This window comes from Myodes glareolus, chromosome 2 (assembly GCF_982192425.1).
Source record: "Myodes glareolus chromosome 2, mMyoGla1.1, whole genome shotgun sequence".
Classification (NCBI taxonomy): domain Eukaryota; kingdom Metazoa; phylum Chordata; class Mammalia; order Rodentia; family Cricetidae; genus Myodes; species Myodes glareolus.
The window spans coordinates 18,183,906-18,255,994 of NC_142027.1; the positions used below are offsets into that span (position 1 = coordinate 18,183,906).

General features: G+C 36.7%; 1 pseudogene; it reads left to right on the forward strand.

Annotated features, from left to right (window-relative positions):
- Nucleotides 1-47,964: 47,964 nt before the first annotated feature.
- LOC125392755 (large ribosomal subunit protein eL27 pseudogene) lies at nucleotides 47,965-48,257 on the forward strand (annotated as a pseudogene).
- Nucleotides 48,258-72,089: the final 23,832 nt, after the last annotated feature.

Consider the following 72,089-nt stretch of genomic DNA (forward strand, 5'->3'; position numbering starts at 1 on the left):
ATCTCCAGCGAACTGTATAGTAGTGCATAGAGCGCAGACAGGCATTGTGTGCTGCAAAATATCAGTACTCATTGATTTCCAATTGGTTACTTGCTTATCCTTTGCCTGTTTAGAAATTATGTTACATTGATGGCTTGAGTCAATAAATATAGAAATGTTTGTCTGAATATTTATCTAGCTGTTGAATCTTTCGTCTCTAGTTATTGTTTAGGTAGCTGTCTTAACACTGACACACTATGCTAGGTGAATGAGATTTCTCTTTCTATACTACTGCCAAAACTTTTAATGAAAGCTTTGGGTTGGATTTTTACCTAGATTTCAACAGTTCACCAGTTGTCTCCCTACTTTTTCTAATTTTGTGAACAACATGGGTATGTTTTATAGTAAGTCTTGCATTCTTTAGGCAAAATTTGTATGTCAACAAGACAATATTACTTTTACACTATCAGATTTAATATTTCAAAAGGTTTTTTAATGTTCTGTCTATAATTTATAAGGAATCATAAGTAGTTTTACTTGTTTGTTGTTATTTGTTATCTAGTTAAGGTGTCAGGATAATGCTTGGTTGATTTAGGGATCATTTTGCCTTTTGCTGAGTTTGTAAACATTAAGATTTTTTTCACACTTCTCTTAATTTGTCTTGTTGCTTCTTAACACACATCACTACACTGCTGTGACACGGAAGCAGTAAAGGTTTCCTTGTAGAATAATCTTTAAGACACACTTAAAATATGTCTTGAAAGCTTGGGAAGAAGAAAATAAAACTATCACCTAGAGACTTGAGACAGTGCAAGCTTTTTTTTTTTTTTTGAAAGTAATTTTATTAAATTATAAAGAGTTTCCATTTACGCCCCTCCTCCCAACGCCCTCCCACTCCCCCCTCCCTCTTCTCCTCCCTCTTTGTCCCCAAGGGCAGTCAGGGTCTCCTGCCCCGTGGGAAGTCCAAGTTCCTCCCCCCTCCCTCCAGGTCCAGGAAGGTGAGCATCCAAACAGACTGGATCCCAAAAAATCCAGTATATGCAGAGGAAACCAGTCCCAGTGTCATTGTCAATGGCTTCTCAGTAAGACTGCAGGCCAGCCACATTCAGAAAATCCGGCCACATTCAGAGAATCTGGTTGGATCACATGCTCGTTCAGTCACGGTCCATCTGGCCTTGGTAAACTCTCATTAGATCCGACCCCTTGTATCAGTGGGTGATAGTATCCCTCGCAGTCCTTCGTCATTTTCTTCCTTTCATTTGGATCTTGGGGGGCTCAGTTCCGTGCTCCAACGCGGGCCTCCATCTGTATCGTCATCCAACGCCAGATGAGGGATCTATGGTGATAAGCAAAATATTCATCAGTATGGTCACAGGCCAAGGCCGGTTCAGGCACACCCTCCTCTGTCCAGAGAACAATCTGGGGATCTCTCCTTGGACCTGGGATCCCATATATAATCAAGTTTCCTGTAAACTCTAATATGACTCCCTTAGTTGAAATATATTCTTCCCTGATCCCACATTCATCCTTCCTCCCTTCCCCCCATCCCGGTCAACAGAGCTTTCTCCATTCCTCCCCTACTCCCTTCTCTCTAACCCTCTCCCCTTCCAACAACCCTCCCACCCCCCCATGCACCCAAGGTTACCTGGGATTCTTGACTATTTCCTACCTCCTGGCGGATAGCTAAAAAAATCTTCATCAGGTTCGTCTTCTTATTTAGCTTCTCTAGGATCACGAATAATAGGCTCAAAGACCTTTAACTATGGTTAGAATCCACTTATGAGTGAATACATACCATATTCCTCTTTTTGGGTCTGGCTTACCTCACTCAGTAAAGCGTTTTCTATGTCCATCCATTTGCATGCAAAATTCAAGATGTCATTATTTTTTAACGCTGAGTAAAACTCTAATGTGTATATGTTCCACACCTTCTTTAACCATTCTTCTATTGAGGGGCACCTAGGCTGTTTCCAGGTTCTGGCTATTACAAATAGTGCTGCTATGAACATAGTTGAACAAATGCTTTTGTAGTATGTTTGGGCATCTCTAGGGTATATTCCCAAGAGAGGAATTGCTGGGTCCTGAGGGAGGTTGACTCCCAGTTTCCTGAGAAACCGCCACACTGATTTCCAAAGTGGCTGCACAAGTTTGCATTCCCACCAACAATGGATGAGTGTTCCCCTCATTCCACATCCTCTCCAGCATAGGCTATCATTGGTGTTTTTAACTTTAGCTATTCTGACAGGTGTAAGATGGTATCTCAAAGTGGTTTTGATTTGCATTTCCCTGATCGCTAAGGAGGTTGAGCATGACCTTAAGTGTCTTCTGGCCATTCGAAGTTCATCTGTTGTGAATTCTCTGTTCAGATCAGTACCCCATTTTTTAATTGGGTTAATTAGAGTTTTAGTGTCTAGTTTCTTGAGTTCTTTGTATATTCTGGAGATCAGACCTTTGTCTGATGAGGGGTTGGTGAAGATCTTCTCCCAGTCGGAAGGCAGCCTTTTTGTCTTACTGACAGTGTCCTTTGCTTTACAGAAGCTTCTCAGTTTCAGCAGGTCCCATTTATTCATTGTTTCTCTTATTGTCTGTGCTACTGGGGTCCTACTTAGGAAGTGGACTCCTGTGCCTATATCTTGTAGACTACTTCCCACTTTCTCTTCTATCAGGTTCAAAGTGGACAGATTGATGTTGATGTCTTTAATCCATTTGGACTTGAGTTTTGTGCATGGTGATAGATATGGATCTATTTTCATTCTTCTACAGGTTGACATCCAGTTATGCCAGCACCATTTGTTAAAGACGCTTTCCTTCTTCCATTGTATACCTTTAGCTCCCTTGTCAAAAATTAGGTGTTCATAGGTTTGAGGGTTAGTATCTGGGTCTTCTATTCGATTCCATAGGTCGACTTCTCTGTTCTTATGCCAATACCAAGCTGTTTTCAATACTGTAGCTCTGTAATAGAGTTTGAAGTCAGGGATAGTAATGCCTCCAGAAGTTCCTTTATTGTATAAGATTGTTTTGGCTATCCTGGGTTTTTTGTTTTTCCATATAAACTTGATTATTGCTCTCTCAAGGTCTGTGAAGAAGTTTGATGGGATTTTGATGGGGATTGCATTGAATCTATAGATTGCTTTTGGTAGAATTGCCATTTTTACTATGTTGATTCTCCCAATCCAAGAGCAGGGGAGGTCTTTCCATTTTCTGGTATCCTCCTCAATTTCTCTTTTCAAAGGCTTAAAGTTCTTGTCAAATAGGTCTTTCATATCCTTGGTTAGAGTAACCCCAATATATTTTATGGTGTTTGTGGCTATCGTGAAAGGTGATGTTTCTCTGATTTCCCTCTCCATTTCTTTATCCTTTGTGTATAGGAGTGCCACTGATTTTTTGGAGTTGATCTTGTATCCTGCCACGTTACTAAAGGTGTTTATCAGCTGTAGGAGTTCTTTGGTAGAGTTTTTGGGGTCGCTTATGTACACTATCATATCGTCAGCAAATAACGAAAGTTTAACTTCATCCTTTCCAATTTGAATCCCCTTGATCCCCTTATGTTGTCTTATTGCTATTGCTAGAACTTCAAGCACTATATTGAAGAGGTATGGAGAGAGTGGACAGCCTTGCCGTGTTCCTGATTTTAGTGGAAAGGCTTTGAGTTTCTCTCCATTCAATTTGATGTTAGCTGTCGGCTTGCTGTATATTGCTTTTATTATATTTAGGTATGATCCTTGTATCCCCAGTCTCTCCAACACCTTTATCATAAATGGGTGTTGAATTTTGTCAAATGCTTTTTCAGCATCCAATGAAATGATCATATGATTTTTTTCTTTCAGTTTATTTATATGATGGATTACATTGATAGATTTGCGTATGTTGAACCATCCCTGCATCTCTGGGATGAAGCCTACTTGATCATAATGGATGATTTTTCTAATGTGTTCTTGGATTCGGTTTGCCAGTATTTTATTGAGAATTTTCGCATCGATGTTCATGAGTGAGATTGGCCTGTAATTCTCTTTCTTGGTTGTGTCTTTGTGTGGTTTTGGTATTAGGGTAACTGTAGCTTCATAAAAGGAGTTTGGCAGTGACTTTTCTTTTTCTATATTGTGGAATACATTAAGGAGTATAGGTATTAGCTCTTCCTGGAAGTTCTGGTAGAATTCTGCATTGAAACCATCTGGTCCTGGGCTTTTTTTGGTAGGAAGATTTTTGATAACAGCTTCTAGTTCTTCACGACTAACAGGTCTATTTAGATTGTTCACCTGGTCTTGGTTCAACTTTGGTATATGGTACTTATCTAAAAAAATGTCCATTTCTTTTACATTTTCCAACTTTGTGGCATATAAACTTTCGTAGTAAGATCTAATGATTCTCTGAATTTCCTCTGTGTCTGTGGTTATGTCCCCCTTTTCATTTCTGATCCTATTAATTTGCAAGTTCTCTCTCTGCCGTTTGATTAGTTTGGATAGGGGTTTGTCAATCTTGTTAATTTTCTCCAAGAACCAGCTTTTTGCTTCATTGATTCTTTGAATTGTTTTCTGTGTTTCTATTTTGTTGATTTCAGCCCTCAGTTTGATTATTTCCAGTCTTCTACTCCTCCTGGGTAAATCAGCTTCTTTTTTTTCTAGAGCTTTCAAGTGTGTTGTTAAGTCTCCAATGTGTGCTTTCTCTGTTTTCTTTAGGTGGGCACATAGTGCTATGAACTTTCCTCTTAGCACTGCTTTCATTGTGTCCCATAGGTTTGAATACGTTGTGTCTTTGTTTTCATTATATTCAAGGAAGACTTTAATTTCTTTCTTTATTTCTTCCTTGACCCAGTGGTCATTTAGTAGTTGACTGTTCAACTTCCATGAGTTTGTTGGCTTCCTGGGGGTACCATTGTTGTTGAATTCTAATTTTAATCCATGGTGATCTGACAAGACACAGGTGGTCACTAATATTTTTTTGTATCTGTGGAAGTTTGCTTTGTTACCAAGTATGTGGTCAATTTTCGAGAAGGTTCCATGAGATGCAGAGAAGAAGGTATACTCTTTCCTATTTGGGTGGAGTGTTCTATAGATGTCTGTTAAGTCCATTTGTTTCAGTACCTCCAGTAAATCTCTTATTTCTCTGTTAGGTTTCTGTCTGTTTGACCTGTCCATTGGTGAGAGAGGAGTGTTGAAGTCTCCTACTATTAGTGTGTGTGGTTTGATGACTGCCTTGAGTTCTAGAAGAGTTTCTTTTACATATGTGGGTGCCTTTATATTAGGGGCATAGATATTCAAGATTGAGACTTCTTCCTGATGAATTGTTCCTGTTATGAGTATGAAATGTCCATCTCCATCTCTTCTGATTGATTTTAGCTTGAAGTCGATTTTGTTAGATATTAGAATGGCCACACCCGCTTGTTTCTTAGGTCCATTTGCTTGGAAAACCTTTTCCCAACCCTTTACTCTGAGTAGGTGTCTGTCTTTGTGGTTGAGGTGTGTTTCTTGTAGACAGCAGAATGTTGGATCCTGTTTTCGTATCCAATCTCTAAGTCTGTGCCTCTTTATAGGTGAGTTGAGACCATTGATATTAAGTGATATTAATGACCAGTGATCGATGACTCCGGTCATTTTTTGGGGTAGTAGCGTGTATGTGTTTTCCTTCTTTGAGTTGTGCTTGTGAAGGGTCGCTAGATGTCTGAGTTAATGTAGGCAGTGTTGGGAATGTTGGATTCCTTGGGTTGTGATTTTCCTTCTAGTATTCTCTGTAAGGCTGGATTAGTAGCTACGTATTGTTTAAATTTGTTTTTATCCTGGAATATTTTGTTTTCTCCGTTGATAGTGAGCAATAGCTTGGCTGGGTAAAGTAGTCTGGGTTTGCATCCTTTGTCTCTTAGTTTCTGCAGTACCTCTATCCAGGACCTTCTGGCTTTCATGGTTTCCATCGAGAAGTCTGGTGTAAGTCAGATAGGTTTACCTTTATAAGTTACTTGACCTTTTTCCTTTGCAGCTCTCAATATCCTTTCTTTAGTCTGAATGCTTTGTGTTTTGATTATTATATGACGAGGGGATGTTTTTTCTGATCCAGTCTATTCGGTGTTCTGTATGCTTCTTGAACCTTCATAGGAATATCGTTCTTTAGGATGGGAAAGTTTTCTTCTATAATTTTGTTGAGTATATTTTCTGGATCTTTGAAATGCAATTCTTCTCCTTCTTCTACTCCTATTATTCTTAGATTTGGTTTTTTTATTGTGTCCCATAGTTCCTGAATGTTTTGTGATGAGAATTTGTTGGATTTGCTGTTTTCTTTGGACAGAGTGTTTAATTTCTCTATGGTGTCCTCAGAGTCTGAGATTCTCTCTTCTATCTCTTGTATTCTATTGGTTAAGCTTGTTTCTGAAGTCTCTGTTCGTTTACCCAGATTTTCCATAGCCAGCCGGCCCTCGGTTTGTGATTTCTTCATTGACTCCATTTCAGTTTTCAAATCTTGAACTGTTTCTATTACCTGTTTGATTGTTTTTTCTTGGTTTCCCAGAATTTCATTTACGGATTTACTCATTTCTTCAAACTTTTTGGTATATTTCTCTTCCATTTCTTTACTCATTTCCTCAATTTTTTTGTTATACTTATCTTCCATTTCTTTATGGCAGATTTTCACCTCTTGTTTAAGTTCCTCTATTATTTTCATAAAGAAGCGCTTAGAGTCGATTTCTTCTATTTCTTCTGGAGTAGGGTGTTCAATTCTTCTAGTTTCGAGCTCCCTGGATTCTGGCGATGTCATGTTGCCTTTCAGGTTGTTGGAGGAATTCTTGCATTGGCGCCTGCCCATCTCCCCCACTCTGGATGAAACTCCTCAGCACTTTCTGGATAGAACTCCTCAGCACTCTCTGGGTAGGACTTCACAGCACTCTCTGGATAGAGCTCCTCAGCCCTCTCTGGGAAGAACTGCTCAGCAGGGCAACAGGGCTAGCTGGTCTTCCCAGGACTCAGGAGACAAAGGGCCCGCAGCAGTGGGGGGAGGGGAGGGGTCCCTTGGAACACCGAAGACCCTGCCGCAGAAGCTGAGGGGGGGAGGGCTGTGCTCCCTTCCCGGAGAGGCAGGCAGGCTGCCCAGGCTAGCACCCACTCACCTCTCTGGGAAGAACTGCTCAGCAGGGCAACAGGGCTAGCTGGTCTTCCCAGGACTCAGGAGACCAGTGCAAGCTTTTATTTGTGGGAAATCACTGCAAAGGTGTGGGGTGTGAGTGTGGGATTTTAACATCGGAGGCTAGAGTGATGTGAGGTTAAGAACACTTGCTGATCTAGAAGAGAACACAGGTTCAATATCCAGGTTCCTACAGTCTGGTATTTACAACTGTACGTTACTTCAGGTCTCAGCAATTTAATGGCCGCTTCTGGCTTGTGTAGGCATGAGGCGTGAATGTATTTAAACTATGTTCATGTAGGTAAACACTCATACATATTTAACAGAAATAGAATAAACCTTAAAAAAAGACTCAGAAATAATCATTTACCAAGAAGCTGGGTAGTCACAGAGCAGGCACTGTGTGGGGCAGGGAGCAGAGGTGGGGGCTGCATTTTTTTTTTCTTATGTTTGACCAGTAAATGTCCATTGCTCTGAAGAGCCAGTTAAAGATTGGTAAATAATCAATAAACATCTCTTTTGGTAACAATGACTGTGTGTCCTCTGGGCAGACAGTTCAAATGTCTACAGAACCAAGTTATATTTCTTCAATGAATTGAAATACTGTAGTTTAAGGAAATGTTCATACTTCAACCAAGGTAAAAGTTTTACAAATTGATATGACCTTTGATAGCACTTATGAAACATAGAATTCTATCCATCTAGATTTGTTCTTCTTGTAGAATCTTTAGTCCGGGAAGTCCAGGAATTTCTTTGTTTCATGTAATCTAATAAATTACCATTGATTTCTATATAATAATTTTATTTTGGGTTTGTTTATACTTAATTTTATTTATTCAATTGTTCTATATTTTCCTTATACACACACACCATACATACAAACTCCCTCTTTCCCTCAATATCCATATGTATGTTCATGTGTGTTCTCTGTGTGTCTTGTGATTTTGTCTGAAATAAGATGACAACTTACTAGAATCTATTCTCTTTTTTTCATCAAAAAAAATTGGGTCCAAGAGATGGAACATAGTTCCCATATTTTGCAGTAAGGACAATTACTCAATTAGAGATATACCAGTGTGTCTTTTGGTTGTTGTATAATAAATCTGTAATGAAATAATTGTTTCATTTTTGATATGGGTTTTATAGCTGTCTCTTCTCTCTGATCTCCCCTCTCCTATTATATGTATGGTTTATTGTTATTGGGGACCTTATCATGAATTAACTATTGATTTTATTCATGTGCTCTCTTAAATATCTGCTTTCTATCTCACTATTCCTTGTTTATTCTTTTCCATTCCCATTTTTAAAATTTGCTTTGTTTTTAATGCATTCTTTTTTTCCCCAGAAATTTCATATACCTAGAAGGACCTTGGCACAAACTGTCATAGAAGACAAAGAAATCCAAAATAGAATAGAAGTATTAATGGAACATTTATTCATTTATTCTCATACATATCAGAAATACTAAAATATTAAGAATGGTGGGTCAGTGATAATATATGTTGTTATTAAGGACTCAAATGAATAATTATGAAAAAGTGGTGTAAGCCTGAGAAAGGTAGATTTGTTATTTTGCATGCTCTTCAAATGAGAAATAGAAATAGGTTGAGAAAGTACAAAAACATAAAAATAAATTCACGTTGTTACTGAAGTAACCTCAATTAAAAAAAATGTTCTTTTCTGGATATGGAATCTAGTAGAAGACAGGCCTTAGCAGTGGGTATGTTTCAGTGAAGAAGCATGTTTCTCAGTTTAACCCCTCTCACCTCCTTAAATGAATCTCCTGAAAATAGCCTTTACATGAGGCTCTGTATAAAGAGGTTTGCAAATGATTGTATATAGGTCAGTGATGTAGTCCTGACTTGACTATGATTCTGGTTAACTTCTGAGGCTAAAATATCCTGGCCATAAAACAATTTGGATGGAAGATTTTTCACTTGCTACCCTCATGATCCATCAGGAAAGAAAAAACAGATGTCTTATTTTCATTTGCTTTCTTTACTGCTTTTTATTTTGTAATCCATTTTTAGAAAAAGACAGGCTTTCTTATTTCAAATATGGATACAATATTGTGTGCAATATTGTATGATTCTAACCTATAATTACTTTCTTAGTGGCATCCAACAAATTCCAATACACTATAGTTAGATATCTATTAACTACAATTTACTTTTATTTTACTTTTCATTGATTTCTTTAGTATGCGTATTTCTTGTATTGATTTCTAATTTAATGCCCCGTTGACATAGAATATATTTTGAATGACTTGAATCATGTTTAATTTATAAGACAAGCAGTATTACAGATGATATTCTAGCTGGGAAAATATGTAATCGATTGAAAAACTTTGTAGCCTACTGTTAGGAAGTGTATGGACCAATAAGTAATAGTAGAGGTGGGTTTTGCTTTGCCTTGCTTTGCTTTGTCACTTTCTGTAATTTAACCTGGTTCATTGGGCAGTTTTTTATAGTTTTGTGTCTTGTATGAGGATACCTAATATTGGGGAACATAACAATTTAAGGTGGGTGATTTCTTATGAGCAGACATGCTCAATAATGTCAATATTGTATGTTTACTTTCTGCTGGCACTATTATTATTTTTATGAATATTGCTTATGATTACTATTTTCATTTAAAATTTATAACTTTTAGTCTTGCTTGAGTTTCATTCAATATTTGATAGTTTTCACAATTACAAAAATATAACAATATCCATGTTATTCTTGTGACATCTTTTTTCCTGGAATTGATTTATTTTATTTTATTTATATCTAAAAAATATTTTTCTCTCTTTGAAGCTTCATTTTGCATATATGTGATAAATCCTTGTATTCTGTTAGTATTAATGTTTAATTTATATTAATATAATAACATTTGAGTTTGGTTTATTTCCTTTTCTTGCTGATATTTGAGAGATAAGTGTTTTTTTGCAATGTAAACTTTTCTTTGTGTGTATTTATTTTCTTAGTTTATTTCTTTATTTCAAAATATATTTTATTCTATTACTGTGAAAAAAACATGATGGACACTGTCTGGACTTAAGGTAAAATTGGTGAAAATGAATAGAATTTGGCTGGCCTCTTTTTGCTACTTCTTTGAGATAGATAATAACTAGTTTGGAAATATGACTGTTCATGTCTCTTCTCTTGTTTGCTAATGTTGTTTGTTCTTTTAGTATCCTGAATTTTCAGAGGGCAATTTATCTTGTTTATTTTATCCTTTGCTTCAAGAGATGGAATTTTCTCATTGCTTTTTAAATTTTTTGCAATTTTGCTTTTCTAAACTTCAATTCTTTCAATGTAACTGTTTTTATTATTTAATTTCATAGAAATTGGAAGGAAATGTGATTCAAAATACATACCTATGAGTAGAAAATAAATAGAATACACAAACTCAGTATTAAATTCTCCAGATTATAGTTGTAGTTCTTTTCTATTGTGTAATGCTTTATTTTCTACTCATTACTAGACTAAAAAGAAATTCTAGAAAATTAACTATTTTATTGATTAAAAAGCATCATAGAAACAAAATCACAGTTGAGCTAGGGATATTGCTAAGTATTATATTTCTTGTTTCATATATCTAAAGTCTGTTATTTAATCTCCAACACAGAAACAAAAACAAAATAAGAAACAAAAACAAAATATATTTCTGTATATATGAAGAAACAAAAGCAAACTTGTTAACTTTTCTATGTATGAAATTAGAAAATGTGGCCAAATAAGATATAATTTTATTATAATATTTATAGGATACATTTGTCTTTCCCTCAAGACTCAGCGAACACTACTAGATAGCCAACAGAGTAAAGAAATTTCCAGAGGATTGTAGGCAGAGGGTGCTTGTTCATTTCCTGGCCACCAAGACACAAAATAATCACACAGAAACTATATTAATTAAAACACTGTTTGGCCAATAACTTAGGCGTATTGCTAGCTAGTTCTTATATTTTAAATTAACCCATCTCTATTTATCTGTGCATCACCATGAGGCTGTTGCCTACTGGGAAGGTTCTGGCTGGCAGCTACATGAACCCTCTTTTACTCTGCCAACTCTCTTTCTCTATCTGCTTGTAATTCCTGCCTTGCCCTATTCTGTGCTGCAATAGGCTTAAAGCAGCTTCTTTATTTAACAATATATTCACAGCATACAGAGGGGAATCCCACATCAGGGGATGAGATATATTGGTATGCATGGATGTCTTCTGTATGTGGCATGTTCTGTATGTACCTAAGAAGTCACAGAATTGGTTACTTGTATGAGCCTAACAATTGGTTGTCTGAGTGTCAAATTATAAGGCCTGAAGACATACATATATATGTATTACATACATACATATATATATGTATATATATATTCCATGCTTTCCTTTATAATGTTCCTATCTGGTAAGTCTGAACTTTCTATCCTAATTAAATATCCAGTCTAATGAGCACTTGATCCTTAGTGTTAAGACTTACATTCCCAATCATCACAAATTTGGTATGAAAATATATACAGCTGCAACTTTGACTTTGAATCTTTTTTTTTTATTAAATTATAAAAGTTTCCATTTCAGCCCCTCCTCCCAACACCCTCCCACTCCCCCCACTCCCTCTCCTCCTCCCTCTCCATCCCCTAGAGCAGTCAGGGTTTCCTGCCCTGTGGGAAGTTCAAGTTCCTCCCCGCTCCCTCCAGGTCCAGGGAAGGTGAGAGTCCAAACAGACTGGAGCGCCAAAATCCAGTATATGCAGAGGAAGCAAGTCCCAGTGTCATTGTCAATGGCTTTTCAAAAAGGCTCTGGGCCAGCCACATTCAGAGAATCTGGTTGGATCACGTCCTCGTTCAGTCCCAGTCCAACAGGCCTTGGTGAACTCTCATTATATCAGTCCCCTTGTATCAGTGGGTGCTCGCATCCCTCGCAGTCCTGATTACTTCTTTTATTTTCTTCATCCTTCTGCTCCTCATTTGGACTGTGGAGTGCTCAGTTCGGTGTTCCAATATGGGTCTCCATCTGTATCGCCATCCAACGTCGGATGAAGGTTTCCTGTGCCCTTGCCTTCTTTGCTCATGTTCTCTTTCCTTCTGCCTCTCATTTGGACCTAGGGAGCTAGGTCCAGTGTTCCAACGTGGTTCTCCGCCTCCATCTCCATCCATCGCCAGATGAGGGTTCTATGGTGACATGCAAAATATTCATCAGTATGGTTGTGGGCCAAGGCCGGTTCAGGCACCCTCTCCTCTGTCCAGAGAACCATCTGGGGATCTCTCCTTGGACCGGGGATCCCATTTATAATCAAGTCTCTTGTAAACCCTAAAATGATTCCTTTAGTTGAGGTATATACTTGCCTGATTCCATATCCATCCTTCCTCCCTCCCCCCCATCCCAGTCCCCCGATCTTTCCCCAATCCTCCCCTACTCCCTTCTCTCTAACCCTCTCCCTTTCCGACAACCCTCCCACCCCCCCATGCACCCGAGGTTACCTGGGACTCTTGTCTATTTCCTACCTTCTGGTGGATAGCTAAATAATCTTGATCAGGTTCATCTTCTTATTTAGCTTCTCTAGGATCACGAATAATAGGCTCAAAGACCTTTAATTATGGTTAGAATCCACTTATGAGTGAATACATACCGTGTTCCTCTTTTTGGGTCTGGCTTACCTCACTCAGTAAAGCGTTTTCTATTTCCATCCATTTGCATGCAAAATTCAAGATGTCATTATTTTTTACATATATATGTATTACATACATACATACATACATATATATGTATATATATATTCCATGCTGTCCTTTATAATGTTCCTATCTGGTAAATCTGAACTTTCTATCCTAGTTAAATATCCAGTCTAATGAGCACTTGATCCTTAGTGTTAAGACTTACATTCCCAATCATCACAAATTTGGTATGAAAATATATACAGCTGCAACTTTGACTTTGAATCTTGTGTCCATTTAATCAGATAAATAAAATATTTTCATTGGACTGATTTCTAAAATTAAAGTGCTATGATCCACTATGAAGTTAGACTAATTAGTTTTTGATTTTGAAATATAGTTGATCTTGGGTGATTTATTATTCCAATTTATACTTCTACAAACTAGCATTATGCTTTTCCATTATTTTTTATGTAAGTACTCATTTGCATTGTATTGCATTTCATAACGACCTCCTGTTCTTCAATTTTGTTTAGGCATTCCTGAAAGTTATTTTTTCCTATCATATATGATAGAATACAAAAACTAAGAGCACATGTAATACCATAGACATAACCTGGAAAGAAAACTATAAATTTCTCGACAACTGTTTCTTCAGTTTTCATTGTAAGTCAGATTTTCAAACAGTGCAGGACTAACATAGTAGGAGTGTAAACGAATAAAATCTGTTTAATAGTTGTAGAAGAATTGAAGGTTGATAGTGAAGGATTCTATTCAGCAAGTTGATTGATGGGGCTCTTATTTGCAGATCAGCCAGGGAATGCTATTCAATCTTCATGCACTGCATGCATGACACAGCAAAGGAATATTTTTAATCTCATTTTTATTATTCTCCCTACTTTTGTAGTATATACAATTTTTGACCAATTGTTGGTTTTCCCTTCAACAGGGAATTGCTTTGTAAAGATTCAGTGCTCCTTGAGTCAAACATCTTTTGAATGGTAAAAACATGTCAAAATCCATTTTTATTTTCCCGTGAGCCTCTTTTATTTTCAATATAAAATCAAAATAATGCTAGATCGTCTGGGAATTTAGAGGTGTTGGAAGATCGATTATACATCCTTTGAATAGGCCTGAAGACTAGATTCAAAGTCTAATTGTTAAAAACTTGAGTGTGTGTAACCTCTAGTGAATCTGTTAAAGCATTTTTATTCACTTGAGTGATAAAATAAAACATATCTTTATTGTTGCCCAGACCATTTGTCATGAATTACAATCTAATATAACTAAATACTGCCCTTTTCACAGATAAAGATACAATTTTAAACATAAAAAAATAAGTGGAACGAATTTGGACTAAATTTTACTTACAGCATACAAATGTTCACATGAGAGTTTCGTGGTTATTTATTCAATAAGTTTTATTTTCATAAAAATTTTATCCTCATAAAAAGATTCAGCATGTAATAAGAAGAAAGTCTACAGATAACACTGTAATTACAGTGTGTATAATCATATCTTGAAGCTTATACTTAAAACATTTTCCATGAATCTAAAAGGTTTTTATAGTTTAAAAAAGCACCAGGGTGGATTTGGTCCTTTTGTGTTTTTCTAATCTTTTTCTACATTGGTATAATTATGTTTATCTATACCATTATGGAAAGTTAAAAGACAATGTTATTAACACATTATAAAAAGATTATAATGTGATTAGGATTCAATTTAATGCAGCAATACTTACAAAGCCTGCTGACATCAGAGTGATTCATGAAAATAAGAATGCCAGTCATTTTTACTTATTTAAATAATATCCCAAATATGGAAATTAATCACTTACCATGTAGTCTATTTTTTGCTAGTCCTGACTGCTACATTACTAATGACTTACCCAGGGGCAGACTAGAATTTGTTGGCCTGGTTTGTCCATTCACCTTTCATCCATGTGGGGATGAGTTAACATTTGGACAATGAGCTGTGTCAATATTCTTCTCTGTGGCTGGCATAGGCTATTTTCTGTGAAACTACAGAAACCTGAATTTTATTTCTCTTATTATCCATCAATCTAGCAAAGTTTCAAGAAAAGTTTTCTCAATACACAGACATGTAGTGAGGATTTTAAGTTTTCAGTGTTATTTCACAATATAGTGTCAAAAAAAGTTGTACAACCATTTCCAAAATGGAAGGGAGTTGTAGGTTTTGACACCCATACAATCATTCTCAGACTACAGTTTAGTTATATTTTTCTTTCTTGAAAATTATATTTGTTTGTTTTTTGTCTCTTTCAAATCCTAGCAGATAGTATGTTTTATTTACTTCTGATATGAAAGTCAAAATTTTATGATCTGCAAACCTTCTTTTTGGTTCTAAGCCTAGCCTTTATCTAAAGGTTAGGATAAACGGCTGACCAATTTCTCCAGCCCTCTAATTGAAAATTATTCTATAACAAAGTCTTATATGTACTGCTTCACATGTAACAGTAAGATTACCTTTTCTCTCTCTCTATTGATGAATAGTTTTCATGACTGACAGTTGGCAGTCTGCAGGAAAATTGGAAGCAAATGGTTTATGAATTTCATGTTATGTAGAAGCAGAGTTAAGGCTTCTCCTGCCACACAAAATGTTAAAATTATTATAAAATTTGTTCATCACCATTGCTCAATTTCTTCCAGATCTCTGCTTTGATAATTCTTGATAATGCCACATTAAACAAGACAATTGACAAAATCATTGCAGATTTAAACACTGAAAGAACACACTTGTGTAGAAAATAGAATGAATTCTTCTCATCCTACTATAGAAAACAAATTTAAAAAGGAAGCATTTCTTATAGTATGTATTAAATATAACACTTGTACTTTTTCCTGTGAGAACAAAAGGCCAAATTGAGGTAAGGAGCCATACACCAAACCTCCTTCACATATGTGCCATGTGTTTAAATATATTCGTTTCTAGGTTCTGAATTGTTTTAATTTTTATTTGTATTATTTATTTATGATTTTATTCTTGATATTTTTTAATTACTTATGATTCCTGTTCTATGATGAAGCATGATTAATAAAAACTCAGAGACAGATATTAGGGCTAAACCTGAAGACCAGAAAAACAAGTATAGCAAATGGCTCTTATGTCAACCTCAGTCTAAAAATTGTGATCCTGCCTTCATGAGCACATCAAAATGACACTGCATGAGGAATGTCTCCTCCTGTTTTACAATCCTCTCTAGTTCTGGGATTAAGGGTGTGCACCACTACCAACTGGTTTCTATGACAAACTAGGGAAGCTACTGGTATTAAAGTTATGTGTCATTGTGACTACTGGGATTAAAGGTGTGTGTCATTGCTGCCCGGTCTGTAAGGTTGACCAGTGAGGCTTTTTTACTTTTCTGATCTTCAGCCAAGCTTTATTTATTAAAATGAAAATAAAATTCCACTACACTAATGCTTTGCTGATTTAGTGTCAGTGTTTCTACATTTCACAATATACCTATACATACAAATTCATTATCCACTAAAATAAATTCACTTCTGTCTCTCAAAAGAGTTTCCATTCATTTTGCTGATTTAAAGTCAAAGAAGCCAGATATTTTAATTCTTCTTCATCTCTAGTTTATTAAATGACTACTCTCTTCTGCTCACACTTCCTATTAATCCCAGATAAATTTTATTGAATAATAGCAGAATAATTTTATGTATGAAAAATCTGTTTCATCACTACACTTTCAAATCCCAATAAAATAATCTACTTTTCATAATATTCTAACTACTTTATGTATTTGAATGAAAATAACATTCATATGCACAAATACAAACACACTTGGATGTGCTTATTTGATTTTAAATATATAGACATTAATATTGTATGTATTCTTAGCAATTCTTAGCAGGACAACAAGATTTCATCATCAATACACCACAACACTTACTATGAGAACTCATTTCTCTTTATTTCCCCACTCACCTGGAATGATATAATATCACTAAATAAACATCAAAAATCAGAAGTTAATCCCCATTTTACTTTTTCAAGAATATTCATCTACTATAATCTGAGTATCCAAATCCTATGTCTCTTGCTTTGTTATAAACATGCTTATCATTAGTTACATAAAGTGTTACCTACTTTCTTGATCTCCATGATCCCAAAATAATTTTTCTGATCAGTATTTTACTTTGATACTAGTGGATTATCCCTAATGATATGACATATTTTAGTATTCATTGGAATTTTCTCTCATTTCATACATATGCATATTATTATTGTTATTATTATTAAATGTTAAGTAGATCTCCAAATGTATTCAATAAAACTATTAACATAATGTGTATGTACATACATAGAAAAATATGCAAATGGACAGATAGATATGATAAGATTGTCACCATGTATGAACTATCATCTAATATTTCTTGATCTTTTGAATTAAATATTCTTCAAGGCAAAGTCATTAAATTCACTGTTTTTAAAAATATTTACAATCTTAAATTCTTGTAGTTAATGAATCATTATCAAAATTTATGATACATTTAAAAACAATGTATTCATCTAGTTTCTAAATAATAAAGGTCTGCAGTTTTCCCAGCTACTCCATCTAATAAATTTTATAATTTATCTCCAACAAACATATTGTGGATTTTTTCAGGATCCATCCTCAGGAATTATACTTTGAGTATTATAACATACAACACATGAGTGATATCATCCACCATGGCTTTGACAGCAAACATTCCATTTAAACAACTCCTCAAGCATTGTTGAAAAGTAAAGTTGCAGTTTATTGAGGTTTGAATATGTATAAGTATGTATCCATGGTGTTTAACAAAAAGTAAGAGAAATATAACACAGATAGTATGCTCTCTAAATTCAGGGATGCTTAAGGAAAGACACTCAGATATTCAAGTTTATGTCCATATAAGTGTTCTAGATTGTTTAAACATTATTCTATAATTTATGGCTAAAGAGATTGTGGTTTACATTTTCTCCATAGTGATCTTCATTTTATATTTATGAAGTATATTTTTAAAATGAATGTTAAAAGTTCCTAATAATTTTATGAGTCAAGTATGTAATGAGATAATGATTTAAATCACTTATCTTTCCATCTTTCCTTGGTTATGGTCATAACTTTGGTCATATGGTTCATACTTCTATTCTCAAATGTATGTAAAACATTTATGGGATGGTCTGGCAGCGTAAATCAGAACTAGTTAAGTAAGAACAAAAGTAATATGTAATAATTTAATCTATCAAATGGTTTTACACTTGACTTCCCCAATAAGTTTCCTAGTGCCAATAATAAGTAATGTAATGTCAATAATTGGCATTGTGCTAAGATTGTCATTCATTGGACTCTTTTCAAGAATTAGTATGATATTTGTAAGAGAATTTAACAGGAAGACTTGTGAACCTTTGTGAAGGTTGGAACTGTAATAGTACTAAACTTTATGCCAAACTGAGTGAAATATTTTGGAACACTGAAAAATTAAATGAAAGAGGGTTGTGAAAGTATAATTATTACCAGCTATTCCATTGGTCTTGTCAATGTTTCAGAGTTACAAATCCTTTGGAGCAAACCATCCAATTATGCCATCGATAAAGTACTTACTGTACCAAGAATTGAGGAATGAGCTGAAAACAAATAGGGATTTGGAATTCCTCCATCTATCTTAAATACATCATTTAGATAATGCTTATTTCATCACACTAAACTCTATTCTCTTATAGAGCAAGCTGAGTCTAACTCAGATACCATTTAATATTAACCTTGTATTGCCCAACGTCTGATTCAATTATCTCTTCTTTTCACTAAAGAATAGAATGGAACAGAACAAAGGCAATCAGAGAGACAATTTCTCTTCTAAGAGGAAGACAAATAACTAGTAGAATTTAAAAGTAGGTATTTAAAATATTGGAAGACACACAAGCCAAAATACATAGGTCACAGATTTAGGAACCAACTTGCAAGTATTTGGATTACTAAAGCCATGAAAGACATTATTGTAATTAAATGTTTCAGAGTTTTTAGGGATACATGTAGACAGTCTTAAAATTGCTTGGGAAACCTTAGAAACAGCAATGACCTTTAGTGAATGAAATTGAGAACAACACAGGCAAACAAATTCGGAAAACGGTATAGATTAAATCTCATATTTGATGCTAGAGAACTATGAAAATGAATAATTTTCTATAAAAATAAAATTGTAGTTGTACCTCTAACTATATAATAACAAAATTTTAAGGCATGCATAGATGCGTATGAGGTTCTCAGGTGGACTTTATTGTCATGTCCATGTTTGCCACTAAGACATGAGTTCACAGAGCTTGGGTTTCAAGTAACAGAGTGTGGATTCTGGAGTTAAAGAAGCAGGGATGGCAGCTCTTACAGTCAAAGGTAATCCCATTAACTGGTGTAATAAATGCCAAGACTAGTTATTCATATAATTGTTTTTGCCCACAAAATATATGGTAATTAGTAATAAATCATGATACTCTTAATGTTGAGACAGATGGAAACATTATTAGAGTACTAATAAATTTTTTATAAGCAGAAAGTAGTTGAAAACTCCTTAGCAGATGGCTAACTAGCTCCTACAATTCAAACTGATAGCTGTACCCAGTTTTCATACCAAAGCCAGAAGCTCTAATCACCAAGAAAGGAATTCAACCAGATTTGAAAGGTAGCTAAATTAACCAGTAGAATGGGTCTAATTTCTCTCATGACAAACCTAGATGCTTCTTGTTTGATGGAACTGTTAACATTAAATAAGAAACTGAAAAATAAAGCTTGGCATGGAAAATTTTCAAAACCTCACATTATTTATTTTCCTAACATTTTTTAAGTGAACCCAAAGAAATAAAAATCACAGAACTTGGTGGTCACTCTCACTTCACTCAAATGTGTTCACTGACTTAAATCTATGACCAGAAGTCAAGTTAAACTATTTATAATCTGTACTATGAACAAAACTAACACACACAAATACAAAGTTAGAGAAATAAACAGTGTGAAAGAGAAATAGAGTCAGAAAGGGAGAAGCAGAGTGAGAAGTTGCTTAAGACTAAGGATGTTGTATCCTGATCACTAGTTATAAAGTACTCAACCTTGTGACATGACTTTATTCTCTTAACATGTTTCAGAAACTGACTTTTATATGTAGAATATCAGACCCTTGCTGATGACTTTTAGACTCAGAAATGTTAACGTGTTCACTGTTAGAATGGAAAAATTTAGCCACGGAAGCATGGTTCACGGTCATACAATAGTCAGTTGTATCAATCATGATTTTATTGGGAATTAATGAGATCTATTTCTCATTGTTCCTCAAAGGTATCAATTTACTACTGAACCCTCCTTTAAAAGGTATATTATATCACATAGTGAGTTCGATCATATGGAGTGGGTTTATAGTATCTGGGAGAAGCATTGCTCTCCCTTTGTAGGGTAACAGTATTTAAAACCCTTTTCTATAAATATATGTATGTGTAAATGGTGAAACAAATATATATATATATATATATACATACATACATACATACATACATGAGGATTTTAAGACAGGAGACAGTCTTAATCTCATTCTAAAATTCCTAGAGGTAGGATCCCTTTTTTATACCGAGGTTGAGGTAAGACCCAGTGACTATCTGCTTTATTTTTTTGGATCTTCAAGTTGAACCCAAATTTTTCTCCCTGAGTTTTTATTAATCATGTATCAGTGTATATTTCCAAGTGTTTAGGTCCTATATATAGTAGTAGTTTTCTATATGTTTTTAAAGGTTTTTATTATTAATTATCTCTCTTGAAATTCCCTCCTCTATTTGTCCTTCTTATATCCAAATCTAATTGACATTTTCCTTTTTCTTTAATCTTTGTTTCCCACTTTATACCTCCTGTTCATTTTTAGTTGGAAAATTCTCCTCTTCCTTGTATCTTGATAATTTCTGGACATCTGTGGGTACTCCCAGTTAAATACATCTTATAATCAAACTTTGACATATGAGAAACAATGAAGTACTTTTGTTCTGCATCTGGGTAATGTCACTCAGAATGTTTATTTCCAGATCCAATCAATTACTTAAGATTTTTATTTTGTTATATACAACAAATTGATATTTTTCTATAAGAACACCCAGGTATTTTCAAATATTTTCCTACCTGTCAATTATTAAGCTGATTTTTAAACAAAAATCACAAAGATACTGACATCTCAATCTCCTCATGTAAAAAATAATTCTTCCCAAATTTAGAACATGCATATATTATGAATGAGTTTGACTTTATATCAGTAAAAACAATTTACTCATACAGAAAATGCTGAAAGCATGACAGTGGAGAAATTGGCACTGCAATTTGCCTTTTCTCTTTGAAGAGTGTGTCTGTGAAATCAAAATGCACTCATAACTCATTTAATATGGGGTTGGTTTTGAATAATATGCCTTTAATATTTTACATCCCAACCCCAGCTGCCCTCCCTCCTTTCTTCCCAGACCCTCTCCCCTCTGTTCTAGTTTCATCCACTCCTCCTTCATTTCTATTCTGAAATAGGCAGACCTCTGTTGTATATTGACAAAATATGACATAACATGTTGCAGTAAGACTAAATATCTTCCCTTGTATTAAGAAGAGTAGGCAAGCCAATCCAGTATGAGGAAGAGGGTCCCAAAAGCCTACTGAAGATTCAGAGATACCCCTGTTCCCACCATTAAGACATTCAAAAGAAGACCAAGGTACACTGCTGTCACATATATGAATAGGGCCTATGTCAGTCCCATGAAGACTCCCTGGTTGTTGGTTCAAAATTATCTTAAATAATTTATTTCACATGATTGCCAGTAATGTCTTGTAATATCTTTATCTTAAGTTCCGTAATTTATAAACCTGAATTATTTATCCTTTCAACCATCATTCATCCCAGCAACATCAATGTCAGATTAGTCACAATAACCAAACTAGAAAGATCAGATTTATCCTGTTAAATATACATTATGATTCAGAAGTCTGTATTTCATGTCATAAAGCAAATCTTTATATTTGAGAATTTCTGGCTTCTAATATGTTTCCAATAATACTTACCTGTGCTCATTTTCTTCCTTATAAACTTATGAGAGTAAAAGTTCATGACATATTGCTAAGTTTCTTTGTTGTAAAACTTGTAAGATCTAATGAGTAAAGAGAAAGCAACTAAATGAAGAAAATCTAAGAACAATGCAAGCACCCACAATACAATCCTTAATCCTATATATTACTTTCTCAATATTTTTTCATATTGAACTCCAACAGATTCTGATTTATAACATCTACAGAAACAAAAACTAATATGCCTTACTGTCTTCCATTTAACAATTCTATACATGAGACAGGTGAGATCTCAACTCATATTGCCTTCTAGAATTTCTCCTACAGTAATTTTATTGCGATGGGAAGTTTTTAATCTTAGAATGAATATTTTTACCACATAAACAAATAAAAATTAAAAACTTATGCTGAAAAAGTCTCTGTATTAATTATAAAAATACAATTGAGATTCATCAACTAGCAGGTATAGACCCAGAGGAGATTATAGTTCCTTTTACTGTCGATAAAATTAAAAAAAATATGGGAAGACAATGGACCCTTGCAAAGAACTTGCGTTATTTTTTTATGAGAGCTTAATGGCAATTATCCCAAAGGTGATAGAATTACACTCATAAAAAAGAAGTACTTAGATCCTTCCCCTCATTGTATGGGATACACCAATAACTAGTGTGACTATTTAGAATGGATCCCATACATTCTATACTGATGCAAATAAATACAAAAGGGCAGGATATAAATCAGAAGAAAAGTAAGTTGGAACAAATTTCTTTAATTTTGTACAAAATGCAGAATTATCTGCTACTCTCATGGTACAAAGGAATTTTAAAGATTCTCTTAATATAGTTACTAATTCACAACATGTAGAAAAGAGTTGCCTTGCATATTGAAACCATTGACTTTATACCAGAGGATACAGAATTGACTTCATTATTCATTCAGGTTCAAGATATAATCAAGAATAGGCTATGTCCCATATACACAACACACATCTGTTCCCACACGGGTCTGCCAGGTCCTCTAGGACAAACTAAAATGCAAAAATTTCTTGATTACTGATTGGAAGTCTGTTGAAGAGCTCAGAATTCCATCAGAAACATCATGTCAATAGCAAAGGTTTAAGGCAACAAGCTAAGGAGATTATAAAGATATACTTGCTCTTTCTATAACTAAACACCACTACCTGCAGGGAGTTAACCAAAAGGTACTCAAAGGAATGAAATATGGCAGAGAGATGAGTTCCACTTTGCAAAATTTGGAAAATTAAAATATATAAACCACACTATTGGACACTTATTCAGGTTTTCAATGATCAACTGCTTTGAGCCCAAAGTGGAGCAGGGCAGAAAGAGGTAACCAAGGAAAACCAAATTGAAAATAAGAAGAAAAAAGGATGGATTTAGAGAGAAGCCACGTAGTCCTGCTGGAGATAAATGTTAGTTTCGATGGTAAGCCACAGCCATATTGCCATGTACAGATTAATAGGAATGGGTTAAATTAATATGTAAGAGTTAGCTAATAATAAACTAGAGCTAATGGGTCAAGCAATGATTTAATTAATATAGTTTTTGAGTGATTATTTTGGGGCTATGCAGCCAGGAATCAACAAGCAGCTCTCTTCTCCATCAAGCCTAGGCATTCCCTAAGCCCAGCAGGCTGGGTTTGAAGTTATATGCTGCTTTTGCCTCACCTCTGAAGACCATCTTTTATATGTAACACTAGTAGCACAACTGAGAGGAAACAAAATCTTAAAGAAAAGAAAGTACAGTTTGAGGTGACTAATTAGTCATGTTTGTTACCAGTTATATGAGAAATATTTGAACTGGAAATGTCTGTTGCAATATATCAGAGAGTAAGATAGAATTCTTCACTAGATGCCTTATCAATGTAGAATATCTGATAATTGGGATCCATGTTCTGCTTAGTTTATTGTAAACACATTTGAATATGTGGACTTTCAAATTCATAATGCTAAAATTGATAATTTAACCACTGGATGGATCAATATTCTTGAATTTTATGAATATTTGCAATTGTTCATATTTGATTGTAGGCATATCAACAGAATGGAAGTATGTTCAGCAATGTTGGACACTTCTATGCTCCTTGGGACTTTTTATAAAGTATCTAAAACTATACTATTGATAGTTTCTTCTATCAATGAGCATGCTTATTGTTTGCTGCAGGACTACCTTCCGCTGCTTCAGTCAATAGTCGCTGAAGCATGAGCCCACTGGGGTGGGGTATATTTCTCTTTAAAAGAAGAACAGCAAGCCTCTCTTGGTTCCTGCGCTTGGTTTTGGCTTGTGCTCCCAGCTCCTGCTCCAGTGACTAGGCTCCCTTCCTGATGGTTTATGGTGTATGTAAGATTTAACCCCCAAAATAAATACCCCTTTAAAACATAATTGGTGTGGGATTGATTCGCCATTATCTGGCGCCCGAACATGTGGATTTTTTCCCCATCGTGGCGTGGGCCAAGCAACCAGAGCCGCACACTGCTACTGGCTCCCAACTGGCCCCGACCTCGGACAAATAGGGGAGGGAACTTTTTGGCTTCTGCTACCCCTATCTAGCACTGTCTTCCCCGCCGCCTGGCGGAGTCCAGTGCTCGACCTCTGCGGGAGCACACGTTCTTTGAATTTAACCTCTGGATTTGAGTGTATATATTCTAGAGTTTACTTCCTGGATTGAAACCATTGCCACATGGATTCAGGTACGCCCCCACCACCTACTGGCAGACAACAGTCATTACAGGTAAGATTTTTATTTTCGGTTGAAAATAAATAAATACTTTTTGTCCTACTGACAGTGTCCTTTGCTTTACAGAAGCTTCCCAGTTTCAGTAGATCCCATTTATTCATTGTTTCTCTTATTGTCTGTGCTGCTGGGGTCCTACTTAGGAAGAGGCCTCCTGTGCCTAAATCTTGTAGACTACTTCCCACTTTCTCTTCTATCAGGTTCAAAGTGGACGGATTAATGTTGATGTCTTTAATCCATTTGGACTTGATTTTTGTGCATGGTGATAGATATGGATCTACTTTCATTTTTTTACAGATTGACATCCAGTTATGCCAGCACCATTTGTTAAAGATGCTTTCCTTCTTCCATTGTATACCTTTAGCTCCCTTGTCGAAAATTAGGTGTTCATAAGTTTGTGGGTTAATATCTGGGTCTTCTATTCGATTCCATAGGTCGACTTCTCTGTTCTTATGCCAATACCAAGCTGTTTTCAATACTGTAGCTCTATAATAGAGTTTGAAGTCAGGGATGGTAATGCCTCCAGAAGTTCTTTTATTGTATAAGATTGTTTTGGCTATCCTGGGTTTTTTGTTTTGCCATATAAACTTGATTATTGTTCTCTCAAGGTCTGTGAAGAAGTTTGATGGGATTTTGATGGGGATTGCATTGAATCTGTAGATTGCTTTTGGTAGAATTGCCATTTTTACTATGTTGATTCTCCCAATCCAAGAGCAGGGGAGGTCTTTCCATTTTCTGGTATCCTCCTCAATTTCTTTCTTCAAAGACTTAAAGTTTTTGTCAAATAGGTCTTTCACTTCCTTGGTTAGAGTAACCCCAAGATATTTTATGCTATTTGTGGCTATCATGAAAGGTGATGCTTCTCTGATTTCCCTCTCTGCTTCTTTATCCTTTGTGTGTAGGAGGGCCACTGATTTTTTGGAGTTGATCTTGTATCCTGCCACGTTACTAAAGGTGTTTATCAGCTGTAGGAGTTCTTTGGTAGAGTTTTTGGGGTCGCTTATGTACACTATCATATCGTCAGCAAATAACGAAAGTTTAACTTCATCCTTTCCAATTCGAATCCCCGTGATCCCCTTATGTTGTCTTATTGCTATTGCTAGAACTTCAAGCCCTATATTGAAGAGGTATGGAGAGAGTGGACAGCCTTGTCGCTTTCCTGATTTTAGTGGAAAGGCTTTGAGTTTCTCTCCATTCAGTTTGATGTTAGCTGTCGGCTTGGTGTATATTGCTTTTATTATATTTAGGTATGATCCTTGTATCCCCAGTCTCTCCAACACCTTTATCATAAATGGGTGTTGAATTTTGTCAAATGCTTTTTCAGCATCTAGTGAGATGATCATATGGTTTTTTTCTTTCAGTTTATTTATATGATGGATTACATTGATAGATTTGCGTATGTTGAACCAGCCCTGCATCTCTGGAATGAAGCCCACTTGATCATAATGGATAATTTTTCTAATGTGCTCTTGGATTCGGTTTGCCAGTATTTTATTGAGAATTTTCGCGTCGATGTTCATGAGTGAGATTGGCCTGTAATTCTCTTTCTTGGTTGTGTCTTTGTGTGGTTTTGGTATTAGGGTAACTGTAGCTTCATAAAAGGAGTTAGGCAATGACTCTTCTGTTTCTATATTGTGGAATACGTTAAGGAGTATAGGTATTAGCTCTTCCTGGAAGTTCTGGTAGAATTCTGCACTGAAACCATCTGGTCCTGGGCTTTTTTTGGTAGGGAGATTTTTGATAACAGCTTTTAATTCTTCGCGACTAACAGGTCTATTTAGATTGTTCACCTGTTCTTGGTTAAACTTTGGTATATGGTACTTATCTAAAAAAATGTCCATTTCTTTTACATTTTCCAACTTTGTGGCATATAAACTTTCATAGTAAGATCTAATGATTCTCTGAATTTCCTCTGTGTCTGTGGTTATGTCCCCCTTTTCATTTCTGATCTTATTAATTTGCATGTTCTCTCTCTGCCGTTTGATTAACTTGGATAGGGGTTTGTCAATCTTGTTGATTTTCTCCAAGAACCAGCTTTTTGATTCATTGATTCTTTGGATTGTTTTCTCTATTTCTATTTTGTTGATTTCAGCCCTCAGTTTGATTATTTCCAGTCTTCTAGACCTCCTGGGTGAATCAGCTTCTTTTTTTTTCTAGATCTTTCAAGTGTGCTGTTAAGTCTCCAATGTGTGCTTTCTCCTCTTTCTTTAGGTGGGCACTTAGTGCTATGAACTTTCCTCTTAGCACTGCTTTCATAGTGTCCCATAGGTTTGAGTATGTTGTGTCTTTGTTTTCATTAAATTCAAGGAAGAGTTTAATTTCTTTCTTTATTTCTTCCTTGACCCAGGGGTGATTTAGTAGTTGACTGTTCAGTTTCCATGAGTTTGTTGGCTTCCTGGGGGGAGCATTGTTGTTGAATTCTAATTTTAGTCCATGGTGATCTGACAAGACACAGGTAGTTACTAATATTTTTTTGTATCTGTGGAAGTTTGCTTTGTTACCGAGTATGTGGTCAATTTTCGAGAAGGTTCCATGAGCTGCAGAGAAAAATGTATATTCTTTCCTATTTGGGTGGAGTGTTCTATAGATGTCTGTTAAGTCCATTCGATTCAATACCTCCAATAGGTCTCTCAATTCTTTGTTTCGTTTCTGTCTGATTGACCTGTCCATTGGTGAGAGAGGAGTGTTGAAGTCTCCTACTATTAGTGTGTGTGGTTTGATGACCGCCTTGAGTTCTAGAAGAGTTTCTTTTACATATGTGGGTGCCTTTATATTAGGAGCATAGATATTCAGGATTGAGACTTCCTCCTGATGAATTGTTCCAGTTATGAGTATGAAATGTCCATCTCCATTTCTTCTGATTGATTTTAGTTTGAAGTCGATTTTTGTTAGATATTAGAATGGCCACGCCCGCTTGTTTCTTAGGTCCATTTGCTTGGAAAACCTTTTCCCAACCCTTTACTCTGAGTAAGTGCCTGTCTTTGTGGTTGAGGTGTGTTTCTTGTAAACAGCAGAATGTTGGATCCTGTTTTTGTATCCAATCTCTAAGTCTGTGCCTCTTTATAGGTGAATTGAGTCCATTGATATTAAGTGATATTAATGACCAGTGGTTGTTGACTCCGGTCATTTTTTTTTTTTTAGGTAGTAGAGTGTATGTGTTTTTTTTTTTTCTTTGATTTGTGCTTGTGAATGGTCGCTAGATGTTCGAGTTATTGTAGGTCGTGTTGGGAATGTTGGATTCCTTTGTTAGTGATTTTCCTTCTAATATTCTCTGTAAGGCTGGATTAGTAGCTACGTATTGTTTAAATTTATTTTTATCCTGGAATATTTTGTTTTCTCCGTTGATAGTGAACAATAGCTTGGCTGGGTATTTAGTCTGGGGTTGCATCCATGGTCTCTTAGTTTCTGCAGTACCTCTATCCAGGATCTTCTGGCTTTCATGGTTTCCATAGAGAAATCCGGTGTAAGCCTGATAGGTTTACCTTTATAAGTTACTTGACCTTTTTCCTTTGCAGCTCTTAAAATTTTTTCTTTAATATTTATGTTTTGTGTTTTGATTATTATATGGCACAGGGATGTTTTTTTCTGATCCAATCTATTCGGTGTTCTGTATGCTTCTTGAACCTTCATAGGAATATCGTTCTTTAGGTTGGGAAAGTTTTCTTCTATAATTTTGTTGAATATATTTTCTGGGCCTTTGATCTGCAGTTCTTCTCCTTCTTCAATCCCTATTATTCTTAGATTTGGTTTTTTTATTGTGTCCCAGATTTCCTGAATGTTTTGTGAAGAGAATTTGTTGGATTTGCCGTTTTCTCTGACCAGAGCATTTATTTTCTCTATGGTATTTTCAGAATCTGAGATTCGTTCTTCTATCTCTTGTATTCTATTGGTTATGCTTGATTCTGTAGTCTCCGCTCGTTTACCTAGGTTTTCCATATCCAGCCGGTTCTCGTTTTGTGTTTTCTTCATTGCCTCCATTTTAGTTTTCAATTCTTGAACTGTTTCCTGTACTTGTTTGATTGTTTTTTCTTGGTTTCTCAGGGTATCACTCACGGATTTACTTATTTCTTCAAACTTTTTGTTATATTTCTCATCCATTTCTATACTCATTTCTTTAAACTTTTTGTTATACTTCTCGACCAGTTCCTTAAGGGAGTTATTCATATCCTGTTTAAGGGACTCTATTGCTTTCATAATGGCACTTTTTTCCACTTCATCTGGGTTAGAGTGTTCAAATCCTTCTGTTGTAGGGTCGTTGGGATCTGATATTTTCATGTTGTTTTTCAGATTGTTGGAGGAGGTCTTGCCTTGGCTTCTGCCCATCTCTTCTATCAAATGCTCTCTATTGGAACTTCTGGTATCGGGTCAGGTTCCCGTCTTGGGCAGGGAGTTCACTGATAGAATGCCTACCTTTCCCCAGGCAGGGTATTGAAGCACAGGCACTCCCTCTTTCCGGGATGCCCCTACAGAGCAGGCCCAGTGTGCAAGGCAGCTGAACTGGGGAAATTTTATGGCCTCAGTGGGAGGGGAGAAATATAGAAATTTGTACCTGGATGGAAGCTGGGATGGCTGGCGGGAGAGCCTAGCAGGGTGGAGACAGAACTGCAGGCTGACCTGGGAGTCTATGTGGTCGGGGAAAGTCCTAGCTCCTCCTCGCCGGGCCCCTGCCGCGTGCCCGCATCAACTCACCACTCCGAAGGCCCTCTGGATGGAAGCTGGGATGGCTGGCGGGGAAGCTAGCAGGGTGGAGCCAGCAGAGCAGGCTGACCTGGGAGTCTATGAGGTCGGGGAGAGTCCTAGCTCCCCCTCGCCGGGCCCCTGCCTCTCCGTTTTCTTTAATTGGGCACTTAGTGCTATGAACTTTCCTCTTAGCACTGCTTTCATAGTGTCCCATAGGTGTGAGTATGTTGTGTCTTTATTTTCATTAAATTCAAGGAAGACTTTAATTTCTTTCTTTATTTCTTCCTTGACCCAGGGGTAATTTAGTAGTTGACTATTCAACTTCCATGAGTTTGTTGGTTTCCTGGGGGTAGCACTGTTGTTGAATTCTAACTTTAATCCATGGTGATCTGACGAGACACAGGTGGTTACTAATATTTTTTTGTATCTGTGGAAGTTTGCTTTGTTACCCAGTATGTGGTCAATTTTCGAGAAGGTTCCATGAGCTGCAGAGAAGAAGGTATATTCTTTCCTATTTGGGTGAAATGGTCTATAGATATCTGTTAAGTCCATTTGATTCAATACCTCCAATAATTCTCTTAATTCTCTGTTAGGTTTCTGTCTGATTGACCTGTCCATTGGTGAGAGAGGAGTGTTTAAGTCGCCTACTATTAGTGTCTGTGGATTGATAACTGCCTTGAGTTCTAGAAGTGTTTCTTTTACATAAGTAGGAGGCTTTATATTAGGGGCATAGATATTCAGGATTGAGACTTCCTCCTGATGAATTGTTCCTGTTATGAGTATAAAATGTCCATCTCCATCTCTTCTGATTGATTTTAGTTTGAAGTCAATTTTGTTGGAAATTAGAATGGCCACACCTGCTTGTTTCTTAGGTCCGTTTGCTTGAAAAACCTTTTCCCAACCCTTTACTCTGAGTAGATGTCTGTCTTTGTGGTTGAGGTGTGTTTCTTGTAAACAGCAGAATGTTGGATCCTGTTTTTTTTTATCCAATCTCAGTCTGTGCCTTTTTATAGGTGAATTGAGTCCATTAATATTAAGTGATATAATGACCAGTGGTTGTTGACTCTGATTATTATTATTTTTTATTTGTTTGTTTAATAGAGTTTGTATGTGTCCCTTCTTTGAGTTAAGCTCATGAATGGTCGCTAGATGTCTGAGTTATTATAGGCAGTGTTGGCAATGTTGGATTCCTTGGGTTGTGATTTTCCTTCTATTACTTTCTGTAAGGCTGGGTTTGTGGCTACGAATTGTTTAAATTTGTTCTTATCCTGGAATATTTTGTTTTCTCCATTGATAGAGAATGATAGCTTGACTGGGTATAGTTGTCTGGGTTTGCATCCATGGTCTCTTAGTTTCTGCAGTACCTCTATCCAGGACCTTCTGGCTTTCATTATTTCCATAGAGAAGTCCGATGTAAGTATGGCCGGCCCTCATTTTGTGTTTTCTTCATTGCCTTCTTTTTAGTTTTCAATTCTTGAACTGTTTCCATTACCTATTTGGTTTTCTGTTTGTTTGTTTGTTTGTTTTTTTGGTTTCCCAGGGTGTCATTTACGGATTTACTCATTTCTTCAAACTTTTTGTTATTCTTCTCTTCTATTTCTTTAAGGGAGTTATTCATACCCTGTTTAAGGGACTCTATTACTTTCATAATGACACTTTTTCCCACTTCTTCAGGAATAGGGTGTTCAAGTCCTTCTGTTGTAAGATTGCTGGGATCTGGTGCTTTCATGTTGTTTTTCAGATTGTTGGAGGAGTTCTTGCCTAGGCACCTGCCCATCTCTTCCTTCAGATGCTATCCAATGGATCTTCTGGTACAGGGTCAGGTTCCCTTGTTGGCCAGGGACTTTGCCCTCTGATAGATCTTCTGCTACAGGTTCAGTGTCCCTTACTGGCCAGGAATCTTCCTGACTGAAGGCCTACTTTACTGAAGGCAGGCTATTAAAACAAAGGAACTCCCTCCTGCCCGGTTGCACTCTCCACCCCGTCTTGGTTCCCACACAGGCTGGGATGGGGGATTTTATGGCCCCAAGGAAGGGAGGGAGGAAGTGAAGGGGTTCCTGGGTGAAAGCTGGTATTGGATAGGAGGAGAGAGGGCTTAGCAGGTGGAAGCAGTCCCTGCAGAATGACCAGGGAGATAAGGGTGACAGGGAAAGTCTGTGTTCCCTTGCTGGGCTTCTGCTGCAGGTAAGGAGCACACTTACCCCTCCGCTGGATCTTCTACTACAGGATCAGTGCCCCTTGCTGGCCAGAAATCTCCCTAACTGAAGATCTACCTTGCTGCAGGCAGGCTATTAAAACAAAGGTACTCCCTCCTGCCTGATTGCACTTACCACCCTGTCCTGGCACCCACTCAGGCTGGAATAGGGGATTTTATGGCCCCGAGGAAGGGAGGGAGGAAGGGAAGTCAATTACATTATATTTTACCCTCTCTCTTTTTCTCCCCCCAACACTGCCTAGTTATGGCCTTTACTCTTTCTCTCTCTCTCTCTCTCTCTCTCTCTCTCTCTCTCTCTCTCTCAAAATCTTGACCTCTTTTTAATTGTTGTTGCACACACATTTTGCATGTGTGTGTGTGTGTGTTCCTAAGAATATAAATAAATGTGCTCAGTTCATATAATGTTTCTTGTACGTGCCACGTTCTTTTAAGAGAAAGAGACAGAATCAACATGGAATCTCAGGATCTTTTATTATATAAACTCATGAAATGTCATAAAAGTTTGAGAAAATTAAGAAGCAGGATAAAATACAGAATTATATTCCTTTCAATTATTTTCTTTTCTTTTCTTTCAGTATATTCTTCAATGATTTAATCTCTAACCATATTCACATGGTACTATACCACATTTATTTGCCAAATTAACTTGCTTTTTAGATGTCTTTAGATTTAAGGAAAAATTCAGTATTCTGCTGACTGTAGCCAAATGTTATTCTCATAAATCAGTGAAGAACATTTATAAATCACAAGAAAGATATTACCTGTAATTTATACAGCTGCTAAAATTATATCATTAGTGGCAGTGTAAGCACAGCACTAAAGTTAAGTTGCTTATTGCAATGAGAGGATTTTTTTTTAGTAAAATATTTTTAGAAAATCCTACACTGGCATTTAGAGTGTTGCAAGCTTGATTGAACTGGGGACAATGCTAATAACTCATTAATAATTGTCAAGAAATAATCTGTTTTGTAAGGTTGTTTTTGATCTTTTTACTGTTGTTTAATCATTTCACCTCTTAATCATTTACGTCCCCATTCTTTTTGCTTATATTATCCTTTTTTTGCTTCCAAAGCCATTCTTCTCCACAATGAATGAAACCTCCAACTTTCAATCCATCATGTTCTGTTTGCTTTCCTGCATTTAGTCAGCATTTTCAGCCTGATCTAATATGGGAGATTATTTACTTTAACAAGAGTAATTTTTCAGTGGTAACACACCTGAGAAAGAAGATATTTCCTCCCAAGCAACCATTGATTGTCAAAAAATCCTCTGGAAAGTTTAGGGCCCCTCTCATACCTCCTCATCCAACATTAAAAGCTGAATTATCCATTTTTATGTCTTGTCTGAAGAGAAACAAAATAGTCTATCTTTACCCTGATCCTGTGAGTGCCATTGAAATTGATATCAGTCATCTTATTTTGTGAGAGAAAAAAGTAAGTTAGACTTAGTTTGGAAAACGTTTTCATTCTAAAAAAAAATATGCTGCATTTTTGTTCAGAAGATATTTATTTACATTCATATAAGGATATATTAAGTTATAGTTGGTTGTTTTATCTGGAAGTAAGTACAATACATGTGTACTATTTTTTGACACAAGGAAAAGGTATCAGATGCCCCAGAGGTAGGATTACAGGTGATCATGATATATGATATGGGGCTGAACCCAGATCCTCGAGCGGAAAGTGCTTAACTACTTAGCTTTCTCTCTATTTCTTTATTTGGGAGGAGGATTGGACAGTATTTTTCTGGGTAACTTTGATGAACTAGTTCTTGTAGACCAGGCTGGCCTCCAATGCACAAAGATATGGCTGCCTCAGCTTCCCAAGTGCTGGGATTAAAGGTGTGTGTCACCACTGCCCAGCTTCTAGCTCTTATTTATATTTTAGTTTTGTCACTTATAAACTACTGTTATATTTTATCAATTAACTTAATATTAAAATAAAGCTTCATGTTTATTAAAATATAACAATTAAATGATATACATACTAATTTGGTTGTAGTATGTTCAAAACATAGTATTTTAATCTCTTATTGTCTTAATATAAATGGAAAAAAACTTTTATATATGGTGCGGAATAAAACTTTTAATCATTATTCTATTTACCTCAAGGTTAAAAATCAAAACAATTTGAATTTAGGAGATTAAAATATTAAAATTGTCATCTTTATGATTTTGTAGATTATTAATCTGAGTCTTATGTATTGATATCTTATGTGTTTGGGAGATAATCCACTGTCTTCCTTCTGTAACTTCCTATGATACTTTTGACACTTGATATTTTTCACCTCAAGATACATGACTCCATCTCTAGATTATCATATAAGGATTAACTCTGAGTTCTAGTGGCTGCATGACACCACATTATATCAACAATAGTACAGGCCACATTATATAACAATGTACAGTAATAATATCATTGCACCTATAAAAATAATGTCTTCAAATAAGGTCATCTTCACAGACAATGAGAAGCACTTTGTTAGTAAGATGGTTTGAAATTCAAGCTATGAAACTTTTAATTCAATGAACCATATGACAAGGGAAGTCTACTCATCATTTATCACAAATATGCATGCTTGGTTCTTTGATTTTTAAACAGGTAATTCTTCAGATTTACAAAAGATATTTATCTTTGTTTTATGTAATATACTGTTGCTAACTGATTCATATTTGTAACACTACTGTGATTATGAAGCAAACATTTTAAAATGACTACAAGATGAGTTTCATATTAAGTTTTAAAGTACAGAGGGTGTATTAACATTTTGAAACTAAAAGTTTGGCTGTTTATTTTCTTCAGTATTTTATGGGAAGAAAACATAACATTCTTTCCTGCTTTTATACATTGTGTCTTTTAAAACAGCAGTGAAGTGAACCATTGAAAAAGTAAAACACTCCACTGAACTGAAAAACAAACTCTGATTGGGAAAGTAATGCCTCAGGAGAAAGCAGGTTTTACAGTCTCTGTTTTCATGTCTCCTTCTGTCATTGATGGATGATAAATATAGCTAAGGCAGCTAAATTTTAAACAAAAGGGTACAGTGACTTATATGTAATTACTTGTTAGCTTGCATATGAACTCTAGTTTTAAAGAATTCACCAAAATGCAGACAAAATGTCAAGTATCAGTACACTAAGGAAAATAAATCCATTAAATCCATCATTCTGTTTATTTCCCCATGGCAAATTAGACATACTTCACAAGCTTTCAATATACTTTAAAAATGAAAAAAAATAAATATTTTTGAGTTTCTTTTTTCTAAATTAACTAAGTGAAATCTAATTTTATAATAAAAAAGGGTTTAAGAATGTATATTAAAAGTATTTTAGCTATTTTGCTGTGTCATGCTAACAGTAGGTGTGTATATATACAACTTACACAGTGTAATTTGTAAAGTAATTAAAGTCCTTTCAGGATGTGATGTCTACAAAGCATGTGGAAAGAGATATTTATATTTAAAAATGACTAATATTGTTTTAAAATGAGCCCATGAATAACTGTGTCGCTTACTCTAAACTTGAAATCAATATAAGGATTAGAATAATTTAAAAGGAAATTTAAAAGTCAAAGAGGACAGGAGTTGGAATGAATATTAATAAAGCAAATGGAATGGACATGCCTGGAAAGATAAATGTGAGAAAGGTATGAACAATGTTAGTTCATTGGCCAAGGACAATCAATTAAATGAGTAAACTTCTAAATCAGAAGATCCCGGTAGAAAAGATGAAGGCAAAAGATTAAAACAAATGAACATGATGGAAGAAGGAGAGTAACCAGGACCAAGAGTATAGCATTAATTTATGTTGAAAGAATGATTTAGATCTCTGATTTTATCATTGAAAATTCAAACTAGGAATATTTATGATTTTTTTGTATTACCTATATGGTCAATTTTGTTTTCTGAAATTAAATTATGTTTCATGGGACAATAAACAAAAATCAAAATCTATTGAAAATTTTAAATTGATCCCTAGAGATTATTGGTGGTAGACTATATCACCAGAGTAGATACAGAGGTTTGTAACAGCATTTTATGGATATGCTAGCTATCATATTCTGATAAAATGCATGCACATGTGCTGAAAGAAAAAATAGTATATGTTATTTTCAGGTTATATGTATGAAGGAAAAATAAAGAAAAAGAAGGTACTGAGAGGAAGAAATTGTAGAAGTGAGGGAGAAAAGGAGAAAATAATTATAGTTACCTTTCTTTCCATGCTAAAATATTAGAACTGCTTACAACACACATTTCTAAATAATATCAGTTGAGAAAGGGAAAAGAAAGTATATAAAAATATTTATAACATATACAGTATTTTATCATTGGTACTACAAAAAGGTCAGTAACATATGCAAATAATTACAGGAAATCAATTTTTATAAGAGAATACACACTTACATTCCCTCAAATTCTCCTCCCTTTCCCTTACTCCCTAAACCCCCTTTCCACCCTCCCTTGTCTCCCCACCACCATGCTCCCAATTTTGTCATGAAACCTTGTATATTTCCTCTTCTAAGGAGGATATGTATATATATATATATATATATATATATATATATATATATATAGTAACCAAGATCCATAAAGATGACCATGGAATGCACTCACTCTTAAGTAGACACTAGTTGTGAAGAAAATGATAATGGGCTTGTAGTACATCACCATAAAGAAGCTAAGTAACAAGGTAAACCAAAAGAGAAACAAGCAAGGGCTGAGTTTCTGGAATCCTGAGAAATTAAAAAAAATTCTCAGTGATTAAAGTAATTTTTCCTTGAAACATTATTCAAGTAATATCCCTAGATAAAGTGTGAATAAATATGAACTTACAGCTACACATTCCTGAAAACTATATGCAAACAAGTAAACCTGATTGGAAATAAATAAACAACAGAATCAGATTTGTTTTTGAAAGTAATGAATTTTAAACAAAAACAAGCCAAAATAAAGAAAACATGACAAGTATAAGTAAAAGAAATAGAAGTTTCTAAATTTTAATATATATATTATACACATGGCAAAATAAATTTCCATTTTTAATTATGTCATAGAATATTATAAAAATAATTTTTGATAAAAAAGAAACCCCAAATAATAAAATTTCCAAAGTGTTGTCTTCCTAAATATACATCTAGTCAATCCATTAAAATACTATAGATAGAGTGGACTGAGTTATCAAACTATTGACCAAATTATTCAGGGTTTGGTGGTCTTATGTAATATAACTAAATGAAGCAGGGTTTACATCTGTCATATGAGCTAGTAACTGGAGCAAGCCATACAGTTCATAAAGTCTTCATGACCAAGACGATAGTCTTTAATTCACAAAATAAAAGATTATGCAACTTAAGTCAGAGTATACAATTTGCTTTTAACCATATACTGGGAAAAGAAAGTAGCTTTAAAGAAGACATCTATTGCCTAAAGGGAAATAAAACTGAGAAATTATATAAAGTAATGTGAGAATAATGTCCTTGATAATCTAAATTTTCATGATTTAATTGTTGTATTACATCCTCAAGATCATAGTTTATGACGACTAAAATTTCACAAATTATTTTAAGGTAATCTCACAGTTTTAATTATGTGATAAAGTAGAATTAATAAAAATGTTATTTTGAAAACTAGTTTTGTCTAGATTTAACAGTCTGATAATGTAAAAAAAAATCAATGACATGAAGTCCTTAAGGAATTTTAGATTTGAGATGTACCATAATTGATAATTAATTCTCAGACACTCTTAGAAATGATGCCAGAATGTTTTACAATGTGCTTTTAGTGTCATATGAGATATGAGGTTAAAAAAGAGGAGAGATAGATAGATAGATAGATAGATAGATAGATAGATAGATGAAGGAGAGAGTCACTTGTTGGTTCCCGGCCACTTAGCCCTGAAATAATTACACAGAAACTTTATTAATTAAATCCCTACTTGACCCATTAGCTCTAGATTCTTATTGGCTAACTGTTACATATTAATTTAACCTATTTCTATTAAGTTGTGTATGGTCATGTGGCTGTGACTTATCAGATAATGTTCTGGCATCTGTCTCCAGTGGGGATACATGGCATCTCTCTGACTCTACCCTTCTTTCTCTCAACATTCAGTTTAGGTTTCCCAGCCTACCTCTATTGTACCCTATCATGTGACATGAGGGCCGGCTTGTTGGGGTTTCTGTCTGTCTGGATTTCTGTCCTGCTTGGTACTCCACAGCTGGCAAGTCCCAAAGAAAATCATACAGAGTCTACATTAGGTTATAAACTGATTGGCCCATTAGCTCTGTCTTTTTATTAACTTATTCTTACATCTTGCGGTAACCCATAATTCTTGTCTGTGTTAGCCATGTGGCTCTGTACCTTTTCAGCTGTCAGCTCACATGTTGCTTCTTCGGTGATCTGGGAAGGAGTGGTGGAGGGAGCATCCTGCTTCACAGAATTCTTTTGTTCTCATTGCATCACCTCTACACCCTGTCTGGTATTCCCGCCTATACTTCCTGCCTGGCCAATCAGCATTTATATAAAATATAATTGACAGATTACAGACAATTCTCCTGCACCACTATCAGGCCAAGCCAGTTTTCTTTATTCATTAATGGTAATCACAGCATGCAGAGCAGAATCTCACATCCCCTCGCCTTTTCTGTTTAAATAAAAAAGGAAAGTTTTAGCTTTAACACAGTAAAATTACATAAGACAATTATCAAGCAAGAATTACAGTTATATCTATTTTATCTTTTATTATAACTATGGAAAAATATTATTCCTATCTATTCTTTAACTTCATTAAAGATTCCAGAAGGATATATTACCTAAGTAAACAGGAAGTTGTAAGCAACTTCCAAAACTCTAGAATTGACAGAGACATTTCTCTACCTAGACAGTCACCCAAATTTCTTATGTATTGTTGGGGCATCCATCTTCAACCAAAAGGCCTGTAGTATCCAGCAGAATATTCCATGTAGCAGGGAATTTCAAAGACAGTTCTCCTTATATTAGCAGTTGTCAGTCTCTTTGTTCTGTTTTCTCTGTGTTCTGGAGAATGTCTGGGAAACTCTTTCATGAAGCAGGATCCCTGAAGAATTATTTCACCTTTCGGCACATTCCACAATCATTTTTCTGTATGTCCTGCATGTCCAATTCATCAAGCAGTCCAGGTAAGAGGAGTTTCTTGCCCATATGGCTAAGGAACTTCTAAAAGAGACTCTTCAGTGCCCATCTTCCTCTTGAAATAATTTGGTATTTCCAGGAATACATGTGTCTCACTGTCATGAAAAGTTCTAAATTTTTAACTCTTTAAATGACATATTTTGTAGTCTTTTAAAGAATTGAAGAATCCTTATTCATCTGAAATACTTCTTGGTATATCTAGAAAATCTAGTGAACATGACTAAAAACTTGACTACTTTAGATGACTTTTAATTTACTTATATTTATTAATTATACATTACATTATTAAATGAGGGGCACATTCACAGTACCTTAAGAGCAGTAATATATATATAATATATAAATATATTATATATATATGAATTATATATAATATAATATATTAAATAATATATGATATAATGTATTATATATGTTATAATAAATATAAATATATATTTATTATATATAATAAAAATTGACATTAAATTTGTATCAATAAACCAAGTTCCATTTCAATGTAAATCTCTATAACATATTCCCATTTATGTGTAAAAGAACATTTATAAGCAATATTGGGGATATGGGCTGGGCATAGATATTCTCCAAGCTCATTCCTGTTGTTTAATGTGCAAAGTAATTTTTTGAGGGGTGTTCAAGTCAACCTTTCTGGAGTTCTTGGTCCACTAAATCATATTAGTCTGGAAGCAATTCACAGAGTCTCATATTCTTTGGAAACAAAAGAAGAACCTCTTTTTCAAAGCAACATATTCTAAGACCTAAATTTTGAAGACAAGATACAATTAAAGGATATATGATGGTTCATCTTAGCAATTCCCAGAATCCAATGTCTCTCTAGTCAAAAAAATTCAAAGAGCTTTTTTGTCTCCTGAGTCCTGGGAAGACCAGCTAGCCCTGTTGCCCTGCGGAGCAGTTCTTCCCAGAGAGGTGAGTGGGTGCTCACAGGGGCAGCCTGCCTGCCCACGAAGAGAGCACAGCCCCCCCCCAGCTTCTGCAGCAGGGTCTTCGGTGTTCCAAGGGACCCCTCCCCTCCCCCCACTGCTGCGGGCCCTTTGTCTCCTGAGTCCTGGGAAGACCAGCTAGCCCTGTTGCCCTGCTGAGCAGTTCTTCCCAGAGAGGTGAGTGGGTGCTCACCGGGGCAGGCAGGCAGGCTTGCCTGCCCACGAAGAGAGCACAGCCCCCCCCCAGCTTCTGCAGCAGGGTCTTCGGTGTTCCAAGGGACCCCTCCCCTCCCCCCACTGCTGCGGGCCCTTTGTCTCCTGAGTCCTGGGAAGACCAGCTAGCCCTGTTTCCCTGCTGAGCAGTTCTTCCCAGAGAGGTGAGTGGGTGCTCACAGGGGCAGGCAGGCAGGCTTGCCTGCCCACGAAGAGAGCATAGCCCCCCCCCCAGCTTCTGCAGCAGGGTCTTCGGTGTTCCAAGGGACCCCTCCCCTCCCCCCACTGCTGCGGGCCCTTTGTCTCCTGAGTCCTGGGAAGACCAGCTAGCCCTGTTGCCCTGCTGAGCAGTTCTTCCCAGAGAGGTGAGTGGGTGCTCACAGGGGCAGCCTGCCTGCCCACTAAGAGAGCACAGCCCCCCCCCAGCTTCTGCAGCAGGGTCTTCGGTGTCCCAAGGGACCCCTCCCCTCCCCCCACTGCTGCGGGCCCTTTGTCTCCTGAGTCCTGGGAAGACCAGCTAGCCCTGTTGCCCTGCTGAGCAGTTCTTCCCAGAGAGGTGAGTGGGCGCTAGCCTGGGCAGCCTGCCTGCCTGTCCGGGAAGGGAGCACAGACCTTCTCCCCTCAGCTTCTGCGGCAGTGTCTTCGGTGTTCCAAGGGACCCCTCCCCTCCCCCCACTGCTGCGGGCCCTTTGTCTCCTGGGTCCTGGGAAGACCAGCTAGCCCTGTTGCCCTGCTGAGGAGTTCTTCCCAGAGAGGGCTGAGGAGCTCTATCCAGAGAGTGCTGTGAAGTCCTACCCAGAGAGTGCTGAGGAGTTCTATCCAGAAAGTGCTGAGGAGTTTCATCCAGAGTGGGGAAGATGGGCAGGCGCCAATGCAAGAATTCCTCCAACAACCTGAAAGGCAACATGACATCGCCAGAATCCAGGGAGCTCGAAACTAGAAGAATTGAACACCCTACTCCAGAAGAAATAGAAGAAATCGACTCTAAGCGCTTCTTTATGAAAATAATAGAGGAACTTAAACAGGAGGTGAAAATCTGCCGTAAAGAAATGGAAGATAAGTATAACAAAAAAATTGAGGAAATGAGTAAAGAAATGGAAGAGAAATATACCAAAAAGTTTGAAGAAATGAGTAAATCCGTAAATGAAATTCTGGGAAACCAAGAAAAAACAATCAAACAGGTAATAGAAACAGTTCAAGATTTGAAAACTGAAATGGAGTCAATGAAGAAATCACAAACCGAGGGCCAGCTGGCTATGGAAAATCTGGGTAAACGAACAGAGACTTCAGAAACAAGCTTAACCAATAGAATACAAGAGATAGAAGAAAGAATCTGAGACTCTGAGGACACCAAAGAGAAATTAAACACTCTGTCCAAAGAAAACAGCAAATCCAACAAATTCTCATCACAAAACATTCAGGAACTGTGGGACACAATAAAAAAAACCAAATCTAAGAATAATAGGAGTAGAAGAAGGAAAAGAATTGCATTTCAAAGGTCCAGAAAATATACTCAACAAAATTATAGAAGAAAACTTTCCCATCCTAAAGAATGATATTCCTATGAAGGTTCAAGAAGCATACAGAACACTGAATAGACTGGATCAGAAAAAAACATCCCCTCATCATATAATAATCAAAACACAAAGCATTCAGACTAAAGAAAGGATATTGAGAGCTGCAAAGGAAAAAGGTCAAGTAACTTATAAAGGTAAACCTATCAGACTTACACCAGACTTCTCGATGGAAACCATGAAAGCCAGAAGGTCCTGGATAGAGGTACTGCAGAAACTAAGAGACAATGGATGCAAACCCAGACTACTTTACCCAGCCAAGATATTGTTCACTATCAACGGAGAAAACAAAATATTCCAGGATAAAAACAAATTTAAACAATACGTAGCTACTAATCCAGCCTTACAGAGAATACTAGAAGGAAAATCACAACCCAAGGAATCCAACATTCCCAACACTGCCTACATTAACTTAGACATCTAGCGACCCTTCACAAGCACAACTCAAAGAAGGAAAACACATACACGCTACTACCCAAAAAAATGACCGGAGTCATCGATCACTGGTCATTAATATCACTTAATATCAATGGTCTCAACTCACCTATAAAGAGGCACAGACTTAGAGATTGGATACGAAAACAGGATCCAACATTCTGCTGTCTACAAGAAACACACCTCAACCACAAAGACAGACACCTACTCAGAGTAAAGGGTTGGGAAAAGGTTTTCCAAGCAAATGGACCTAAGAAACAAGCAGGTGTGGCCATTCTAATATCTAACAAAATCGACTTCAAACTAAAATCAATCAGAAGAGATGGAGATGGACATTTCATACTCATAACAGGAACAATTCATCAGGAAGAAGTCTCAATCTTGAATATCTATGCCCCTAATATAAAGGCACCCACATATGTAAAAGAAACTCTTCTAGAACTCAAGGCAGTCATCAAACCACACACACTAATAGTAGGAGACTTCAACACTCCTCTCTCACCAATGGACAGGTCAATCAGACAGAAACCTAACAGAGAAATAAGAGATTTACTGGAGGTACTGAATCAAATGGACTTAACAGACATCTATAGAACACTCCACCCAAATAGGAAAGAGTATACCTTCTTCTCTGCAGCCCATGGAACCTTCTCGAAAATTGACCACATACTTGGTAACAAAGCAAACTTCCACAGATACAAAAAAATATTAGTGACCACCTGTGTCTTGTCAGATCACCATGGATTAAAATTAGAATTCAACAACAATGGTACCCCCAGGAAGCCAACAAACTCATGGAAGTTGAACAGTCAACTACTAAATCACCCCTGGGTCAAGGAAGAAATAAAGAAAGAAATTAAAATCTTCCTTGAATATAATGAAAACAAAGACACAACGTATTCAAACCTATGGGACACAATGAAAGCAGTGCTAAGAGGAAAGTTCATAGCACTAAGTGCCCATCTAAAGAAAACAGAGAAAGCACACATTGGAGACTTAACAACACACTTGAAAGTTCTAGAAAAAAAAGAAGCTGATTTACCCAGGAGGAGTAGAAGACTGGAAATAATCAAACTGAGGGCTGAAATCAACAAAATAGAAACACAGAAAACAATTCAAAGAATCAATGAAGCAAAAAGCTGGTTCTTGGAGAAAATTAATAAGATTGACAAACCCCTATCCAAACTAATCAAACGGCAGAGAGAGAACTTGCAAATTAATAGGATCAGAAATGAAAAGGGGGACATAATCACAGACACGGAGGAAATTCAGAGAATCATTAGATCCTTCTACGAAAGTTTATATGCCACAAAGTTGGGAAATGTAAAAGAAATGGACATTTTTTTTAGATAAGTACCATATACCAAAGTTGAACCAAGACCAGGTGAACAATCTAAATAGACCTGTTAGTCGTGAAGAACTAGAAGCTGTTATCAAAAATCTCCCTACCAAAAAAAGCCCAGGACCAGATGGTTTCAATGCAGAATTCTTCCAGAACTTTCAGGAAGAGCTAATACCTATACTCCTTAATGTATTCCACAATATAGAAAAAGAAAAGTCACTGCCAAACTCCTTTTATGAAGCTGCAGTCACCCTAATACCAAAACCACACAAAGACACAACCAAGAAAGAGAATTACAGGCCAATCTCACTCATGAACATCGATGCGAAAATTCTCAATAAAATACTGGCAAACCGAATCCAAGAACAAATTAGAAAAATCATCCATTATGATCAAGTAGGCTTCATCCCAGAGATGCAGGGATGGTTCAACATACGCAAATCTATCAATGTAATCCATCATATAAATAAACTGAAAGAAAAAATCATATGATCATTTCATTGGATGCTGAAAAAGCGTTTGACAAAATTCAACACCCATTTATGATAAAGGTGTTGGAGAGACTGGGGATACAAGGATCATACCTAAATATAATAAAAGCAATATACAGCAAGCCGACAGCTAACATCAAATTGAATGGAGAGAAACTCAAAGCCTTTCCACTAAAATCAGGAACACGACAAGGCTGTCCACTCTCTCCATACCTCTTCAATATAGTGCTTGAAGTTCTAGCAATAGCAATAAGACAACATAAGGGGATCAAGGGGATTCGAATTGGAAAGGATGAAGTTAAACTTTCGTTATTTGCTGACGATATGATAGTGTACATAAGCGACCCCAAAAACTCTACCAAAGAACTCCTACAGCTGATAAACACCTTTAGTAACGTGGCAGGATACAACATCAACTCCAAAAAATCAGTGGCACTCCTATACACAAAGGATAAAGAAACGGAGAGGGAAATCAGAGAAACATCACCTTTCACGATAGCCACAAACACCATAAAATATCTTGGGGTCACTCTAACCAAGGATGTGAAAGATCTATTTGACAAGAACTTTAAGCTTTTGAAAAGAGAAATTGAGGAGGATACCAGAAAATGGAAAGACCTCCCCTGCTCTTGGATTGGGAGAATCAACATAGTAAAAATGGCAATTCTACCAAAAGCAATCTACAGATTCAATGCAATCCCCATCAAAATCCCATCAAACTTCTTCACAGACCTTGAGAGAACATTAATCAAGTTTATATGGAAAAACAAAAAACCCAGGATAGCCAAAACAATCTTATACAATAAAAGAACTTCTGGAGGCATTACCATCACTGACTTCAAACTCTATTATAGAGCTACAGTATGGAAAACAGCTTGGTATTGGCATAAGAACAGAGAAGTCGACCTATGGAATCGAATAGAAGACCCAGATATTAACCCACAAACTTATGAACACCTAATTTTCGACAAGGGAGCTAAAGGTATACAATGGAAGAAGGAAAGCATCTTTAACAAATGGTGCTGGCATAACTGGATGTCAATCTGTAAAAAAATGAAAGTAGATCCATATCTATCACCATGCACAAAAATCAAGTCCAAATGGATTAGAGACATCAACATTAATCCGTCCACTTTGAACCTGATAGAAGAGAAAGTGGGAAGTAGTCTACAAGATTTAGGCACAGGAGGCCTCTTCCTAAGTAGGACCCCAGCAGCACAGACAATAAGAGAAACAATGAATAAATGGGATCTACTGAAACTGGGAAGCTTCTGTAAAGCAAAGGACACTGTCAGTAGGACAAAAAGGCTGCCTTCTGACTGGGAGAAGATCTTCACCAACCCCTCATCAGACAAAGGTCTGATCTCCAGAATATACAAAGAACTCAAGAAACTAGACACTAAAACTCTAATTAACCCAATTAAAAAATGGGGTACTGAACTTAACAGAGAATTCACAACAGATGAACTTCGAATGGCCAGAAGACACTTAAGGTCATGCTCAACCTCCTTAGCGATCAGGGAAATGCAAATCAAAACCACTTTGAGATACCATCTTACACCTGTCAGAATAGCTAAAGTTAAAAACACCAATGATAGCCTATGCTGGAGAGGATGTGGAATGAGGGGAACACTCACCCATTGTTGGTGGGAATGCAAACTTGTGCAGCCACTTTGGAAATCAGTGTGGCGGTTTCTCAGGAAACTGGGAGTCAACCTCCCTCAGGACCCAGCAATTCCTCTCTTGGGAATATACCCTAGAGATGCCCAAACATACTACAAAAGTGTTTGTTCAACTATGTTCATAGCAGCACTATTTGTAATAGCCAGAACCTGGAAACAGCCTAGGTGCCCCTCAATAGAAGAATGGTTAAAAAAGGTGTGGAACATATACACATTAGAGTTTTACTCAGCGGTAAAAAATAATGACATCTTGAATTTTGCATGCAAATGGATGGACATAGAAAACGCTTTACTGAGTGAGGTAAGCCAGACCCAAAAAGAGGAACACGGTATGTATTCACTCATAAGTGGATTCTAACCATAATTTAAGGTCTTTGAGCCTATTATTCGTGATCCTAGAGAAGCTAAATAAGAAGACGAACCTGATGAAGATTATTTAGCTATCCGCCAGTAGGTAGGAAATAGTCAAGAGTCCCAGGTAACCTTGGGTGCATGGGGGGTGGGGGGGTGGGAGGGTTGTTGGAAGGGGAGAGGGTTAGAGAGAAGGGAGTAGGGGAGGAATGGAGAAAGCTCGGTTGACCGAGATGGGGGGAAGGGAGGAAGGATGAATGTGGGATCAGGGAAGAATATATTTCAACTAAGGGAGTCATTTTAGAGTTTACAGAAACTTGATTATATATGGGATCCCAGGTCCAAGGAGAGATCCCCAGATTGTTCTCTGGACAGAGGAGGGGGTGCCTGAACCGGCCTTGGCCCGTGACCATACTGATGAATATTTTGCTTATCACCATAGATCCTTCATCTGGCGTTGGATGGCGATACAGATGGAGGCCCGCGTTGGAGCACCGGACTGAGCCCCCCAAGATCCAAATGAGGAGCAGAAGGAGGAAGAAAATGACGAAGGACTGTGAGGGATACTATCACCCACTGATACAAGGGTTCGGATCTAATGAGAGTTTACCAAGGCCAGATGGACCGTGACTGAACGAGCATGTGATCCAACCAGATTCTCTGAATGTGGCCGGATTTTCTGAATGTGGCTGGCCTGCAGTCTTTCTGAGAAGCCATTGACAATGACACTGGGACTGGTTTCTTCTGCATATACTGGATTTTTGGGATCCAGTCTGTTTGGATGCTCACCTTCCTGGACCTGGAGGGAGGGGGGAGGAACTTGGACTTCCCACAGGGCAGGAGACCCTGACTGCCCTTTGGGACAAAGAGGGAGGAGGAGAGGGAGGGGGGGAGTGGGAGGGCATTGGGAGGAGGGGCGTAAATGGAAACTTTTTATAATTTAATAAAATTACTTTCAAAAAAAAATTCAAAGATAACACAATAATATACATAATCCAGACTCTGTGAATTTTCCATCTGTACAGGGCTTGTTTTGCCCCCAAGCCTACATATATTCATCAAACACCTTGACCCATTTAGAGTTTTGTTCCATCTGTATTTGTATTTATTGCATTTCTGTAATTTTTTTACTGACCAGGATGGCTTCTTAAAATACTAAGCACTTCTTAAATACTTAAGCTGTGCCATTACTAGGGTATATACAGTACTTCCAGCTTTCTTCACACAGTCAAACATGGTGGAAATCTTTTTACTGTCTCCAGAAGGCATACTCATTGCCACAGTTTTAGGCACAGAGCAGGTCTATGTTGCCATAAAGCAAATTGTAATACATTGCTCACAAATTCCATCTAAATGCTTGGCCACCTGAAAGAGCCAGAAGTCACACTGGCAGCATTGCCCAGAAAGCCAGCATTTCAAAATTGTGTATCTTTTTTTCTTTTCCTACTTCTGAATCAGGAAAACCTCTATTAAAGTAGGTGCAACAAGCTGTCAGCTGAAAAATTAATGTGGCTAAGCTTTTTTTATTGAACCTAGAATTTCTTTTCAAGCTCTCTCAGGTTTTAAGTGGATTTTAGTTGGTTATGTGGGTCCCAATTTATAGTAAGAAAGCCTGCTTGTTTGTCTCCTGCTGCTTAGCCCTGGAAAAATCACATGGAAACTGTATTAATTAAATCACTACTTGGCCCATTAGCTCTAGCTTCTTATTGGCTAACCCTTACATATTAATTTAACTATTTCGATTAATCTGTGTATCTCTATGTGGCTATGACTTATGGGCAAAAGTTCTATTAATCTGTGTATTGCCATGTGGCTATGACTTATGGGCTAATGTTACGGTGTCTATCTCCAGTTGAGCTACATGGCTCCTCTCTGATTCAACCCTTCTTTCACCCAGAATTCAGTCTAAGTTTCCCCTCCTACCTCTATTGTACCCTATAAAACCAAGTCAGTTTTCTTTATTCATTAATGGTAATCACAGCATACAAAGGGGAATTCCACATCAGTAGATTGATAGATAGATAAAAAGAAAGATAGATGATAGATAGATATAGGTAGATATAGAAAGATGATAGGTAGATAGAGAAATATATTGAAAGATATATAAATGATATATCATATATATATATGATAATTAGCTTGAGTTAAATGAACATATCCATTTTGACTATCCTGCTTGTTTTCACAATTTCATGATAGACCTGATGTAGGAGAGGATTGTTTTGTGTGTCCTGAAACTTTTACAACTATTTGTATATTAAAAATTCCTTGGCCTCCTTTTATTTTTTCTTAATCTGGGAACCATCTGCTTGTTATTGAAATGTACAAGTTCATGAAGCCTGAGAAAGTGGTGTTGGTACTGTTGTTTCTGGCTGGATGCTCTGGATGTTACTCCGATGCAAAGCCATCATCATGTAGAACATTGATGATGGCACCTCAGACCACCCTTCAACCATGCCCTAGTGGCTGGAGTTGACCTCTATCACTGAAAAGTAATGGCTGCTATGGGCAAGAAGAAAATAGTTCAGAGTTTCAAGATGAAGTCCTGTAAACAAGGATGTCTTTAGGGACCCAGCCCTGAAATGCAAGGCATGACAGGAAGCCAATGTCGAGTTTGAGAAATGATATAAGACAAGGAAGAACAAATAATTTTTCCAGAAGCTTCGCTTTGAGTTATATTTTTGTTTACATCATTAAAAGTAAAAAAAAAAAATCTTACTAAGAAAGTGTAAGTCTCAAGTCTTTAGGAAATAAAGTGTAGGGTAGGTGTGTGTGTTTGTGTGTAAGTGTGTGTGTCTGTTTCTGAGTGTGATTTTGGAGATTTAATTTTGTTGTAAGAATGTCAAGGCAACCTACATTCACAACCCTCTCTTTATTGTTTTTTTTTTTGAGGCAGAGCTTTAGTAGTTTGATCAACTTGTGTCAGTCTCCCATGTTGTGGGTGTTACAGTCTTAGGTCAATTGACACCATTTCCAGATGGTTATTCTTAATCATACAAAATTCTGGAAGGTTTAACCATTCTTTGTACCAACTAAAGTCTCTCTGTTATTGCTTTAAGCTCCAAAGCATTGGTTTACCCAAATTATTGATTTATTTACAAAAGTAAATAGTTTCCCATTTATCATTTTATTTTTGATACCTTTATATTATTTTAAAAAATTACACTTCAAATGAAGTATATTCCACCAACTGGTGCTACTGGAAGTTAAACTTTCTGGCATCCTAGGCAATTTGACAAATTCTAAATTAGGTAACATCACATTGAAAGAAATGCAGAGGGATTGTTAATGCTTGTTTTTATCAAATTTGATTTACACTTAGTTTCTTTTTGTTGTTGTTGTTTTAGTGTTCTATTTGTCAGTTTATTTCTTTGATATCTGTCTGTCAATCTTTGATATACAACCTGCTACAGAGGAAATACTCAGATTACCTTTTAAGAGGCCACTGAAAGAATAGAATCATTCATAGAAATGTAGCAGAATTCTGGCCATCCTCTTATTAATTGACTCAACTTGTATCTACTTCTACACTCACAAGAAAAGGCGATCCCTCTTCGTGTGATATTGAAGGTTAATATTTTTTTCTCTCTCCTTAAATCGTTTTCTTTTCAGATGCTTAAATACACAGAGAATTATTAGAAAATTATTTTTCATTACTAAAGACTAACTTTACCTGTCAATCATATCAAATGTCAAAAACTTACAGTACATGGAACAGTGACAAAAATCTTTTTTCTCAAATCAAGTATATAATTATGGATTTTAATGCTTTAGTTATGCCTCTGTCATAACCATTGCCCAGTTTTTTCAGTGGATATTTTCCAAATGCATCACTATCATTATATAAATATAGTCTATTAAAATGAACACAGTAAAGCTTTGTTTTTATGTGTTCATAATCATAATGATGCAATCATTTACCTTGCTATCTATCTATCTATCTATCTATCTATCTATCTATCTATCTATGTATTTTGAGCATAAGGACTAACTCCATGTATATGTGCTATGTGTGGTGTGTATGGGGTTCATGTGTGTATGGCATGCATGTGTTTGTGTGTGTGTGCATGTGTGTGTGTGTATTTCTTCCTCATAGAATCCTTAACACTTATCCTCTTGGGAACATAAAATGATAAGATTAGTTTTGGTGGCACTGTCTCACTTGTTTGGGTTATATGGACAGGGACTACATATGAATGACTTTGTGCTCTGTTATCTTTATATTCCTTTGATTGAGTCATTCTAATTTATGTTAAAGCTTTGTCCCGCCATGCCAATTTCATTACTAGAGCCCAATGTTGACTGTGCTGTAACTTATTCCTTCTTGGCATGACTTTGATAACAGGATCTGTAACTTTTGAAAATTAAGAGCTATTCTGATGGGAATAGTTAGAACTCTTTGTACAAAAAATGTTTCATGACTTTCTCTGTTTCTCAATAAATTTATATCTTTAGATAGAGTGATGTAAATGTCTTATTTGCAGATTTTCTTTCGTGTAGCAAAGATAAATCCTCTAGTCCTTACCTCAAATATATCATATATGAAAGTTTTTCCCTAAAGAGTATAAATCATATACACTGTAATTCATTGTAAAACAAATGATATAGGCAAATATTTAAGTCTATATGTTATGAGATATTACACAATGCCTGTATTATGCAAACAGTAGGTTTCTTTATTACTACTAACTACGATTCACACTTAAGGTGTTCTTTATTTTCTCTCAGCATTTGGTTGTAAATAATCAACTCTTCCTACTATAATCCTACAATTACTTGTGCCATTATAATGGTATTATATTTTTTCTGTATTGAACAATGCCTATTTCCACTGATGCCAAGAATATAAGCCAAGATATAGGCATCTCCATATATATATATATATATATATATATATATATATATATATATATATGTGTGTGTGTGTGTGTGTGTGTGTGTGTGTGTGTGTGTGTGTGTGTGTCTGTAATTGCTTCTCTCATTCAATGTAAGTTTTCTGTCAGAAAAATAATATGTGATTTACTAAGACCACACAAAAATTTAACATCAGCACACACATTTTTGTCCTTTAGACGTTTTTAATAACTTGAAAATATATGAATAACATGAAAAAATATACACAATTTCAAAGACCTAACCTCAATTCAAACTAGAAGACAAGCTTCAACATGATGTTTATTAAGGATCCAAATAATGTATATGCAAGAGAATCTGCTCTGGCCTCATTTTATCTCCAAAAACATATCAATTTTATGACTGTGTTTTACATGGAACATTTTCTTTAAGGATGGCTGATAGGGAAGTGGATACTAATGGAATACATAGTGGTTCATACTGCTATATCAGATACACAGGAAACCATTTTTAACTAACTCTCTATAACACACTCAGTCTGAATTAGTTTTGGCTTTCAAGAATCCAAATTGAGACCTAAACTCTTGCCTATATCATTCATGTTAAGACAAATCCTTCTTGACCATACTGAAAAAGGACAACAACCCTTTTTTTCTGACTTCCTAATTATTCTCATTCAAATAAAGAAAATTTTATTCTATGTAAAGGATGCTACTTATTTATTTCCCAACACCTACAAATCAGACCTGAAATAATTACACAGAAGCTATATTATTTTTAACACTTCTTGCCCAATGACTCTAGTGTATTTCTAACAAGTTATTACATATGAAATTAACCCATTTCTATTATTGTATATTTTAACATAAGGCTCATGCTCTACCAGCAAGTTTCTAGCTGACAGCTTACATGTTTCATCCTGGTGGCTCCACGGCATCTCTCTTACCATGCCTACTTTCTCCAATCATTCAGTTTAGTTTTCACTGCCTAGCCCTAATTTACTCTACCAGAACCCAAAAACAGCTTCTTTATTAACCAGTGGTATTCACAGCACACAGAGGGGAATACAACATCAATCTTTTGGGTTGCTTAACCTATACGTATATAATGTAAAATGACTTTTTCCATTATGATTGGAAAAGGCCATTCAACCAAATTAGGGTTGTATTCACAGAGAGTTCAGTGCAAAAACTCATCCTTGGAAATGATACACACATATGAATTCTGAGGCATCTCTAATAATTTCCTGTGTCTTCCCAGTTTATGTCACAAGAAACATTGTAGAATATGATGGAAAAAGCTATTTCTTTATGTACTGTGACTTAGGGTTAGTAAAAGGAGGTGATAGAATTTGTAAAAAAAATTATACAGAAACTATATAGATTATAAAATTTTAAATTATGAAAAACAATTGAGTAGGTCATAGTTATGACAGAATTTATTAATGGTGTGCTGATTTAAGTTAATCATCCTAGAACCTTTCAATATAGTTACTGATTCACTATTCAGAAAGAGTTGTACTGCATATTGAAACTGCTGAATTTATACCAGATGACACAGAAGTGACTCCATGATTCACACAGGCTCCACATTTAATCAGAAATAGGCTTTTCCCCATATACACAGCACACATCTGATCCCATATGAGTCTGCCAGGTCCTCTAACACAAGACAATGCAGGAATTGATTGATTAATGATTGAAAGTGTGTTGAAGTTCTCAGAATTCCATAAGAAAAATCATACCAATTGCAAAGGGTTAAAGAAAGAATTTTCTATTACATGGCAACAAGCTGAGGAGATTATAATAATAAGCACTACTGGTTCTTTCTATAACCAAACATCACTACCTGTAGGGATTAACCCAAACATTTATCAAAGGAATTAAATCTGGCAGATGTGCATGTTCCTCTTTGCAGATTTTTGAAAAATAAAATATGTACACCACACCCTTGACACTTATGCAGGTTTTCAATTGACAACTGCTTTGAGTGCAGAAAAGGCTGATTCAGTAATCACATATTTATTAGAAGTTATGAATATCATGGGTATACCTGGATAAATAAAGACAGATAATGGTACAGCATATGTATCTAAAAAATGAAAAAGCTTTTTGTTTATTATAATATAATGCACATTCCAGATATACCAAAAATTCTACAGGTTAGGAAGTTATGGAAAATGCAAATAAAACTCTAAATGATATGCTAAACAAACAGAAAGGGGTGGAAAATTGCCCCAGAAATAGATTACATAATGATTTATTATCCTTGAATTTTCGTAATATTAATGAGAAAGAAACAACAGCAGTAGAGAGACACTGAACAATATAAAAGTCTTCTGAATTATATCAGCCAGGGTATTTCAATGATATGATGACATTACAATGGAAACCAGGAGATAAACTAAGTTGGGGAAGGGGTTTTGCTCTTCTTTACACATGAGAAGAAAAGGTATGGATAACACCAAATTTAATAAAGATTTGAATTGAAAAAGAGAAATCTCTTGAGAAAGAGAAATAATGCCTCATCTACAGAGTTGACTGTTGTTGCTTATTCATTTACTGGTCACTCAAATTCCCAAAATAATCAAACGGACACTAAATTATTTAAATCACTAATTGGTCAATTACTTAAGTGTATTGCTGTCTAGCTCTTACATCTAGAATTAACCCATCTCCAATTATTTTTATATATTTAACCACGAGGTCATGGCCTACTGGCAAGGTTTCAACATGTCTGTCTCTAACAGTTGCTCGATGGATTCTCTTTGAGTCTGCCTCCTTTCTCTGAGCATTCAGTTTAGTATTCCCCACTTAGCTGTATTCTACCATATTACAGGCTCAAGACAGTTTCTTTATTAACAAATGCTATTTATAGCATACAGAGGGGAATCCCACATCGTGTGACATCCACACAGGTGAAAAGGAAATTTCATAAGGGTTGGGCAAGTTCTGTTCTTGTTTTTGCAGGAAAATACTCATGTTCAAAAAGTCAAGAGACCCTGGACATCTAAATGCCTAATTAGGAACATGTAATTGACCATATAGGATTATCAAGCAAAGATAATTATGACTTATGAGGGCAGGTTGATGTGGGAGAATTGTCTGTATTCTGTCAATCATGTTTTAATAAAACGCTGATTGGCCAGGCAGGCAGTATAGGCGGGAAAACCAGACAGGAAGTAGAGGTGATGCAATGAGAACAGGAGAATTCTGGGAAGCAGGGGTTCCTCTGCCATTCTTGCGCAGATCACCGAGGAGGCAGCATGTAACCTGCCCTGCTGAGAAAGGTACGGAGTTATGTGCTAACATAGATAAGGATAATGGGGTAACATAAGTTATAAGAGCTAATAAGTAGCCTGACCTAATAGGCCAATCAGTTTATAATCTTATGGAGTCCTGTGTGTGATTTTTTGGGGGGGCTTGCCGACTGTGGGGTACTGGGCTAGACAGATACCCCAACAAGGTGGCCCCCTCATGTTACAGATGGCGCCCATGTGGATAAATGAATCCAAAGACAGCCTGAGAAAGCTTGGAAAAGAATAGAGTAAAGCATGTTTTCTTGCTATGGTAGCAGCAATTTCTCAGGTCTACTCTGCTTGCTAGAGGCAAGCAAATGCTCTCATCTAAGAGAGGCTTCCTGACCCAGCTTTAGCTGCAAAACCTTGCAGCTCTTTTAAGAGGTCCTGCTGCGAAGCACTTAAACGATGTTGACGAAAAGCTGAACGAATGCTTTTTGATTTTCAGTCGTAGCAGGAAAATAGCTGCGTTGTTTTAAAATGCTGGTTTTCTGGGCTGTCCTGCCAGGGCAAACTCTGACTCTTTTAGGCAGACAGTCCGACTGAGTGTGGTCTGTGAGCAGAATACTACAACTTACTTGCTAACAAGGACCTTGAAACGACATAGAGTTGTGGCAGTGAACACAGCTCTGGCTGGTATCTCAGCCATGAGGTTGGAAAGCTAAGAAATGGGCTGGATCTAACTGTCAAAGCTATGGCTTTAGTCCTACCCATTGAAGACTCGTGTGGTCAGAAAAAGAGAGATATACAGTAAAGAGAGATTCAAAGAGGAAGAAAACCTCTAAATGGTTTACAGTGTGTTAAAAATATATGCAGGCTAAAAGTTAAAGTTCTTAAAGTAAAAAGAAAGAAAGAGAGTAGTTGGGTGTGGTAGAACACACCTTTAATCCCAATGCCTGGGAGGCAGAGACAGACAGATCTCTGAGTTTAAAGGTATGGTAGCACACACCTTTAATCCTAGCACTGGGGAAGCAGATCTCTGTGAGTTCAAGGTGTAGTAGCAAACACCTTTGAGCCCAGTACTGGGGAGGCAGAGACAGAAGGATCTCTGTGAGTTCAAGGACAGCCTGGTCTATAGTGTTATTCCAGGACAAAGATATACAGAAAACCTGTCTCAAAAAGTAAAAGTAAAAATAAAAGAAATAGAGGTTAAAGTAAAGCCACACAAAGATGGAAAATACAAAGAGAATCTTGATACTGTATGTTATTATGCTCTCTTTGAATTGTTTGATTGTTGAGGAAGGAGCAACAGCTGCTAAAAGACTTTTGTTTATAAATGTTGCTGAACTAACCCAAGATAGGTATTTTGAAAATACCTTGGCTTCAAAATTGAAGTCAAAAGGTATGTTACTTTGGAGAAGAGATTTTGCTTTTGTTTCCACAGAAAATGAGAGTCTCTGGATTTATTCAGAGTTATGAAAAATCATCTTTGATCAAGGGAGACCTCCTGAGAAATTTCCGGTAGGAACAGATGGCCTGTATGTCTGAATTCTACATCCAGAACAGATTCAAGACTGCTGCCTGAGATGAGCAAGACTCACAGGATACTCCAGTCAGGACTTGATTATAACTCTAAATTTTCTTTAGGTCCCCATAAGATTATCAGCGCCCCCAACCAGCAGGAAGTAGCCTGAAATACTACGCCCACATTCCCAACAAATGGACTATGGGTATTTTTCTTTGCTTAAAAAAAAAGAGGGAAATGATGCAGGAGAATTGTCTATATTCTGTCAATCATGTTTTAATAAAACGCTGATTGGCCAGGCAGGCAGTATAAGCGGGAAAACCAGACAGGAAGTAGAGGTGATGCAATGAGAACAGGAGAATTCTGGGAAGCAGGGGTTCCTCTGCCATTCCTGCACAGATCACCGAGGAGGCAGCATGTAACCTGCCCTGCTGAGAAAGGTACGGAGCCATGTGCTAACATAGATAAGGATAATGGGGTAACATAAGTTATAAGAGCTAATAAGTAGCCTGACCTAATGGGCCAATCAGTTTATAATCTTATGGAGTCCTGTGTGTGATTTTCCTTTGGGGCTTGCCGACTGTGGGGTACTGGGCGGGACAGATACCCCAACAAGGCGGCCCCCTCATGTTACAGCAGGTCATCTGAGGATAAGAATACCTGAACATAAACAAGAATAATAGTCATGACTCACTTAAAAATCAAAGCTTGCTAGGGAGTTGAACAATGGTTCTGTCCATCTTTAAATCCAAGCATGTTGTTAAAAGAAAAATTATGAGTTTCTGTCTCGTATCAGAAACTGTCTGGAATGAGACAGAAAGAAGAAAGAATTTAGAAAAAAATTATTTTTTCTTCATTTCTATTTTTGTCTCTATCATACATTTCTTTGAATATATGTCTCTATAAATAATGTTTAAGTTTTCCACAATGAACAGTTGGATTTTCCAGCAATAATCTTTGAAGTTTCTAAGAAAGAGATTGGGCCCCACAACAATGAGTCCACATAGTTGATATGATGTCATGGTGCTGGTAGTGCTACTTTAAGACCTGTTCTGGTACAAACTGCTCAAGATTGTTCCAACTTGGTTAGCTGAAATGGTGCACCATTTTACAGGAACCACAGTAAAACCCTACTCAGAGACTATTTGCAGTTATACCAGAGAGTAGTCTTGAATCTTAGCTATCATTTTACCTCACAAGATCCCATAGAAAGATCATCACCTCCATGACAGCTGAAAGTAATTCTAGAAGACAAGGTCCTCACCTCCAACAAATTTGTCTTCAGGGTTAGGGACATCAATTAGGGGTTGATTATAATTGTTATAGGGTTGGTTTTGGGAAGAATTGTGAAGTCTCAGGGATCTCTTTAAAAAAAGGAAATTGGATGGGATAATTGATTAGTGTGAGCTTACTCACACTAATAATAATAGTAAATAGAGTGAATATATGTGCACTATTATTTATAGGTAATTTCCATCAGTATAGATTCTTGTATATTGATACAAACTTAAATTATATTGAATACATTCCTATTTTCATCTACAATATTTGTATACCTAGGCAAAGTTACTTTGTCATATTGTATGCATACAGGCTTCTACCTCTGCTCAAGACATTTTGAATATAGATATAATTATAGGATATATTTGTCATATTGCAATATACATTTCTTCCTTTGATCAAGATATTTGTACATTGTTTACATTTTGATGTCATTGTCCTCATTTTTTGCAAGTTATTTAAAGATAGTTTAATATTCTAATAGGAAGCATTCTTCTTTAAGTTATATAGCTAGTATGATTCGTAGGTTAATAGTCATCTATGTTTATCATACTTATAATTAGACTAATGAACTTCTTTAAATACATGGAGATTGTATTCTGCATAGATAGGTAACGTTTAATCACTTCAAAGAGCTGTAGAATGTGGTATTTAAATAACTTAGGGTTCTGTTGCCATGAGACATGATTGCTCCTGGCAGCACTGATCTATAGTTGAAAAAATGTTGAGCACTGATGACATTCCACTTGGAGCTTCTTTTCTTCTTGGCAAAACTGGTCTTTGGGTAAGTAACTGCCCATTCATTGACTACTGACAAAATCCATGATATCAGGACAGGACAAACAGGATACAAGAAAAAAAAATACTGTCAAATCCTACCAATACACCGTAAGATGGTTTTGAAAATTTTTCTTTTCTAAAAACGGTCTGTCAGTTACTCTAGGCCTTAGCCAAAGTTGGTTGTTCCAAAGTTGTAAATGAGACTTTGGGTGTTTGCCCAGGTAGCCAGTTGTCTCTGTCATTTATTGCACATTTTGGAAGCTGCTTGATTGCACTTCCTGCTTACTCAAGTAATATCATTTTCCTTGTCAGGTCTTCAATGGGTTTAAAAACTAGATAGTCATAGTTTCTTTCCTTTCATGACTAGGGCAAATTATTTATAATACAAGACTTGTACACCTTAGAATATGATAATTATTGAAACATTAACAAGTTTCTTGCTTGATATGATTTTTATTGGTTGTAATTCTAATTTTTATACTTGATATTTGTTCTTATTGTATATAAATTTGTATTAGGCTTAGAACTCTCTTGTATAAACAAAAGTTAACAGCCCTCTTGGGTATGGCCTCTTATACTATAACTGCCGATTTAAATCATGCTTCTGCTTTCTCTTCCAACTGCTGGATTTGGTTCTTGTATCCCCCTTCATGCAGAGGACTATGATCTGTTAGTCTACCCCTAAAATAAATAACCATTAATTGCACTCAATTCTGAGCTAGTGTGGGACTTTATTTTAGCTGCCATCTTCAGGCTTGCACACCCACCAGCAATACAGAAGTATTCTCTTTACCCCACAACCTCTTCTGGCAAGCAGGCAGAACACTGTATATATAACAAATAAATAAATATTTAGAGAAATTGTCAGTCTACAGAATGAGAAAAGACCTTCACAAATTCCACATCAGAAAGAAGTCAGATCTCCAAAATATACAAAGAGCTCAAGAAATTATTCATAAAAAGAACAAATAATCCAATAAAAAAATGGAATACAGACCTAAACAGAGAACTCTCAACAGAGGGATCTAAAATGGCTGAAAGACACTTGAGGAAATGTTCAACATCCTTAGTCATCAGAGAAATGCAAATCAAAATAACTCTGAGGTTCCATCTTACACCTCTAAGAATGGTCAATATAATAAACACTGAAGACAACAAGAACTTTCTTAAAATACAAACATTTATGAAGGTAATCTAAGGAACATTTCCTGATGGTAGAGTTTGCTCTTCAATTGGACATATCATATCTTCAAATTAATCTTTTGTTCCAGAAATTTGTTACACCTAAACCACGTTCTCAAAAAAAAAATGTGTTGGCAAGGCTATTGGTTAATCTCCACAAAGTGACAGCCAGTCCCTATTGCTGAAGATAATACCTAAATAACTCATTGACATGGAAATGAGTCAAGTTGGTGCCTCTTTGGATTTTTCACCCATACTGACTAGTGTTCATGGTTTAGAAGGTACTCTGTACATTCTGAAGAATAAAGGTAAACAATAACCATGCCATAAATATTTGATTTATACTATGACCTGATTAAAAGACATTCAAATGCATTAGTGACACATTGCTTGTAGGATTCACCAAATCAATATCAGAATGGATTTAAGGCCCACTCCATGAAATAGAACCTAGGCACTCTGCCCGGGTTCCAATGAACCTGAAACTGGATAAGCCTTGGACCTAAGTGAAAACAAGTGACTGCTATTCTACTCAAGGAATGTAGCACACTGAACCCTAAAGAAGCATTTCTAACAACAGTATTCAGTATCTCATCACCATAGTAGAAGAATATTTTTGTTTGGGAGAAATTGTTGGAATTAAAACTTGGACCCATAACTAGAAAATTTGCTGAAAGTGAGAGACCTTTGAGCACTCAGTTTTTAATGACATGTGTGCATCAAATCTTTCCCCTTCCAGATTCAGGGAACTCAGTATAAAAGGAGGTAGAAATAGGAAGTTATCTCCTGTGCCAGCAAAGTCAAGACTGTTCTCCACTTTCTCTTTTATCAGGTTCAGTGTTTCAGGATCTATGTTGAGGTCTTTGATCCGCTTGGACTTGAGTCTTGTGCAAGATGATAAGTAAGAATCTACTTATGTTCTTCTTCATCCTGACATCCAGTTTGAACAGCAAAATTTGGTTAAGATGCTTGCTTTTTACTATCATATAATTTTGTTACTTTGTCAAAAATCAGGTGTCCATGAGTGTCTTGTTTTATATCTGGGTCTTTGATTTGATTCAACTTATACACCTGTCTTTTTATGTCAATACAATGTGGTTTTTATTACTGTAGTTCTGTAGTAGAGCATGAAATCAGGATGGGAATACCTCACAAAATTCTTTGCTTAAGCTATCATGGGGGTTTTGTTTTTCCACATGAAATTGATCATTTTTCTTTTAAGTCCTGTGAAGAATTCTTTTGGAATTTTGATGGGGATTGCATTGCATCTATTTATTGTTTTTGGTAATGTGACCATTTTTACTCTATTAATCCTACAATGAGCATAAAAGATCTTTCCATCTTTGGGTATCTTCTTCAATTTCTTTCTTCAAAGACCAGTAGTTCTTGTCATACAGGACTTTCACTTGCTTAATTTTAAATTATAATATTTTATATTATATTGTGCCTATTGTGAAGGGTTGGTGTGGGACAATTCTGTATTCTGTCAATTATGTTTTAAATAAATGTTGATTGGCCAGTAGCTAGGCAGGAAGTATAGGTGGGACAACCAGAAAGGAAGTAGAAGTGGAGCAAGGAGAACAGGAATATTTTGGGAAGGAGGATGCTCTTTCTGCAGTCCTGTTCAGATGCTGGAGAAACAAGATATGACCTGCCCCACTGAAAACGGTACTTGTAACATGAGGGGCCGGCTTGTTGGGGTTTCTGTCCCTCCCAGTACCCCACAGCTGGCAAGTTCCAAAGAAAATCACACAGAGTCTACATTAGGTTATAAACTAATTGGCCCTTATCTCTGGCTACTTATTAGTTCTTATAACTTTTGTTACCCCATTATCCTTATCTACATTAGCCACATAGCTCAGTACCTTTCTCAGCTGGGCAGGTTACATGCTTCCTCCTCAGTGGTCTGTGCAGGAATGGTGGAGGAGCTTCCTCCTTTCTAGCCTTCTCCTATTCTCATTGCCCCACCTCTACTTCCTGTCTGGCTTTCCCACCTATACTGCCTGCCTGGCCAATCAGTGTTTTATTAAAATATGATTGACAGAATACAGACAATCCTTCCACACCAGGTACTGAGCCATGTGACTAACATATTCAAGAATAATGGGCTAAAATAAGTTTTAAGAGCTAATATGAAGCCTGAGCTAATGGGTCAATCAGTTTTATAACTTATGTAGACCTTCTGTGTGATTCTTAGGGACCTAACAACTGTGGGAACCAGGCAGGACAACAATCCCAACAAGTAGACCCTCATGTTACAAAGGGTGCTGTAGCTCAGAGAATTGGGATAGGATGAAATAGGACTTGAGAGCTAAATGTCAATGTAATGATGCCTAACTATATTTTGTCATACTCATATGTTTTTTCCTAGTTCAGAGAAACTTCATCCAGCAACTGCTGGGAACTGATATAGTGTTTCACATTGGAATATTATGCTGATCTCAGGAATTCTACTAAAGGTAGGGAGAGGGAGAAAGGACTGTTGGATGCAGAAGGGTAAATTACATCACAAGGAAACCCACAGAATCAAATAACTTGAGACCCTAGGGGCCCACAGAGACTGAAACAACAAAAGGGAAGCCTACATGGGACTGTTGTAGGCCCTCTGTATCTATAAGACAAATTGTATAAATTTGTCTTTTTGTGAGTCTCCTAACAGTGGGAGCAGGGGCTGTTTCTGACTCTTTTTGCTGGCTTTTGAGACCATATTTCTCCAGTGGATTGCTTTGCACAGCCTTAATATAATGGGAGGTACTTACTATAATGGGGGTGTCTTACTGTGACTTGATATGCCATGTTTTGTTGATATATAAGAGAGGCCTGTCCTTTTCTTAAAAGATATGGCAGAGGAGTGACAGTGGGGGAAAGGACTGTGGAAAAGGGGATGTGGAGGAAGGGACTGGAAAGAGAGAAAGAGATGAAACTATAATTGGAATATTAAATAAATAATAAATAAATAGGTAAATATAAAAAAAGAGGGGACAAAAAGTTTGGAAGAGCTAGTAGACAGTCTGGGAAAAACCAGTGAAGCAAGGTTTTTTTTAAAATACAGCTAATTGATCTGTATAGAAATCCACACAGACTAGTAGCAGGTCCATGGCCAGCACAGAAATCCAAGCTTCAGCTTCAGCATAAATAATGTCCCAAAGAGGAGGTGTAGAGACAGTGGGGAGAAGAAACAACAGAGGGCACAGAAGTTCTCTCCTTTCTTTTTCTCCCTCTCTCCCTCTTCTTCTTCTTCTTTTCTTCTTCTTCTTCTTCTTCTTCTTCTTCTTCTTCTTCTTCTTCTTCTTCTTCTCCTTTTCTCTCTCTCTCTCTCTCTCTCTCTCTCTCTCTCTCTCTCTCTCTTATAGCATACTAACTATATAAGTCATTTGGAAAGCATCAGAGTCCTGGATGTCTTTTTCATTCCCTATTAAACACCCAGGGTGAAAAAACAAAGTAGAAATCAGACAAATTTTCATTTTGCTGATGACTAAAACTGTTGAACATTTCCGTAAGTGTCTTTCAGCCATTTGAGATTCCTCTGTTGAGAATTCTCTGTTTAGGTCTTTATTCCAGTTTTTATTGGATTTTGTGTTCTTTTGGTGACCAATTTCTTGAGTTCTTTGTATATTTCGGAGATCAGACTTCTGTCTGATAAGGGGTTAGTGAAGATCTTTTCCCATTCTGTAGGCTGTAATTTTGTATTGTGACCATGTACTTCGCTTTAGAGAAGCTTTTCAGTTTCAGGAGTTCCCACTTATTAATTGTTTCTCTCATTGTCTGTGCTTTTGGGGTTATATTTAGGAAGTGGTCTCCTATACCAATGTGTTCTTGTAATTCCCACTTTCTTGCCTATAAAGTTCAGTGTGGCTGGCTTTATGTTGAGGTCTTTGATCCATTTGGACTTGAGTTTTGTACATGATGATAGATATTGGTCTATTTTCATTTTTCTACATGTTGAGATTAAGTTATGCCAGAACCATTTGTTAAGTATGCTTTCTTTTTTTATTTGATATTTTTTGCTTCTTTGTCAAAAATCAGGTGTTCAATGGTGTGTGGCTTAATATTCAGGTCTCCCATTGGTTCCATTATTCCTTCTTTCTGTTCTTATGCTAATACCATGCTATTTTCAGTACTGTTGCTCTGTAATTGAGTTTGAAGACAGGGATTGTGATGCCTCCAAGAGTTCTTTTATTGTACAAGATTGTTTTGACTATTCTGGATTTTTAGCTTTTCCATATGAATTTGAGCACTGTTCTTTTGGGATCTGTGAAGAATTTTGCTGGGAATTTGATGGACATTGCATTGAATATGTGGATTGCTTTTGGTAAGATTGCCATCTAAACTGTAATTATAAATAAAAAAGTTGAAAATTTAAATATTTAGTACAAAATTTTAATATTAAATAAGAATATAATCTAGAAAAGATTATAAGTTTCATTAATATTCAAACCAATATTTCTTTATTTTTTGACTAAAATATAATCTTACTTATGAAACAAATGCCAAGATTAAGAGAAAATTTAAAACAAAAATTAAGAATTGTTTTCAATGAATGAATTCTAAACATTTTTATTGTATTTCATATATTGAATATAAATATTATATATCCTTCATGCATTCTTATATGTAGCTATGAGTTATTAATGAAAACACAACAGTGAAAGCAAATATACATGAATAAAATTGAAAACAGACATGAAAGAATACCAACCTACAAACCACAATCCCAGAGATCTTAGACAACAATGAGGACACTAAGAGAGACTTACATAGATCTAATCTACATGGGAAGTAGAAAAAGACAAGATCTCCTGAGTAAATTAGGAACATTGATACCTGGGGAGAGGGTTGAAGAGGGAAGGGGAGAGGCAGGGAGGGGAGCAGAGAAAAATAAAGAGCTCAATAAAATTCAATAAAAAAACTAAACAAAAATGTATGCAAAATGAAAATTATTTCTATATAACTATAGAATTGGTCATGAAGAGAGTTATGCTGCTAAATTCAATGATACAAGAGTCACTTGATGATGTGTAATAATAGAGAAATGCTCAATTAGATGAGAACAGGTGAATTTTGTAGTCACAATACCTGTGATTATATATAGCAAAGTTGTATTGAAGAAAATAATAACAATTCACATAATATAAATTAAGTAGATATGCTTGGAAAAGAGAAAGTTAAGAATTCTCTTCTCTCTCCCTTTGTCCTGTTTGAGCTCTGACACAGATTGGATTGCACAAGATTACACAGGGAAGAAAGTTTGCCTGATATGTGCCAATCCATTCAAATCTCAATCTTATATGGAAAGATTCTCATGGAGAGAAAATATACTGAATTGAAATTTTTATGACTACTAAAATTGGAATTCATAATTAAATATTTTATCCACTTCTTTTGCCTTATGTGCTTTATAAGACATTTGAGTTAAGGTATAGGGACCTATAATTTAATATAAATAAGTGATTTTAATAGCATTAAACTAAACAAATCTCATGTCATAGATAATATTCCCTTTGATTTCAAAGTGTGGTACTATTCTCTTGCCTGATGTAATTATATCTTCTAGAAGTTGATTGTACATGCAGTAGAGAGAAAATATTACTTATCTATTTAATAAATTATATAACAGAAGGATGAAGAGCTGAAGTTTGCCCACTCTTTTCTCTTTTGAGGAATAACAGTAAGCAGAAAGGCATTTCTCATATAAATCTTATTTTCAATATACACTGGCACATATGAAGATTTGTGTTAAACATATATTAATGTATCAAGTGCTATGCCTATAGGTAAAATTGAAAAAAATGGATAATACACCAAGCAAAATTTAAGAATACTTTAAATATTATCATCATAGAAAACTGTAGAGGACCGCAACCACATTCGCCATTCCAAGATGGCGCTGACATCCGGTTCCACTGCGCGGTGAACAGGATAACGTGCATGTGTTGGCAAATTTCCAACGCTCTAGTCCCTGCCTCTCCCGAGGCGTCATCTGGGATGATGGGCAGCTGACCAATCTGAGAGTGACACGTCCGAGGCGGGGACTGTTTCCTATAAAAGGGCTGGGTTCGCCTCGCTCTGGGTCTCCGCCATGTTGGCTTATGCTCTCGCTCTCAAGATGCATTAAAAAGCTGTTCTGCAGAAGGATCCTACGTGCCCCGCGTCGTTCTTGCTGGCGAGACAGTAGCGCGGGACATCTGGTGCCGAATCCCTCGGGACGCTGAGGGTCCCTGACAACTGCTCGCACCGCCGGAGACCCCTTGGACACAAGGAGGATTCAGAACTGCAGGTCTGTATACTCAGAGAGATATGGCTTTTCCTGGATTTTTCGGTTTTGGGCTTGACTTATTTCCGCATTGGGAAGGTTTCGTAGGGGCCTTGCTACCTCTTTTAGTAGTCCTCTTATTTTTCGCCAAAGATTGCTTAAAAGATGAATCCTGCCAGGCGGTTGCTGCAACGGAGGAAGTCCAGGATAGCATTTCAGAAACTGAGTACAGTGAGAGGTTAGGTGCGCACACAGTCTCAAATAAGGAAAAAAGACCCCCCAGTGGTTTTAAGAAAATAAGAATGGGGGAGAAGACTGATTTACAAGGTCGAAAGATTTCTGGAACCAACAATAAGATAAAAGGAAAGGACAGTAGTTTATATCCTCTGCAGGAGCTTGAAGCTCTGCAAATTGAAAGTGACCATGAAAGTGAGCATGAAAGTTCTGGCTCAGGAGAAGGGATAGAAGAACTAGATACAGAGGAGGAGGCAGAATTAACCAGTGGTAGGGCCATGAGGTCATCCCAAAGGGCCCATCCACAGGTCCTAAGGGAAGCCTACCCATTGCTCATTAAGAGTTTACAGCTATGGGGTCTTCAAATAGCTGCTGAGAAGGTCCAGATTACAGACACTGGCCAATTCTTAGGTTCTGTTATTCTTCCTGAAAAGATTCTACCACAAAAAATAAAAATTTATAGGAACGATTTGCGAACATTAAATGATTTCCAAAAGTTGTTAGGAGATATTAATTGGCTGCGACCGTTTTTAAAAATCCCCTCTGCTGATTTGAAGCCATTGTTTGATATCTTGGAAGGGGATACTCATATTACCTCCCCTCGGGCCTTGACGCCGGCAGCAGAAGCAGCCTTATTACTAGTGGAGGAATCCATTAAGGAGGCACAGCTGTGCCGTATTGATGAAACTCAACCATTAGTTCTATGTGTGTTTAAAACAAGAAAGCTACCCACTGCTGTGTTATGGCAGGATGGACTGTTACTGTGGATCCATCCGCATGCTTCTCCTAACAAAAGTATTGATTGGTATCCAGCTGCTATAGCTCAAATTGCCCTTAAAGGCCTTAAAATGTCTGTTAGTCATTTTGGTAAGCATCCAGCGGTTATGATAGTTCCCTATACCTCCTTTCAGATACAAACTTTGGCCGCCACCTCTGACGATTGGGCAATTTTGTTTACCACCTTTTCAGGAAAAATTGATAATCATTATCCCAAACACCCTCTGCTGCAGTTTGCTGCATGTCATCCCATTGTGTTTCCCCGAGTTACGTCTTCTGCCCCGCTAAAAGACGGGGTGATGGTGTATACAGATGGCTCCAAAAATGGTGTGGGAGCCTATGTTGTGGATTCTAAAATATATACAAAGAACTTTTCTGCCACCTCACCCCAGGTGATGGAATGCATGGTGGTTTTAGAGGTTCTTCAAAAATTTCATTGTCCTCTTAATATTGTTTCTGATTCTGCCTATGTGGTTAATGCTGTTAAATTATTAGAGACCGCTGGAATTATAAAACCTACTAGTACAGTGGCAGCTCTTTTCCAGAGGATACAGGACTGTTTACTAAATAGGAGAGCTCCATTTTTTATCACACACATAAGAGCACATTTGGGGCTCCCGGGCCCCATGAGTTTAGGTAATGATTTGGCTGATCGTGCTACGCAGCTTGCTGCGGTAGCTCTTGCCTCCCCGTTACAGACCGCTAAAACCTTTCATGATAATTTTCATGTTACAGCTGAAACCCTGCGTAAACGTTTTTCTCTTACCAGAAAGGAGGCTCGTGATATTGTGACCCAATGTCACAATTGTTGCCAGTTTCTCCCTGTCAGACACACTGGCGTAAACCCCAGAGGGATTGCGCCTTTGCAAATATGGCAGATGGATGTGACTCATATCACTGCCTTTGGAAAACTTCAGTATGTGCATGTGTCAATTGACACATGCTCTGGCGTTATTCATGCCACACCACTTACAGGAGAAAAAACCTCTTATGTCATTCAACATTGTCTTGAGGCATGGAGTGCTTGGGGCAAGCCCACATCTTTAAAGACGGATAATGGGCCTGCCTATACTTCTCAAAAGTTTAAACAATTTTGTGCACAGATGCAAGTCACACACATTACAGGCCTGCCTTATAACCCCCAAGGGCAAGGTATTGTAGAGCGAGCACATCGCACACTCAAATCTTATCTACTTAAACAAAAAGGGGGAATATTGAAGGAATTACCCCCGACACCAAGAGTAGCCATTGCCATGGCTCTGTTCACTATAAATTTTTTAAATCTGGACGATAATGGCCAGAATGCTGCAACACGACATAGTTCGGATCCGCAGCGGCCTAAGGATTTGGTTATATGGAAAGATGTGTTTTCTAATGAATGGAAAGGCCCGGATCCCATCCTATTGAGATCCAGGGGAGCTGTTTGTGTGTTCCCACAGGACCAGGAAAATCCATTCTGGGTGCCAGAAAGACTGACCCGAACGGTGAGGGGTGACCCACAACACGCGGACTCGCCTGAAGATTTGGCTTCTGTTCCTCCTACCATTTTGCGGATGGATGACAACGGTTACGAAGGAGCAGCGATGGGGGATACTCTCAGCCTTCCTGAAGCCGACACCAGTCAGCCATAGAGTGGCAGTGTTTCCTCGTTTTTTTGGGTTTTTTTTATTTTTATTTTTCAACCAATAAGACTCTGGGGTTCCCCTACCTTTTATTTATAAGCTTATTGGGTGGGGGTGGGAATGTTTGGAACAGCCCTATGCTGAGGATCAGTGTTTCTCCTCTGGATGGTCTGCTGACTCAAATCCCAAAGTCGTAGGGACAAAGTGTGGTTATTGCACAAGCGCTGGCTGCCCTGGAACAGGGAACCTCTACTGATGTGGTTATCTATGCTGAAGCAGTAAGGTTTATGCCAACCAGCTCCTGCACCCCTAGGACACCTCTGTCCATTGCACAGGGTGGAGTGCTTGGCTTAGCTAGCCCTGAAGGTTGTCGAGCTAAAGAGCATCGCACAGAGAATGGCCCTCTCTGAGAGATATGTCGCCCTGCATAAGGGTTTCCTGCCGTATATTCCCTTTCCCAGAAAAATGGCAGAGGGCAGGCCGGATAAGTTCCAGGTGTCATGAACCTAGGGGCAGATTCCATGCAAGCCCATTATAATGTTTTCCACTTTGGGAAGTGCGACCTCTATCTTTGCCTTCTGAGGGAATTGCCTTTCTGCAAAAAAGTAAAAAAAAAAAAAAGGGAGATGTAGAGGACCGCAACCACATTCGCCATTCCAAGATGGCGCTGACATCCGGTTCCACTGCGCGGTGAACAGGATAACGCGCATGTGTTGGCAAATTTCCAACGCTCTAGTCCCTGCCTCTCCCGAGGCGTCATCTGGGATGATGGGCAGCTGACAAATCTGAGAGTGACACGTCCGAGGCGGGGACTGTTTCCTATAAAAGGGCTGGGTTCGCCTCGCTCTGGGTCTCCGCCATGTTGGCTTATGCTCTCGCTCTCAAGATGCATTAAAAAGCTGTTCTGCAGAAGGATCCTACGTGCCCCGCGTCGTTCTTGCTGGCGAGACAGTAGCGCGGGACAGAAAACACTCTAAGAAAAGTTTATATGAACAAATAATAGACCTAATTCATGGATTAAGTGCCCTAACCGTTGAATTGAATAGTAAACAAAGACAGAAAGATGTCATATCTCTGAACTGTTATTTAATTCATGACCGTTAGAAAATGTTTAGGCGAATGTGTCAGAAAGGTAATTGTAGATAAGATTTTTAACAGTATCAGACAATGCAAGTCTTACAAAGACTTTCTGTTACCATAATACTCAGATGAATAAGATTTAATAAACTTAAATATTATTTATCTCACTCTAACCATTATGTGGAAGTCAGATTAAAAAATAGCAAGAATGGAAGCAGATAGACAATCCATGCAGTGTTTAGAAATGTTCAGTAAAGTGATACGGTACAATTCTATTTTTTATTGAATATTATTGAACTCTATATTTTTCTATGCTCCAATCCCTGTCTCTCCCCTCCCCTTCAATCCTCTCTCAAGGACCCCATGCTTCAAATATACTCAGGGGATCTTGTCTTTTTCTACTATCCATGTAGATTAGATCTATGTATGTCTCCTTTTATACTATCCATGTAGATTAGATCTATGTATGTCTCTTTTTATACTATCCATGTAGATTAGATCTATGCATGTCTCATTGTTGTCTAGTTTCTCTGGGATTGTGATTTATGGCCTGGTTTTCTTTGCTTTATGTTTAATAAAACACTTGTGAGTGAGTACATGTAATAACTGTCCTTCTGGGTTGGGGTTACCTCACTCAAAATAATGTTTTCTTATTTCATCTATTTTCCTGTAAAATTCAAGATGTCATTATTTTTTCTGCTGTGTAGTACTCCATTGTGTAAATTACCACATTTTCCTTATCCATTCTTCAGTCAAAAGGCATTTTGGTTGTTTCCAGATTCTGGGCTTCTGTTTCACATCTAGTGTACCCTTTTCTCTTCTTGGAATATTCTTTTATTTCTGGCTCTCTGAAAATGTCTTAGCATCAAACTGGACAATCTTACACAGTTTCTCCTCCTGTAAGACTGCCCAGAACAAGAACAGATTAATGCAGTAAAGCAACCATCAGTTGGTACTGGGGAAACCCTGGTGAAAAGAAGGCTCTAAGACCTGTTTCTATAGCCATAAATGGGAGCAGGCAATTGTGAAACAGCAGCCAGGGTCACTTGCTCAACCCCTTGAAAAATCCATGTCGTCAAGTGAAGTGTCCAGCAGCCCCAGTCAGGGTTTCTTGCCCTGTGGGAAGTTCAAGTTCCTCCCCCCTCCCTCCAGGTCCAGGAAGGTGAGTATTCAAACAAACTGGATCCCAAAAATCCAGTATATGCAGAGGAAACAAGTCCCAGCACATTGTGTTGAAAAAGTAAAATCTAATTAGTTGAAATGAGGCTCTTCAGTCAGAACCCCCAAATCCTAATCTCCAACATCTGAATTTGTTCTAATTTGAGAGCAGTATTTTTTGGATAACAAAATGTCACTAAATGCAATGAAAGGCTTAGCTTACTTTTGACATTCATCTGATTTTAAGCCACAAGAAATCATGAGAGAGAAAAGTAAACATTCTCTCTCACAACCTACAGATGGTACAAAACAACATACATTCTAGTTTTCTAGGCACCTGCATTTCAGATTTGTGATACTGTTTCCATATCACAAAATTGCAATATTGTTATTAAAACCACTCAGTTTCTATTGATTGTTTATGGTTGTTTCAGTAAACAAACAGAGCAATAAATATTTATGGTTTAACTAATAAATTGACTTAATAATGAATGACATAGCTCATATTAAGAAAAAAAGTCTACGATAAACAAATTCATCTCATTGAATTTATATGACAAGTCAATATAAATACCGGGTGCCTTGATGGTTTATATATATTGTATAAAATTACTTTTACTTTCCAACATTCCAATCATTTAGATTTATCTCAGTACATGACAGTTCAATGCATTAGCTTCTGAGTCATTTCAAATTAGGAATAATAAATGTGAAAACAAATATAAATATAAAATGATATCACTTGCCATTGGCAAAAAGATAATAAAATGGGGTGAAATACAGAAAAAAGTAATATGAAAACTTATTGCCCTGAGGCTGGGTGTTCTGTCTAATATGTCATTTAAAATCATTCAAAAACAGGTTTATAACCTCTGGAGAATACTTTATTAAGTTGTCATAACATGAATGTGTTATTCAGTAATTTGTACTTTATTATATAATAGTAACAATATTTTAAGCAATTATGTGCAAATAAATCTTTTCCGTAAAAATTTGGGATATCTAATTTATATATATATATATATATATATATATATATATATATATATCTTATTTTTATAGATATTTATGAGTATTTATTTTAGAAAAAACGCTAACTTTAGGACAAAAACCAAACTTTTTTTTTAATAGAGAACATACTATGTTTAAAATGAGAAGTTTCCTAATTGCACATTAGAATGAAATTATTTCCTATACCTCACATAAACTAATGCATTTATGTTAATTGAAACATGATTTCTGCATGCATATAGATCCGTATTTATATATGTGTATCTTTAGTATTAATAATAAAAGATGACAAGGCTAACAAATTGAAAGTGTGGGTGTATAGGAGGAGTTAGACAGTTCTTTGGAGGAACTGGTGGGATAAAAGTGAGGGTGGAAAATATTGTATTTCTGTTTCAATTAAAATATATTTAAAATACATTCAGAAAACATACCTATGTAAAGGAACTTTTATTTTCTATCAGCAATTGTTTATTTCTGGAACTTTTATTTTCTATCAGCAATTGTTTATTTCTATCACCAATTGCTTGCTTATTATGGTAACTGGCATCCTTAGAAATGCAGAGTCCACTTCAACTTCCCGTAGTCAGTTTCTGTTGTTTCCTAATAAGGCTCCTTGGAAAACTTAAGTTGTCGGCATCATTCTCAGTTACCATCTGTGCTTGCTAATCATGGCAAGAGAAATTTTAATAGAAAAAAAAATGCCTCCACCGGATTGACCAATATGTATGTCTATGGGTGTATTTTCTTGATGAATTATTAAACTGGTTCAGCCACCATTGTCAGTGCCATTTCTGGGCTTGAGCTATATAAAAAAAAAGTAGCTGAACATGAGCCACATAGCATCCTAATAAGCAGCCTTCCTCAGTCACTTCACTATCAAGTTCCTGCTGGCTACTATGAGTGATTAACGGTTACCTGTATAATGAAATGACCCCTTTCTTCCCTGGTGGGCTATTCACAAAAACAATGGCAAGGAAACTAGCATAGAAAATTGTACAAGGAGATTAGTGTTGTTGCTGCCAAGAATCTGATGATATTGTTTTAGGAAAGTATTTGGGGAACATTTAGAATTGTGGGTTGGAAAAAACGTTGAGTTCTCAGAGTTTGTCAGTTTTGTGGAAGACAAGAGCTAAAAGTGTTGGGAGAAATGTGGAGATTGGAATCTTGACTTTAGAGGTTTCAGAAGGAAGCAATGATTCTCCAGGTCAATTCATGCAAGATTTTTGACTAAGAACTTATGGAAGTAAAACCTTTGTTTATAAGGACAATGGAAGCTCATTAGGCATGGCTGAAAATCAGTTATGATTAATGATAAATGAGCATTGTTTAGGCGAGATCTCCTGGGAAGTACTTCCTCATAGTTAATGCAGAAGCTCAGGGCAAGGGAGCAAAGACTGAAATCAAGTTGGCTGCTGAAATTCGCCATGTGCTTTTCTTTCAGAGGAACAGGGTTCAATTTACA